General features: G+C 42.9%; 3 protein-coding genes across 5 annotated transcripts; 1 reads left to right on the top strand and 2 right to left on the bottom strand.

Annotated features, from left to right (window-relative positions):
• Nucleotides 1–2,774: 2,774 nt before the first annotated feature.
• On the bottom strand, nt 2,775–30,693 carry RAB8B (RAB8B, member RAS oncogene family). Of its 3 annotated transcripts, none has more exons than XM_052672055.1 (9): nt 30,494–30,692; nt 16,958–17,018; nt 16,246–16,306; nt 14,809–14,886; nt 13,671–13,760; nt 12,824–12,889; nt 10,906–10,956; nt 9,370–9,394; nt 2,775–2,976 (listed from the first exon to the last, which is right to left on the bottom strand). In XM_052672055.1, the coding sequence occupies exons 1-9, from the start codon at nt 30,615–30,617 to the stop codon at nt 2,957–2,959; spliced, it is 576 nt and encodes a 191-aa protein (XP_052528015.1). In that variant the 5' UTR covers nt 30,618–30,692; the 3' UTR covers nt 2,775–2,956. The 3 variants fall into 3 exon arrangements, with proteins under 3 accessions (XP_052528015.1, XP_052528014.1, XP_052528013.1); XM_052672054.1 differs by lacking the exon at nt 2,775–2,976 and adding an exon at nt 5,193–6,912 and having other exon boundaries at nt 30,494–30,693; XM_052672053.1 differs by lacking the exon at nt 2,775–2,976 and having other exon boundaries at nt 5,193–9,394; nt 30,494–30,691.
• Nucleotides 30,694–34,560: 3,867 nt separating this feature from the next.
• RPS27L (ribosomal protein S27 like) lies at nt 34,561–38,145 on the top strand. Its single transcript, XM_052672056.1, has 4 exons — nt 34,561–34,664; nt 34,752–34,860; nt 36,791–36,901; nt 37,955–38,145. Exons 1-4 carry the CDS (start codon nt 34,659–34,661, stop codon nt 37,981–37,983), a joined length of 255 nt encoding a protein of 84 aa, XP_052528016.1. The 5' UTR covers nt 34,561–34,658; the 3' UTR covers nt 37,984–38,145.
• Nucleotides 38,146–38,993: 848 nt separating this feature from the next.
• Nucleotides 38,994–48,061, bottom strand: LACTB (lactamase beta). The gene is made up of 6 exons (XM_052672023.1): nt 47,804–48,061; nt 47,524–47,590; nt 45,869–46,059; nt 45,213–45,558; nt 44,535–44,700; nt 38,994–42,567 (listed from the first exon to the last, which is right to left on the bottom strand). The coding sequence occupies exons 1-6, from the start codon at nt 48,044–48,046 to the stop codon at nt 42,024–42,026; spliced, it is 1,557 nt and encodes a 518-aa protein (XP_052527983.1). The 5' UTR covers nt 48,047–48,061; the 3' UTR covers nt 38,994–42,023.
• Nucleotides 48,062–56,574: the final 8,513 nt, after the last annotated feature.

Here is a 56,574-nt window from a genome sequence, read left to right as displayed (position 1 = left end):
TACTAGAAAATGTAAACCGGAGAGCACTCTATCCTGCAGACTTCTTTAAACGGGGCCATATTTATACGATCCAAATTTCAAAAGATGTCACATAAACAGACTCATTAAACAGTGTGAATTGCCCACCCTTTGATGGAGCCCAGCAGAAGCCAAGAGAAGGCTCTGCAGCACAGCCCATCCCTCCGTGCTCAGCTCTAGGGCTTGGTGAAGAACCACAGCCTGCCATGGATGGCCTCATGGGGCCCATCAGCCTACAGGCATCAAGCACCAGGCTCTGCTTTCCACTTCTTGAACATGAGTGGCCATTACAGGGCTGGCTCCTAACAGGTAAGCACAAATTCACAAGCAGCTGGTGGCATGAAAGCCTTGGGGCACTGAGCAGCTCCCAGAGCAGCTACCCGCATGGTGGCTGCAGAGCATTTAATGTAAAGCCTTTCTCACCTTCCCAGAGGCTCATGGTCTGCACGGGTTCCAACCCAGAGCCATAGCTGACTTACTGTGCAGCTTTATTCATGATTTTTTCTGAAGCCTATGAAATTGTTCTATTCTTAACCTGTCTCTCCTTGGCTGCCCCTTGAGAAGCAAGCAAACGCTTTCCACCACGCTAAGGCAGCTACACCTGTGCAACACAGTTCATAACTACAGAACTTGGGAAGTCTGCACACTTTCTCTGAAGCATTAGCTTTCTTTGAGCAAAGTACGTATATATACTACACAGTCTCAGAAAAACAGTCTCAAAAAGGAGCCCACAAGTCCAACCCTTTTGCTTCTCAAAACATCCTTAAGAACTGCTACAAGGAGCGATTTGCAAAGCGAGAGGAGAAACAGCACCACCCAGTGACCGCAGAGCGCAACAGGAAAGCTGCTGCCTCTACTTCCTCACGACGCCGTGCCCTGGAGCTTGGAAACAATAGCAAAAGGAAATGTAAAAATAAACACGAACGCCGGGATGCTTACTGCGGAACAAGGAATTGAAAGCCAAGCGCTATTACTCGGGCATCGTTTTTCTACCAAACCATGCACAGTCTTTGTCACACGAACACATTTTTGGAGGCACGTACAGCATCATTATCAGAAAGTGATTTCTGAAATCTTTATTTGTAAATACATGGAGATACGATTTATTAAACACTGCCAGCTGTTTCAACCATCACAGAGACACACCAGAAATCCACAGGCTCCCACGTGGGGCAAGCAAGCATCTTTTACATTCCCACTTCATAAGACATTAAAAAATACAGTTATATAGGGCTATAAGGTATATCCAACTCCATAAAGCCTGCCATTACATGTGCAATGTTTAAGCAAATTAAAAAAAACCTTTTTTGATTAACTTGAACATTTGTTAAATGGCTCCATATAACTTAACATAGTACAGCTGTGCAGCAGAGACAAGCATGGTTTTTCCCTGGCTTACACTCATCAAGTCTCTACTGGCTTTTCTGTAATAATTAAAATTAATTCAGTAAGATAGATTAGATCCAAATCACACTAGTCTTCGGCTTTTTAATTATTTCGTATGCAACAAGGAAGCCTCTCAACAGTGCAGGATACATTTTCTGTGACTTTGTGGCAGACAATTAATTTTAGAGATGTCCTACAGTTCTCAGTGAGCGTCACAGCAGCAAAAACAGCCAGACACAGCCCAGGGATGAGCAGGAAGGACATGCTGACTCTGCTGCACAGTGATGACCAGAGTTTTCAAGCAATGGGTGTTTTTCAGTGATTACATTCCAATTCCAACCTCAGGGATGAAGTTTCTCTTCAAAACAAGCAACATTGGTGACAACATCCTTGCACTTCAAGATCGGGACGGCTGGGCTGCCCTCAGGGCTGCACAAAGCAGAAGGCAGCAGAGACAGCAGCCAAAATACACTAAAGGGAGGAAAAACGGGGACAGAGAGCCCCGGCACAACCATCAGCTCCTCCTGCATCACCCACAGGAGTTTAACATTGCTACCAGGGATCTAATTAAGGATCCCTGGGATGCAAATATGCCGGTTAGGGAGTGAATACCACAAAAGAAGTGTATTCTAAATAAAAGTATGTTTCCCATGACAATTAAAAAAAAGATCGGGGCTTTCCCCCCCCCCCCACTTACACATTAATAATAATTCTTGATTCCACCTCTGATGTGTGAGGGCGGTTCACATCAGCGCAACGACGCAACTGATGGCCGCACAGCGATCGCTGCAGCGCTGTGAGAACACACAACAATCAGACCGGCTCCCAAACGCCCCTTCCAACGGCTTCCTACCGTCGCCGCGATGCTCGGGAACGCCTTCCAGGCACCGAAAGCGACAGAGCCGCCCCGTACGATGTGCGGGAGCCCGGCGGGGCCGCCCGGGGCGGAGCAGCGGGACGGGACTGGACGGCCTCGCGCCTGTGGGGCTCCGCGCCGGGGCGCGCGGCTGCGAAGCCGCCTCGAGCTCGCGCCACCGCTTCACCGCACAGCGCCGAGCGAGGCGGTGCGGAACGAGCTGCCGCCATCGCGTATGGAGCGCGCCGCCTGCTGGCGCCACGGCCCGCTGTGAGCAGAGAGTGGGGCGGCGCGCGGGCCGCGCTGGAGCGGTCAGTCATAAAATGGTGGGGGGCGGAGGCGACCGTAACGCTCCCAGCCCCGCCGCGGGCTGCCTGCCCCCAGCACAGCGCCTTGGGCATCCCAGGGGTGCGGCACGCCGTGCCTTCGGGCAGCAGAGCCATTTTGCACTTTGCAAAACACGCCTAACCACGCGACTGTGGGAAACTACTTACAAACAGTTTAAGACACGTGCTTGCCTCTTCCTTGTATTTTATTTGTGCAAAGTATAAATGCGGGTTTTACAATCGTCACGCAGCAGGTGAAGCGGCCCAAAAGCATTCGGTTGCATTGGTGCATTTTTGATGTGAAAAGCACGGACAGAGCTTGCTCAGGCTTCTTGGGATAACACCATCCTCCATCTAGAACACACCAGAACTAGTTAGCTGCTGTGGTGCCTGGATGGAAAAAGAGAAAAAAAAGGAAAGAATAACCCCAAGGATTTGAAAACAATACTGAAGATAAACGTTCAACTTTTCCTTTAAAAAGGAAATGTATTAACATAAGCACAAGTACAGCATAGATGATTCACTGGCTAAACACTCTTAAGAGATGAGCACAGTGCCAGCAGTCCAACCGAAGTCTGCACACAAAGAAGTGCTGGGCACTGCCACCAATGAGGAAGGCAGCAGTGCAGCAGTGCTCAGCCCGTCACAACACCGGGCGTCCCCAGCAGCACAGCCTGCTCCGTGCTGCTCCACAAAGGCATCCCACTGCACTGGGGGATCAGGGACCCCATGGCAGCTTTCCCAGGGAATCAAAACCCATTCTGGAACAAGTTCAACTGTCACTAACACCACTCAGGGCTTCTCCTGAGACCACCGCCTCACTGAGGCCCTGCGGCTGCAGCTGTGCCACAGGCACTCTTGTGCAGTGCTGCCAGAAGTCACTGCTGCAGCAAGGCACTCCTGTCGCCTCCTCACAGAAGATGCTTGATAAGTAAGAGTGAAGAGTTCAACAATCACTGAATACTGACAGAATTTGCATTCACTTTGAAGACAACACAATAATCATAGAATGACCAAGGTTTGGAAAGACCTCCAGGATCATCCAGTCCGACCATCTACCGACCACTCATATTCCCCCACTCAACCATGTCCATTTCAATGTTCCTTGAACACCCCCAGGGTTGATGACTCCAGCACCTCCCTGAGCAGCCCATTCCAGTGCCTAAGCACTCTTTCAGACAATAAATTTTTCCTAACGTCCAACCCGAACCTCCCCTTTCTAAGGAACCGTAAAAGGAATTTTAAGATCTGACATTACATTGATGACCGAGATACAGCCCAAGAAGTCTGAAAGAGCCACCAGTCAACTAAGTTGGAAAGCATTATTCACAAAAAAGGCAGTTTACCAGACCATAAAACCAGGTTCTACACAAGTACCAATTGTGCCGGATCTGTAAGCGTGCGAGAGCTACTTTTGTAGTAACTCCTGGTTCACAGTCAAAAGACAGATCCAGAACTGTAATAAACCACCAGTTTCACGCAGCGTTAAGCATACCTGCTATTTCCTTTTAATAAATGGAGAATGCTAATTTAAAATGCTGTTGGGGTGTGCAGATGTATGCCACTTGTTTCTGTTTAAACTAAAAGGTTCTCAGAAGTAATTTTAGTACTGGTAATTATCTGTACCCAATTCAGATGAAGACAACTGAAAGATAAGGTTAAACAGTTGGTCCTAAAGCAGCAAACTTGTCTGCCAGAAGCAGCCTGAGTACAGAAAGCAAATGCCAAAGTAACAACAGGCATTAACAAGAAGCTAACTGCAGATTGCTCTTGTGGGACATAAAAAGACACAAAACACTATTTCAGCTAAATGCAGTTTACCACAGGAACATGTAAAAAGCATAAATTTTAGAAGCTACTTGTCATCCATGGTGAAGTAAATTTACTTCCTGTAAATTCACTGGGTTGCCCAATCGGGTGTCTCAACCATTCATCTGCTTTGGTCTTGAACAGACACAGCTGTTCTTTCCTTCCCTAATATCAAACCAATCATGACTTACAAACCACATGACTTTAAAGTCAAAAGCTATTGATAATACAATAGCAATCAAATACTTCTGTCAAATCTCTCCACACGCAGCGGTGAATAAGGCTCAGCAAGCAATACCTAACATATTGATGATATTTATGTCTCAGGTTATGTAGGAGTAGTAAGACCATGCCCTTCACACACACAAATAATAATAATCAAAAAGAAAACAGTCAGTTATCCCCGACTTAACAAGTGACTAAATAACTCTTACTCAAACTGGAGACCGTCTCTTACGTTATCTTTACTTCCCAAGTACCTTCTGAGCAGCACCTGTACCTTTCCATGATGCACTGACAAAACACTTCCTTATAAAACCTACAGTCACTGGAATAATATACTTAATTTCTACAAAAAGCAATCTCTCCAGGAATAAAGGACATTTCAGACATGTCTGAAGACCAAACAAGTTTAGGTGCAAACAAAACCATACAAGAATACCTGTGGTTTATCGCTGAAGTTACAGCTTTACATGGGCAAGTCAGCTGAACTACTACCCACAACAGACATCGAAAACACAGTGGAAATGCCAACCTTCTAACAACTATGTGGAATATTTCATACAAAATACTCCAAATTCTTTTCATTACGTAACTTTTATTTGAGACATATTATTGTAAAAAAAGTTCACATGGAATAATAAAACCATTAGAATTTAAAGTGGGTTTTTTTGGGAGGGGATTTTTTTTTTGTCTATACACATCAATACACAATGATTAGGCTTACAGGTTAATCACATGACAAGATCACTTTATCTGCAGGAGCTTTTCACATTACACCTTTGATCAGAGATAAAAATGTGCTTAAACACACACAGTAGAACACTTCTATTTCAAAATTAAGCAATTCCTCAAGGACTATACTCTCTAGTCTGAATTTAGTAGCTACATTGCATTAAAATAACTGTAATTGAAGTTTTATTTGCAAAAACATCTGTAAGGCCATAGGAATGCACTAGAATACTTAAATTCATCAGAAACAAGAAAAATCAGTGGAAATCCTGCTTTTGCGGAAGAGAGAAATACAAGTTTTATTTATAAGAATTTATAAGCAGTTCAGTGAATGGAGAAGAAAAAGACCTATTTATCATCACCTACAGACCAATCCTTAACAAGTTTAACGTTGCAAAATCTCAGTTACATTAACAGATAGCAAAATAACAGGGCATTTCCACAAATAACACTTATGCACTTTTACATATCATTCATGTACTTCAAATCAGTGTCCATTCACAATATTTTAATGCAATATGTATGTTCAAGAATCCTTTTTTCACTTGTGAAAATGACTGTGCCTTTTAAATGGCTTCAGCGGACTAGAAAGGGGAACGTACTTACAGTGGAAATAGTTTATGTAAAAAAGGGCACAAAAGAAAACAAAAAAGAAAAACCACAACTACAGGTCTGAAAATTCAACCAGTATCTTTAAGTCTGTCCTCCAAATAGAAAAGTTAGCTATGTTTCGAGTGGTTTAAGCTTTAATAATACTACAACTTCCAGTAAGACAGTAAGTAAATCAAATATTCCAGATACACTCAACAAAAACAACTTGTGCCTGTTTTGCTGAGCACGGACTGGAAGCTAAAACTGCAACGCACTGAGACCACATTTCTTTTTAAACCACTTAGAAAAATATTGGTCAAGATGCAGTACACAGACACAGGGCAGAGAAATATTTCAAAAAACCTCAACAGCACAAGCAGTGGTTTTATTCCATTAAAATCCACCAGAAACATCTGCTTCTCCTAAAAGCTTAATGGCAACCTCTGGAGCAAAACAGAAATACATTTGCTGCTTAATGAATAGTTCTGAGACTTTCGTACTAATGAACATGAGAATACTAACTAGTTGGCTGAGGTATAGTTGAGTCCTTCAAAATTCAGGTTATATAGATTTGAGCAAAGTAGCAACAGAGGCTGCACAGAACAATCATACTGGTATTAGAAAAGCCTGCAGTACCCAGCATCTGATGCCTAGGCAGAACACGTCATTTATCGTCACCCACTTGTCTAAAGCAAAACATAGCCAAGAAGTTCCCAGTAAAACATACAGCTGATTTGCACACGAAGATACAGCACAGCTTCCTATGTCTGACAAGGCAGACTGTAGACAGAAAGGTCTATACTGACCAGAAGTTAGCACACTGACAAAGTGCAGCCACTCAGCCATTTAATACTGCTGGAGAACAGGGGTGGGGGCAAAACAGAGAGAAATCTGCATTTTACCTTATCCATAAGACCACATGAAATTAGAATTCTTCAGTTTCAGCAGGGGACAACAAAATTGCACTAAATTCTTCTACAAATAGAAAAAGATGAACTTTACATGAACATTAAGCAAAGTGAAATATTTACTGCATCATTTTATCATGCATAAAGTGAATTTCCTATGGTCTTACCTCACATTTATGTACAGTTTAGCACAGCTAAATGTAAGAAAATAGCAAGTTTCCCCCCTCCCCCCCTCCCCCAAATACAGAGCAGATACCCCAATTCACTGCTGCTTCAAGAAGCACTTCATAGACTCTCCTACTTACAGGCTCTTTCAAAGGGAAGTTCATGGAGACTACTATTGAGTGTACACTTAACCACACAGCGAAGACAGGAAAAACAACACAAAGCATTCTGTAAACGGTGCCAAACACAGAACATGTCAGTTTTGGTTTGCAGACAACCCCTGAGATAAAAATCAAAGTATTACGACACCAAGTAAGTCGGAGGTAAATTACTGAAAATCAACAACATTCATAATTGGTGTCACAACACTTTCTGTACAGAAGCACTTTTTTTTTTAATTTCTGAAAGAAGAAAAAGAAAAAACATACAGAAAACATAACTGCTTCAGCCTGTCCAAGAACAACATCAAGGGTAGACAACCGAGCAGTTAGGGATGCTTTGACTTTCCACTAAACCTTTGTTGCCATTACGATTTTTAAGTGCAGCAACAGAAGATTATGAGATTCACCACCTAATTACAGTAACTATTTCTATTAAGCTACAAGCGGGGACAGGTTGATAACACTTCAGTCTTTATAGAACCAGCTACTACTGTTAGATCTTTTCAAATCAAAGGTCCTTTTGCATCTAATGCTATTGGCCTGTTCACTTTCAAAGTATTTACAACAGATCCAAGATGACAAATTCAGTACCGGACACCACGAATGAAGCAGTTATCTGCAGTAACAACCAATTCACTGTTTGCAACTTGACAACATTGTGAAGCAAAAGCAAGCAAGTCAGAGACATTACTTTGACAATGACAGAATGCACCTATCCCCTAATAACAAACATGCTGGACACAAACTTGTAATTAAAGCTTACAATGGTCCAAGTTTGGCACATCAACAGAACTAGAGCACCTATTTTACTTGCTCATCCAGGAAAAAATTTAGTAGACAATTAAAAAAAGTAGTAGGAACACAGACTATGTTATACAATGCTCAGTTGAGTAAAAAAGGCAACTAAGTTTCAACTCTGCTTCTAACAGTCTAGGTCACTGTACCAGTTTTTAATGAAAAAAAAAAGTCGTACTGCTTGAGCAGACCAACAAGGCTTTCATACATTCATCATTAACTGCATAACCAATATTACGTTCCAGCCCGAATGTGACCCTTTATGCAGTGCCAGAGCTTGATGAACTTCAGCAACCAGACAGGAAGCTAAATTTTGGACACCTTTTTGACAAGGGCTGATGCTTACAGACATTAACAGACCATCTTTATCATTAAAATAGAAATCAAAGTCACCGTTAGAGCAGTCATTCTGAGCAAGTGAATCCACAGAGTGGTTACTCAAAACTCATGCGTTCAGATTCCACAAGCCACTTAAGTGAGAGCAACGAGGCCAATTTGTGATGATCTCAACTCCAGAGTGTATTTCCTCATAAAAACAAAGAAAAGGTGCAGACAGTTTGAGCTAACAAATGGGAGTTAAGTGAGGAAAGACACAGCGTTTATTAAAATTACCAAAAGGTGCATCTGTGAAATCAGACAGTGACTGGCAATTCAGAACACAACTTTTCTATATCTGGTAAAGAAAGAAAAGCAACATACTACATTCAGAATAAAAGCCATTGCTTCTGCATGAACAGATTTGTGCATCTATGAGACAGAACTCACACAAATTGTTAAATGTCAATTGTTAGAGTAATTCTCATCACTATGGTGTCAACACCCACAATGCAGTCACGGCCATAAGTACACAGCAAAGAAAATAATGGAAGTGACTTCATCTGTCCTCCGGCTGTTCTGCTTTAAAATAAATTTGTTTAAAAAAAGAAAGGAAAAATCTGCACAAATCTGTTAAGAATCTTACTTACAAGTGAAACTGTGCAAATACGAATGTAAGATTGTGCTGTAACAGGCAGTAAGAGGCTAATATGGATGTGCAAAGTTAAAAGAAACATAGCAGCTTTGCAACAGGCAATAAAACAGAAAGTAAAAAAGGAAAACAAGTTAACTCTTGCATTTGTGTCTCCACTTCATAGCTTCCATATTTGAGAAAGAGGAGCCTGACAGAACAATAGGCTTAGTGAGCAAAATCCACTTGATATTTTGTGTATCGCAGTCTACGTTCAATGGAGCTCTCAGCAGCAGCTTGGTGGTATTATTTCTGAGGCTTTGTGACCCTGTGCTTTCAAAGAAGCAGGAAAGGTTCTAAGTGTGCTGCAGTCTATTGTTAAAAGTTCATCAAAGTAGCGTGCATCGAAAGAAGCTGCTCTTCTTAGATCGATTTTCTGTTATTTTTACCGGCCCACCTGCCCCCGATGAACTGCTGTCATTCTGAAAAAGAAAAGATTATCAACGTCATGAAATGCAACGTCAATTAAAACCCATTGTAGCTTTACTGATTTCCCCACTACATCTCCCTCTTGCAAAATGGTAACTGGAGGAATGGTCTGTTACAGCCTGAGCTTCTCAGTTATCCAGGCTCTGTTAATCACTTCGTAGAGCTGCTTATCTTTAAAAGAAACATTTGTCCAATGGTCCAAATCTCAAGTATTAGCTCAGGGAGCGACTACAGAATTTGACATTCAATGAAGTAAGGATCACAGTGCCACAGGGACAAAGAACACACCAGTTTCAGGCTGCTCAGTGGTAACGTTCACAGAAAATAAAGAACAATTTCAGGCCAATGCGCATTTGTGTTCAAGTAACTGCTTTGAAACAGAGAAGATGCATACACTTAAGATCAGCTTGAGTTCTAGCATCTGTGCTAGTTTACAGCATAGCTGTGAAATCCACTGCTCCTTTAACAGAAAATAAACTGCTTTTGCTTAATGGAATTTGCATCACTGAATCCTTGTTCACTGGTAATGGCAGTGATAGCATTAATGAATTTGTATATCTAAGTGACTGCAAATCAGCCTAAGAAATTAGCAATCAAATACGGCACCTACTGAATCTTGCTCTCTTCTGTGACAGGTAAATTAGGTAAATATAGTCTGCTATTACCCTTCAGAGTAAATGAAACACTAACTGTAAGAGCAACAATGCTTTCCAGATACAGAGCAATGAGCAACTAAGAACTGCCTCACTACATCAAAGCTGCATGTTATCTTATGACTTAAGAAAGAATTAAGGATTATGATTATGTCACAGAAACACTGGTTGAAAAGGTCACTGATCAGATCATCTGCTCCTGCCCCTCACTCGAGGCAGCACTGTGACTAACATTTGATCAGGCCAACTACAGATTTGCCTACATGAATTTTGGAAACTTTCAAAAACAGGCCCATAGCCCTATTCAGAACCTATTCCAGAGCCACGAAACCCTCATGATGATTTCCATCTCCCCCAGTGCCCAAGATGAAGCTCCCAAGCACCAGTTTGTGGTCACTGTTATATCAGCTGGCACCAGCAAGGAAAGTCACGACAACCTTTGTAAAATGCTCCTCAGATAGCTGCAGACAGCCTTCCCTTCAACATGCTAAGAAAGCCCAGGTCATTAAACCTTTCCTATGGATCTTGTGCTCTTAAGCTCCCTACTGGATGAACTGTCCTAGCAGCTCTGTGCTGGATGCTCACTTGATTCCCTAGGATGTTAGTTGAAGAACAACATGCTAAGAACTACAGTGTGTGTTTCAGCAGCAGCTCTGCAGCACAGTTTCTCCTAGCATCGCTGAGCTCAATGCTCTTCCCCACTCCCCGTTTTCCCCCTACCTGTTCACTCAAACTTGATATAGAACCCACTGCAATCACTAGAAACTTTTGGACAGGGCTACTACTAGCAAGCCAGTTATTTTGACAGTAATTTCAGTGTATCTACTTTGTATGCCACTGGAAATACAAACCATTTTTCTGTTGAGCTTTGTCATAATGTCCCGTGCAAGTGTGAAAAAAGCCTGGTGAAAAATAAGAAAAGAGGAATCAGTCAACAGAGACATTAAAAGATGTATAAGGAGTAGTCAGACATGCAAACATCCTGTAGGCTACACAGCACTTTGAGCTGCAAGGCACAGTGAACAAAAGCTGCTTATTTAACACTGCAATGAGCATTCTTTCAAAGAAAAAAAATAGTTTTAGTTTCTATCTTTCTCAATTTTGAAGCACGCAAACAGCTTTCCCAACTGCCTACTTCTTGGACAAAAAACATCTGTTGAATAGAAGGCTACACACATTAACTGGCTTTTTTTTTTTGGCCAAACTGTACTGCACATTGCAACTGGAAATGTACATAAAGTTTTGAGGCTGGTACACCTGGCAATTCACATCAAAACTGGCTTTCTTTCTGTCTTTCCAATCTCTCACTCCTGGGCTGCCTAAAGCCCTTCTTCCTGCTTACAACATTCCTTAACAAAAAATAAAAGAAATCACTCTGGCCACTCTGGCAACCTCAGCATCTCAGATTTGAGCATACAAAGGAGCAGAGAAAGTTCTGCAGCACAAACATGCTGCAATTCTCCCAAATTGATAAAAAGTAAGATTTCAGAGTACCTGGACATATCAACACTCTAAATACATTCCAGATTGAAGAAACTGTAAACCTTTACTCTCTCACTGCGCTCTGAATACATCCAAGGACAAAAGCACTTAATGCAAACAAGTCATTGCTAATAAAATTAACTAACTTGTGATCACAGCAGTATTACAAGTGTGCAATTCCCCACCAGTTTCACCTTCTGGTGGAAATGAAACTAAGTGGTTAACTGCTGAGTATCTACACCGATTGCATCTATTTATTCTTTCTTCGCAATTCACGTAACAATGTTTAGAAGTACTCATAGTCAAGTAGTTTGGCTATTAAATTAAACTGATTTAATAGCCTAGAAGAGCTAAAATGAAGTTGCAGGGCATGCCATGAAACATAAGTGTACCTTCCAGATGGAAATGGAAAGGTATGTACCTTGTATTAGGAGACTGTTGCTATCCACCATCAGTATTAGTTGCTAATACTCACACTTCTACTGACTGCCAGAAGAATCATTATGATTCTGAAAATCAGGTCCAGCACTCTTCCCGATGCAGCACAACGCCTCCAATCTGAATGAATAAATCTCAACGTATCTGCCTTCTGATAGCATACTATTTTCTTGCTCACGTTTTTCATGAAGTTAACATCCTCACACAACACTCCCTGAGATGATAATCGTGATTCATGGTAAAATAGATTTGATTTGAGCTACTCTACCTTCCCAGTTTATTTCCTAATGCTCTTGCAAATATGGAGCTGGTGTTTTCAGCACGGCATTTGTTTGCAAGAAAACAGACTGCAGATCTATAGATTGAGTAGTCTTAGCTTTCTTCCTCCTCTAACATCAGTTTATGACAGTCTATGCTGATGTTCCGTGTTTACAACAGAAACCTCAGTCTCATCTTCATAGCATGCTTACTAGTAACCTGAAGACTCTTTGGCACAGCAGCACGTTGTTCTGAAAATAAAGAATCTCAAAGGCAATTTCCTCCACAGAGCTTGGTTTAAAATTCTACCTATTTCCCGTCCAAGAGCACTTGCAATTGAAATTTAAAGCAACTGTTACAATAATAGCACTCTGTTAACAATCCACTTAAAAATAATGCCAGACATTACCAGAAAACAAGAAGCTCTAGGTTTTACAACAGCTTTCTAAATAGAACAAGGTTGGTAAGCCAGGAACCAGGTGTGATTTCATGTCCCATACCAGTCAGTCAGCCCATTAGTTACCAATCATGCAACATGCCTCCACAGGAATATTCACAACACACACCTAAGCATAAACACTGATCTCTTACCTCTTCCACATTTATGCTGGATTTTGCACTTGTCTCCAAAAATTTGATTCCATAATCAATTGCTAACTGAAAGAGAGATCAAAATTTTTCAGCTGTTCCAAAGTTCCTTTGCAAATGAGTATTTCACATAAGTTCTCAATACAACAGGTGGCGCAGATGGCAGCAGGCTTTGCAAACAAATGAAGCTTTATTTCTACTTTTCTTTTAATAAAGCATTAAAGTTACTGGGCAAACAGAAAAATGTTAAACCGGGCCGCATCTCCATGTAAATTCAAACCCCTCAAAAAGATTAACTGCTCACAAAGGACTGAACTTTTAAGACCCAAAACCACTGAATTAAAATCTTCACTGCTATGTGCACGTTGAACAGATAAGTACCTAAAAACATCCTCTAAGTTGTGTTACTAACCATTGTACTATTTCAGCTGGATACATGGTGGTGTTTATTGCATAGTACTCTTACATTCTAGTATAGAATAGCATTCTATTCCATAGCATTCTGTTCTTACTGAACTAGTTAGTCTCACCCTATACCTAGAAGGGCCAGTAACCACCACACTGAGCTGACTAAATTACATACATAGCTTTTTATTGAGACTTAAAAGACTTCATGCTATAGCAAAGCTGAGCATTCTTTAGATTCTTCCCCTCACATCAAGGATAACTTTAAATTTATTCAAACTCAAACGCAGACTTTTAAAAACAAGCCAAACTTATAACATCTTACATCAAAAACTTCTAAAACAAGAGGTGTGAGATGTGCTCTCCACATGTGCCTAAAAGCAAGTATCTTACAGCCAGAATCCTAAGAAAAGCTGGCTTCTGAATAAAGTCAGCCTAAGCTTACCTTCTCCCCCTTTTCTTTGGAGACTTGTCTCTTTTCATTCATGTCACATTTGTTACCCAGGATCATTCGCTCTACATCTGAAGAGGCATGCTGAAGGGAGCAAAAGATGTCACCTCTTAGACACAAAGAGCACCGTGATTTCAAAGAACTCCTCGTGTCAAACCCAGCCACAGATGGGCATCATCTTTTCTAAAACATAACTAATGGCAAGGCATTACTGAGAAAGGTAATGACTTTTGAAACAGGCAATCTAATATTGAAATAATGAAACAGCTTTGAATAAAGATTCCTACATTCAATCTACTTACAATAACAAATTATGTGTAACATTACATTGGGATTGAGGTATCATTACATACTACGTTTCCATTTTTAAAATAGATTATTAATAAATGATTAAGTAATTATAAAAAGAGAAGTTCAGTGAGAACACATTTCTAGCCCAGTCAATATTGGATCAAATTGATCACTAATACAATAAACTTGCTTATTTAAAGAATAATACTAAAGAAAAGCCTATGGATTTATTTTTTAGGGGGAGGGGCAGTGGCACACAACATATATACAAAAAAAACACCAAAAAACAAAGAACAAGAAAACAGATTCTGTTACCTAACTACAGCTTCAATAAAGATAGGGCTTCTCCTCTAACTTCATAATTATCTCACTCTAATTGACAGCATGTCCTGTTAAATAATTCACAATGGTTAAGCTTTCTTTCTGCTAGACCAAATGAAAAGGATAAAAATCTTTAATTCTACAAACAAAAAAGCAACTGGAATTAGACAGATCTGTCATCATCTCAGTGCAAAGAAGGAGTGAGATCTCAAGGTGCATAGCCTTTCCACACACAAACCCAAAAGCAAGAGAGCAGCACAAGTCATAGCAAGATCAGTTTTGAAACACTTCACTATTACTTATTAAACCTTGGTTTTCAACCATCCACACCTACAGGAAGGAGACAACATTCTTCACACTGGTAATCAGTTCTGCTCAGTGCATAGTCTAACTTGGTCATAAACACGTTGGCTGCTGTCGTGAAGGTAAGTTATTATCTTACCATTATTCTTCCCTGTGAAATCTTAAGGTAGAATGATTAAGTAGTATTTTCCAAAGCCTCCTTTTACAAAGCACCTACCTCTTCAATGTTTCTTATCCAGTTTTTTATGTTGTCAAAAGACTTTTCATTTGTTATGTCATACACCAGCATAATTCCCTAAACAAAATTAAGAAAATCTAGTTAGATGAGCTAATAATATTGGTTGACTCCTGATGTTTGCCATTCGATTGTACTCACAAGAAATTTAACATAGGACTTACAAACAATAATAATTTTCAAAGCACTATGCATTTGCTTACCCAAAAATATTACTATTTAACATCTCATGGCACTATTAGATTTAGAAACACACTACATAGAAGCACACTACTAATAGGAAGCTTTGAATTACTAGCTTGTAGTCAGGAATAATTTACAATCCCTACTACAACAGCAACCAGGATTGCTGATGTCAAGTTTAGAAGCAGCCTCTCTAGCAGAACGACAAACCTGTGTGACCTGTGAGTCTGCAGATTCTTTCAAGAAAGATCACCTCAGGTGTTCCCACAAAAGCTTCAGCTCTTTCAGGCAGTTATGCATGTGAACTAACACAGGCTCTCAACAAGCTGCAGAGCCTGTGAAACCACACAACAGCTGCATTGAGGACAGCCTGCCAGGCTTACCTCCATTTCTCATTGTGTACCCAATCACTCTACTAAGAGAAAACAGCCCTGGACTGGGAAGTGGAAGAAGACCAATGCCAAACTATTTTTAAGTGAAAAAATGCTCAACCAGAGCCACAAGCAACATCTTTGCCATTTGTGTTCCTTGACAGTGGAGTTACCTGAACCCACAGCCAGCCTACCGACAGATCCATTCATGGAAGGTGCTAGGAACACATTGTAGCAGCACAGCTAGCCAGCAGCAAGTTTAAATTAAGAATGACTGGACCTACAGTACCTTAAATCATGGATCTAGGGTACCTCAAATCATGGCATTAAGAGCCATTATACATAGTTGTAACAAGAACCATGAAGACAGCTATTTGACTTCAAGTCATTCTTAATGGAAGCAAAAAACCCATTCATGTTACAGGTGATTGTATTTCTAGTGCAGATTCTGTGTTCTCATCTGACGGTAAGCAAAAACAGAAGAGAATAATCAACTCAGTAATAGAGATTATTGGAATTAAAGTCATTTACTACTCATTCTTCAAATATTTCAAATGTATAAAAGGGTTCATTGCATTATTAAGCCATCTAATTCAAGCTTGGCAACTTAGCTTCTTTCTGCAATCCACACAAACGGTAACTATATTAAAAAAAAGACTCTGAGTTTTGCCACAAAAAAACAACAACTACGACTAGACAATGTATGAGCAAGTAACACAAAACTAAACAGAACAAGAAGAACACTTCATTCCCCAGAGCACAAGTGACAACTACCCAGTTCTCCAGCAGGAGACTTACAGGATGCAATTTTAGAACAGCACAACAGTTACAGTAGCTGCACATAAACTTCATGAAGGGCACTCACCATGGCTCCTCTGTAGTAAGCTGTTGTGATTGTGCGGAACCTCTCCTGGCCTGCTGTATCCCTAAAATCCAAAGAAAAGCGATATTTCATTGAGATATGCTTTTTTCCTCATGCTTTTCTGTACTTAGAGCTCTTTTTAAAACTGAATAGCAATGTTTTGATATTCATTAATTATGGAATATACCACCTAGAAGCAACATGCCTGTATTTCTTCAGCCCTCAACATCATCTTCACTTCCAAGCTGTCATACTTACAATCAGTGATTACAGCAGCACCTTAATGTGGCATACAAGCATTTCTATGCAAGCACTGCGACCTCAGCATTACACAGCCTTTCCTAGTATTACCAAAGGTAGCTTGATGCATACAATTCCTGAATTAAATACATGAAAACACGCAGCAGTACAATCACAGAACCATAGAATCTTTTGAGTTGGAAGTGACCTTTAAAGGTCATCTAGCCCAACTCCCTGCCACGAACAGGGACATCCAGAGCAAGATCAGGTTGCTCAGAGCCTGACCCAGCCTGACCTTGCATATCTTCAGAGATGGGGAATCCACCCAACCTGTGCCAGCGCCTCAGCGTAAAGAGCTTCTTATGTCCCATTCAGATCTCCCCTCTTTTAGTTTGCAACAGTTTTCCCTTGTCCTGTCACAATCCTGCTCAATGATAATTCAGAACTCACTGAAAAGTTACTTCGGAGTACTTACCATATCTGCAGTTTGATTTTCTTCCCATCTAATTCTATGGTTCTGATCTTAAAGTCAATTCCTGCCAGAGAAACATTAATTTTGTGGTAAATGAAAACGAAGCGCTCCATTTCCTTTGTACAACTTGTTAAATACAAACTTAAAAAAAATAATTATTATTCTAAACAACATCTCCAAACAGACCAGTGCTTTCACCAGACTATTTTAGCTTTAGTGTATCTAAACCTTCACTATAACATAGCTTAAACCACAACTGCTCAGGTCCCACAGGAGGCCGCCTGATCCTTCAATCCCACACACCTTCCTTCCCTCCCCTGGTTCATCCAGTGTGAAGTTGACAACCTGTTTGTCCTTCACTAGATCTCACTCAATTACTTATAGTTAGTCACAGGCTGTAAAAGATGCTTTTTTGGTCCCCTCTTCTTTTTTCTCATTTTCTCATTTCTCACCTGAAATTTAAATGACAATTATCAAGAGTGTCTTCAGCAGGGAAGTGCTGTCTCTAGCTTTATTAATTTAACCATAGCTTAAACAGAAAGCACTGGAAATAAGCCATGAGATTATTATGTTCATACACTACAAAGTGACACAATGAAATGCAGGCATTCATTAAGTTCTTGACTTTCTTTCCTCTCACGTGCAATATTAATACTTTAATAGACTGAAAACACTGAGTTTCAGCTGCTTAATATTGGTGTGCTACATGCTTAGAACACATCAGCAGAAACACACATCATACCAGCACTTCTACCACTGCACAAAATTAACTGCATTGATTCAAAATGCTGAGATTATTGCTACAATCCTAATTTCCCAAGACTCACAAATGGATTTACAAACGGATCTTTTTATTAACCTACATTCCACCAAAGCTAAGAATGTGCCTACTTAAAAAACAAACCAAATCAACCCCACAAACCCTTCTTGTAGGCGAGGGAAGTTTGGAAGGTGTTACCATTGTTTCTATCATCTGTCAATAGAATTTTGTATCTACCTTGCCATAAAGATTTTCCCTCTAACCAGGTACAACATGTGCTGACATCACACTTCACTGTTTGTATCTGAGAATGAATCATCTTCGCTCTTTATTTTCTCCCCAAAAGTTATAGAAGCACAGTTTACTTTTTCAGTAGAGGGGATCGTATTGTGGACAACACTAAGTCAAAGCAATTTTAAAAGCTTTTTGTGTGCCTGGGCCTGAAATCTGACTGTCAAGATTACAGTTTGGAGGCTACCATGGCTAAAGATAATTCTGTGCTCACCATAAACTACCAGAGCTAAAACACAGCAGGAGGAGACTCCAGCAGAGATGGCATCCTGAGCGCGAGGCTGCACTGCAGGTAGGAGCCCTGTGCTGACTGCTTTCCTGCAGTTACTCATTTCCCTTACAGTACCAGGATTTCCAAAACAAGACGTGCACAAAAAGCAGCTTCTCAGAAATCAAACTTTCTAGTAGGAACTTCCCCAAAATTCACCTTGAATAAAGACGAAGCTAAAAGAAAAGCAAAAGGGGAAATCCATAAACATCTGCCACAAGACAACCAAGTTTAACAAACGCGACTGCGACTTTCGAGAAGCTGCAAACTGCAAACTGGCGCTGCTTTTGTTCTTTTGCTTCAGCAACAGGAAGCGGCGAGCTGCAAACGTTCGGAGCAGGAGCCCGGTGAGATGTGCTACCACTTCCCCTGAGCACAGCCTGTGGCTGCCTGAGCACTGCTCTGCTTACCGAGCTGCGTTCGTGGCACTTCAACACCTGAACCACCACGGCATTTCAAAAGTCATTACTGGCAGAATTTCCTACCTTGGTGAATTCTCTGTTTGCACATAATTAGGCAGTGGGATATAAAAACTTGAAGAGATTAAAAGAGCCATTCGCGAATCCAGAAGTTTGATTGCAAAAGATCAAAAACTTGCAGCTCTAAAATGCAATGTGCAACGCTCTCCTGTCCAGAAGGGAGGAAGAGCCCTGCAGCACTGGGATGCCCATCTGAAATTACGTTCCAGATGTTTTTAAGGAGATATAGACCTTGATTTATTTTTATAACGCAAGGGCAAACAGGATAATTACTTGTAATGGCCAAAGTAGAGCCGGCACATGGCAAAGTCTGGGAGCAGGACTTCTACCTAGTGAATCTGCAGGTACTAGACAGGAGTAGAAAACTGTCTATTAAATGAATTGCAGACTTGCAGTTTGCATGGATGAAGTCTGTGCTGAGAACTGTGTTTGTTAGGACTATAACTGTTTATACTTCCACTGTAGGATGGGGGTAAGAGGAGCAGAGGGTTTAGTGCTTTCAGATCCTTGCCAACTATAGGTCAGGGGTGCATCCTCTCATCTCATTTTACTAAGGATGACGATACTTTCTTACACAGCTTCCACGAAAACTGACAACAGCTCATTCACACTGACTGAAATGTGTGCACTCAAAAAGTCCGTGTGCCTCACAGGTTTGGATGCACACACACACCAGCCTCACCTAAGCCCCCTGTGACTGAGGCCAGAAGTCACATCCATCCCACACACCGGGCTCTCTGCCACCATGACTCCACTCTTTCCTATGCCCCCACGTACACTCTCCTTATTTCAGCCACCAGGGCAGATTTTACCCATCGTTAAGCTACAGTGCAGCTGTGTGACAACAGGACTGAACAACATCACAGATTCAGAGGTTCCTTCTCCATGTTCAGTATCAGTATTTTTCTGCTATCAACATGTATGATGCAATTCTTGCAAGAACTGAACAACCACTTGAGCAGCAAGGCTGAAATGGTTCCTTTTGCTCCTGTGGTTTCTGGAGCAGCAGCTCAGCCTCAAGGCACTCCAGTTCTCTCCTCAGCTGAGACCCTCACCAGTCAGAGCTGGGATGTCTGTTTTTCAGTGCTAGGCCTGCACCACAACACTTCCCTGCAACACACCACTGCTTGGACATACAGGTTTTGTCTTGTGCTCCAACACAAGCAAACCTAAATAGAGGATTCTGGCTGGAGCCAGTACATCAGTACAGCAGCTCCAGCTGCAGGGAAAGGCTTCTCCACTCTTTACTGCGCTCACAACCAAAGGCCGTGGAAGGGTCATGTTCTTCAATCATACAAACGGTTAAAAAACTCCAAATCCTTAGTATTTCTCTGTATGACAGTTATCCAGTATATTAATTTCACTCTTCATGTAGCTCAACAGCAGTTTGCAGCAGCTGGACCTCACCAGTGAGAAAGCTGTGGATCAGCTGGCAGTTCTGGTTGACCTCAACACAAGTTAACTTAATAGGTTTCCTATTTCACTAAGTCCATAGAGTGCGTGCAATTACAACAACAAGCTTATCTTGGGTGTATTTGTAGTAAGACATCAACCATGAAATTTAAACCTCTCAGGATGCAAATTAAGTGTCAGTCTCTGATTGCATATAGTAGCTGCGTACCTACAACTGGACAGTATTTCTTCAACTCTAGCCAAGCAATATGCAATTTATGTTAAAAAAAAAAGGATGAGTCCTCAATGTCCTAGTATTTTAAATGGTTTAGGTTTTGTTTTTAATACATAAGCCAAAGGAATTTTTAGAAAAAAGGCAATTAAACATCCTGAATTAGCAAAGCAGCAGTGAAAAACATGAATACCTGGCTTGCTTGCTCAAGTCTCATTTTTACACCCGTCTGTCAAAGAACACAGAAAACGCATCACACCATCAGATCTCATTTATCACACTGAAGACTATTCTGCTTGAACTGCACATAACTAAAACCCCAAGCTCTTAAGCAAGAACCCCCCACTCATCTAAATCTTACCTTATTCTCCTGAAGCAAGAGTGGAAGAAGCAAAATTTTTAAAGGGAAAGAAGGTTTTTTCCAATGGCTATGGCACTTATCACCAATGGACACTGATCACAATCAAAGTGAGATCATCACAAGGCAGGAAAGGAGGCAAGGTACAAACCCTCATCCTTCTTGAGCAACACAGCAACAGAATGACTGGAATCTACACAGCAACTTTCAAGCTGAGCTTGCTCCAACTACACTGCACTGCTCCCCCCTATCACACTGTACTGATTTGTGGAGTTGTGGGAGTTGGTTCTTTTTGCTTCCAATGCATACAAAGACAATTTTGCAATTTCATGGCAAGATGCAACATGCAGCTCTTCCAGACAGACAAAAGGAAAGGAAACTTTTTCCTGCAGTTGCTCAGAGTAAGGCTGAACTAAAAACCACTTCAAAATGAGCATGATGACTTGAAACCTACCAATAGAAAGAGGAAATGAGAAGAGGCAGATGGCTGAAAATCAACACACTTTACGTTCAGCTTGTTGAATACTGCAGGCTTCTGGTTCTTGTGAACAAACAGCAATTAAGTCACAAATATCCAAAGTAGGAAGCTGTAGGAAATAGCTACCAGCAGGATGGCTGTTCCCAGCAGTAGGATTCATAGGTTTGGGATCAAATGAGTTATTTTCTTTATGTTTTTTGTTTGTTGTTCATTCCTCCCAAGACCCTGAGACTCTTTATGGTGCTCCATCATTTATCTACTGCTGTAGATTCAACCAGTACACTGATGCCTCAGAAAGCTGGTTTCACATTCCATCTTTCTTGAGGCATTTCCAGCAAACCTAGGAAACGACCGAGGAAGAAACAAGATCAGACTATGAAAAGCAGGGCAGGGAACACTTGCAACATAGCAGCGTCATAGAGCATAATGCTGAAGAACGAAGTCTAGTCACTTTGAACTTGAACTTCTGGCTTTAGTCCCTAACAACATCTGCACTGCATTTTCAGATGATCTCAGCAATTTCTATCACTTTGTTCATTCAAGATGCAGTTGTTTTTTATTGCCATCACTGAAAATACAGATTAACATCAGGCACTGCACCAGGGTGAAGGTCAATATGTTTTTGAAAAGTTGTAAGATTAATTTATTTTAAAATTACACAGAAGCATAACCAGTTTTATTCATTCTTTTACAACTTAGAGAGAACAAAACTGTACTCAGTCCCTTCCGGGTAGCCTGTGAGAACACAGAAAGTGCATCCAAACTACGGGCAGTGCAGGCTGTGTTGGGTTAGCTGGCCTTTCATCAGCTTATCCCTCACCCCTGCAAACAACATCACACAGTTTTCCTATGCAAAGATAACAGAGCAGTGTCTTGCACCTTTAAAAATATTAATAGACTAAAGATCATAAAGGAAACTTTAACCACTACACTGATAAGCAAATACAAGTGGCACAAGGAGGCAAGGCAATGAAGAACGTAGGTGCCACACACATATAGCACACAGTGGTTTCCTGCTCTCCAGCACTTAAAACTTATTACCAAGATGCAATCAATCTCTGTAAAATTCAGCAAACTGCAGCTTCCTCCAGCACAGACCTCCTCGGCTGCACCACAGCTCCCAGCCAGCTTCCTTTAAGACAAATTACTTGCTATTAAAAAAAAGCAACAGGACATTCAGAATAAAACTGGCAATTAATGGAATCAGACCTGGTACACGCTGGGACAGCTCAGCAGCCCATGGTGTGCACTGACTGTCACAGTGAGAAGGAAGCCCGGTGGCCCGCAGCCAGCGCTGCAGCAGAGCTCCTATGGGCTCAGCTGCCACTGTGGCTTTGGTGTGAATGCTGAAAGGTCTGCAGGTCAACTTCTCACAATTCTGAATTTTCAGAGTGCTTTGAATCGCATGATTTTAAACACCAAAAATCCCCCGGTCCAGCTTTACGGAACATTCAGTAACAGCAGTAATGAATTTCCTTCTACTGCTCCGAGTATAATTACAAACCTCCACAACTTCCCAGGGCTGGGTCTGTGGAGGTGTATCAAACCTAGCCCCCATCTGTTACTCATGCAATGGAAAATAAACCGCACTTGGTAGTAACTTGGCTTTATCTAAAATGACACAGATTGAAGCTGCCTTACGATACAGACAGCAAATTTTGTTTATTTTAAGGATTATTTATAGACTGGCTAAGGGGAATTCACTAACTGAGCTGCTTTGAGAACATATTTCTTTCCAGTCAACACGCAACTGGGAGCAGCAAATATTTAAACCCTCCCCACAAGACGTGATCTGCGACCACAGCCTTACAGGCAGCCAAAGCTACGGCAGGTGCTGCCATCCAGCAGTGATGACTGAGCACTTCCCTCTGTGGGTCAGGTCAGTTTTCATTTGAGTGAATTCCGTAATTCAGCCTATCATCATCTGATGGCATACCTTAGAGAAAAAGTTGGCACAGCCACAGCTCATCCACGAGCAGGAGCCCACAGATTCCATGGGGCCAACCAGGAAATGAAAGCCCTGAGCTCACAGGACCAAAAGGCAGCTGGCAGGTAGCTCCCAGGTATGCCTGCACGGACCTCACCAATGCTATCACCCGAGCAGCGGGTACGCAGGTAGATGCAGAAAACTTTGAACCAAGGCTACTCTGAACTAATTATCTATCAGCAAGAAGTGCTTGTTTCATCCAAAAATTGGTATCTTAAGCATCAAAGAGACTGGAATAAAAACTTATTGAAGAAAATCTTACATGATCAATGCTAGCCTTGCCACTGTGATTTAGAGGTCACTGCTCATTACTGATGGGCTGTTTCAGTTGCGATGGTGAGAACAGCCAGGAAAGATGAGGTTTGCTTTGGTTCACTAACTTCAGGTCCAGGTGGAACTACATGACTGTGCAGTCGGGAACTGAGATGCTATTCCTTTTTCAAAAAAGCCTCCTGAAGTTGAAGGGCTCCCAATCAGTCTGAACATCTGTTCTGACCTCGTTACTCAGAAGGAAGAAATAACGACTGCTGGGACCATACTGCTGCATACTTACAATTAAAGGAGCTGCCAGGAGAAAAACTACCATGCAGTGTTGCAGAATTCAGGATGTAAAGAAGCAAGTCATTATCACTTAAGAAACCCTTACAGTGCACAAACAGTGCCCTGTGCACCTCCCATCCCTGCAGCTCACACCACAGTGCTCACACAGACCCTGCCAGCTGCAGGCCTGAGACATAAGAGCTGATGAGAACAGTCAATCTACAGCTTCATACTGCTGTAACCAATACCCATCCTGCCCAGCACCCCCTTGAGAGACTGAGGGTTATCGAGATGCAATCAGAGACCAGAGGAGAGATGAACTGGATAATGGTAGGCAGTCAGTACAAATTACAAATCAGTGCTATACAGTAAAAAGCAATTTGGGAAGGTGAGCAATACGCCAGGAATAGCCCGCTCGTGAATTAAATGGATAATACTTACTTCACAGAACAGAAACTTGCCACACTCTCCAGATCTCTAAGGTCTCCAGGACAAAAAATACATCTCACGTGGGAATTACCAGCAACACACAGAGATAAACAGAGGGAGAAGTGGGGGAAGCATTCAGTTCACAGCTTTGTTACCGATGCTCTGGCCGAAAAGACCTTGGTTATGTGCAAAGATGAAAGTGTCTCATTCAGTAAGAAATACATTCCTTAAGACTGACTATCCAGTAAAGGACTTTTACTCAAAGTCTGAAATACGGCCATGTTTTAGAAGAGAGCACATGAAGTTCCTAACAAAGCAACGCACAGAGAGGCAAAAGGCTAAGCAGAAAGTTTAAAGTTACAGAACTTATTTTTGAAGATGGCTCTCTTAACAGATTTTGAAATATCATTCTCAAAAGAGGCTTTTTTAAACTCATGTTTTCATGTGGGAGTAAGTGCACGGGGATTTTTCTGTTAGGGAAGTGAAGGACATGGGGGAAGAAGGGCTGCTTTATTTAACTGCCTATATGAATAAGAAAATAAGCCTTATTTGAAAGACTCTTACTACCTAAACCACCAAGCAAAACCACGTAACTTACTAATCAGGGCCATGCTCATATTTTTGATGTTTGCTTTTCATTTATTCAAGGTTCTGTTAATGGCCACTTCACCTTCTTTTCCTATATTGGATGTTCACAGTACTTCTGCTAAGCCAGAAAAGTTTTCCAGCCAGTGGTTACTGTGACTTTCTGCTTTCTTCCACCCTTGCCTGGACACAGATGCCTTCGTCTTTCATCCCATCAGACGTCTCAGCATACAGACAACAAACTGTGTCAGTAAAGAAGAGCTCTTTCTCTCTGGCAGATGAAAGAAAGGAAGATTTTGCACAGTGAGCACAGCAGCTGGTGGCAGTGTATGTACTCCCAGGCTGGTGGTCAGCTTGATTTCACCCATTTTCTGAGTTCAAGCTGCATCTCCCAAGAAGCAAGACTTGGTGCCCAGCCCCAGTGCTCTACCTGCTCTGCACGTTCTTACAACACTGCCACATACACGAGAACACAACCAACGTTCTCCATCGGTTTTATTCTGTGGTGCCCAAAGCAGGTTTGTAGAATAGAACAAAACTAGGATAAATCACCTTAAACTTGTTCAACTGCTTGCTCTCCCTGAGCAGAAGTCCTCTACGACACACACGACTTCGGCTGCCTTTAATGAGGTGTCATAGCCTCATTTCGGAGGAAAGCTCGCTGTAAACCACAAGATTAAACTGACACCAGTTACAACTGTTGGTGAAAAGCTTTAGAGGTACAAAGCAAACACGCAGCTGGAACAGGAAGTTGCTAGCTTGAGTTCCAACTCGCATGCAACTCAACGCCTCTGGAGCAACCCTGCTTGTACAAAAGCTTTAAGCAGTGCGAGCACATGCAAGTTATTCAGTTTGTTCACATTAGGAAAGGAACAGATTCATTGTACTGATCTACGGTCACTTTGATGGGGTATTCAAGCTACCACAATGTAGTAAGATCAACAATGGTATCAGTGGAAATCAGGTATCTGTTAGCAATTAAATCCTAGCACATGAAATAAAGCTTCATGATAAATACTGCATGTACTCTTCATCACCTATTATGAATTCCAGTTAAATTTGGGAAGAGGTCAGGACAAGACATCCTTCTAAAAGGATGCCCTAATGCAGATGCACTAAAAAAAATCCCAAAGAAAAGCTCTGAGCCCTCAGCACTTCTCTCAAAGCCTGCACCAACCAAAAGACACAAGTTCCCTACACTTGTTCAATGCTGGTCTGTATTCTTAACTCCACGTTCAAACCACGCCACAAAGCAGCTCTGAGCTGCCCTGCTGCCACTCAAATAACCAGACAACACATAACCAAGAGACAGCTCCATCTGCCAATTAAGTAGAGGCATAAAACAGTTAAGACATCTGTCACACTGCTTCACAGTAACACGAAGCAAGAAAGCTGAAGAAGTGTTTTTAATAAAAACCAAGCAATTCCTCTCGTACTGGTGCTCTGCAGAATATGAAAGAGTGGCACAATCTCATCAGCAGATGAAAGCCAAAGTCTAAGCTGACTTGTTAGCAGCTATCAGATGTACAGTCAGAGGAGACGCTAACTGGAATGTTTTCAACCTCAGCTGTCTCCAACTGCAGAGCTTCTGATTATCATGGAAACATCTCGCAGATCACCATCACTGTACTCTGCAAACCAAGCCATGCTTCCAGATTCAGATTTGCCTCCAAACTGCTGCTTGCCTGCACTCCACTGCAGGCTCTGACCTCCTCACACAGTCCCAAGCACTGCAAGACTTGCACACGCAGTTCCATCTACACTGCAGCACCACTCGAGTCACTGACACTAGTCTCACTCCACAATCTCCCTTACAATTCCCTAATTATAACTACCACTAATGAAGTGCCACCTACAGCTCCTCCCTGACTTCTCTTTGATGATCTATCATCATGTTTTCTTCTGCACTCCCACCATCTGAAGAAGTCCAGGAAAATGAATGAGAACCAAATGAATGAGAACAGCGGGTACCAAAGAGGGGGAGGAAGGCAATCATCACCACAAGAATAATTATAATAATCCAGCACCGCCCTCTTTGTCTATCATACATTATCTGCAGGGCAGAGCAGAAATATTCAAAGAGGCACAGTTTGACTTGAGCATGCTACAACAATTTCCACTGCATGGTACAGAGATTTCACTGCAAAAGGGAAGTTGATAATTCTGCTTGTTCAGAGGATTTCCATCGAAGTGTTATAAGGTCAGCACACACGTGCTCAGCTGCTGGAGCCCTGTCCTATTTTGCAAGATGAAGGCCATGGAAAAGTCACTTCTGTAAAACCAACAAGTCAGTGCGCTGAGAGTTGAAACATCTCCTACGGGCAACTTCCTGCCAAATGCTGATATCATCTTGGATTAAAGAGTAAGCACAGCGTCTTGTTTCAGTCAGCAACCCCTTGTACAAAGTCAGAAAAGCTATCAGCTAAGAGATACTTCACTCCCAGAGAAAACAGCTTAAACAACAAGTTGAAAGAGACACAAAGAATAGACCTTATTATTTGGAATGATAAACCCAATCCAGTTTTACCAGCCAGCACTCCTTAAACAGCAAGTTGGGATACGCAGAGACTTCTAAATTAACGCTCCTTCTTCGCATGCACCACACTGAAAATACTAACAAAATTCATGCCAGATACTCCAAGATAAAGTTTTGCTTTAGGTGGTGTTCAAGTACGAAAAATAGCTGACAACTGCTCTTTATTTTCCATGCAGAACTGTGCGAAAGCAGAAGTTTCCACTCAGGAAGCAAACTAAATAACACAGCCTTACATAACATGTTTCCAGGGGAGAAGGTTTCATCCCATGTTAACGACGAGATGCTGATCCTCACAGGGAGCACAGCATCCTTACGACTTGTCAATTCTTTTAGAGGGTTTCCAAACAGAGCTACAAAGCCCTGTGTGAAAATACGCAAAGCTGCTGACCACAGGCAAAGCCCCAGCAGTGTGGAGTAACACAAAGCATCACCTGAGAAAGAGACCAGTGGCTCACTTCTCATACTGACGGCACAATCTGCTAACCAGTTCAGTTACCCCAAGACAAGGAGACAATCTCGAGCCATGAGGCACTTCAAAAACAAAAAGGACCAATATATTACAGTAAATATACGTGTGCTGCATTCATATCCTACTCCTCATGCAATGATTGGCCACAGAGCACAGGCTGGAAGCCCCTACTGTCTGAAACCACACAGCCTTCATTACACCACTAACAATCCTGAGTAGCAAAGTCAAGGGGACCATCTGCAAATCTCCAAGCAATGTACCAGCATTTAGCCTGAAAGGCTTGCTTTGCATGACTGCAGAAGAGAAGAGAATCGGCAAAACATGCTGTTCAGAACAACAACACAAGCATGCCAAGCAAAAACAGAGTAACTACAGTTCATCTCTGTAACAAACACTGAGCCTAAGTTATTCAAATATTCCAAGTAAAACAGCATTTCCATTTTTCTCAGTGAAAGAAGTTTCCGTTGCTCTTGTAACTGAAGCTAGTAAACAACAATAAGAACAAATACATTTCAAAGACATTTGGTGCTTAGATGTTTTGCAGGCCCTTCCATCATAGCACTGCTTCGGCACAATACAAGACAGAAGACAACCACAAGTTGAACACCACACAGTTAAGAGAAGCCTCTGACTGCCCCACCTCTCACAGACAGTGCTGAGGTGGAAGGCAGATCCAAAACACCTCACGCATGTGCTGCCTTCTCAGACCTCCAAAGTTAAAGGAACTCCGGCCCTGTCAGGAGCAACAAGGGTCAGGAAAGGAAGGAGGGCACCTCTGAGAGCACACAATACAGTGCGTACTCATCAAAATCATTGTGAGCTGAACGTGTATCTCACAGGAAGCCCCATCCACTTTTTGGAGAAGCTACAAACCCTGGTGGCTTCCATCACAGTGAGAAGCAGTGTACTTAGTTCTGAACGCTGATCTGGGGACCTCAGTTTCAACCAGCAGGAGCATCCCCTCTCCGCAGCTCCCTCCACACCACAGCAGCCTGTGCTCTATCCACCAAGGAATAAACTCAGAACCGTTACAGATTTCCCTGAAGCACATCAGATGTTATCAGCCGTGACGCTAAAACCGAGTGGCTCTGACCAGCCAGCACGAACTCACTGCCCCCCTTCTGGATAAAGAAAAAGCACCTGTGAGAACACACAGATCAGATCTACGTGACTGAACCAAAAGTGATACAGGCTACCCATGAGGAATACAGAAGGAAAAAGAAAAAAAAGAAAAAAAAAGAAAAAAAAAAGAATACTTCTATTTAAGCATGCAAGGACTTTGTATGAACAGTTTCCCTATTTTCTGCATTGCCAACTCTCCTCCTGGTAAGTGCTTTGCTAAAAAACAACAGGACAGCAAACAGTACGAACAGGAAAATGCAACTGAAATGAAATGACATTTAGCACCTGTGGAACCAAAAGTACATCTCAATTTCCAACTTTCATAAATTATTGCTAATAACAGGACCCTCGTAAAAGCAAACACTCAGGAAGAAGAGAACAGACCCTACATAACTAAGTTAGGAAACAAAGAATCATACCTGCAGTCCTTGAGACATTGAGGTGAATCAGGGAGACAGAAAAAGAACCATGCCAAAAAGCAAAGCAGCTGAAGAGCCACCAAGATGCATGGAGGACACCATTTCTGTCAGCCATCTCTTCCCATGTACGAGAAGTATGACACTGCCGTAGGCTTTTTTGGAATCCTGCACAGTACTTAATAAGGCTTAAGACTTCACATCTACAACACAGAGCCAAGTGCCTTTCTAGGTAAGCTGCTGCTCAATTTCTGCTAGCTGCTGTTATGGAACAGGGCTGAACAGGGCTGCAAAGAACAGGCAGGGAGAAACAAGAAGCCACGTGTTGCTTCAGCTCGGTGCCTCCATTTCCTTACCGCAAGAAGAGTTCACTCCTTATCTCAGTGTTACTCTTCAATTGCAGCAGCATCGCAGTGCTGAACTCACACACTCTGCTGCAATTCACCTCTTCCTTCCCAGAAGAGGAAGCTCGGTTTTATTCCCAAAAGCAATCCCAGCTACGAGCAGGTCAGCACAACTCTTGAGCTCCATCTGAGATCGCAATGCAGCATTATCTCCGAGAGAAACTTTAAAATTCCTCTTACGATCGTTTGAGCAAGAAGTCCTTTAAAAGTGGCAGCGCCTGACACCTCACCAAAGCGGATCGGCCGAGCTTCAGTTTTTGGCAGGGAGCTGCCTCTGCACGCTCCGGCATTCGGGGCCTTCTTCCACGTTCTGGAAACTCGCACACAAGCCCCAAACGCTCCGCAGCGACACAACGGCTCACAGCCCGCTCGCTCTGCGATCCGTTACCGCGGCGCCGCGTTCTGTCCCCGGGCCGCGCTTCCCACGGACCGCAACCTCCCCCTCCCCCCCCCCGCCCCAGCCGGGGCCGGAACGATGCGCCCGAGCCCCGGGCCAACTGTTGATGCGGCCGCGGCCCGCGCACAGAGCACCGGGGCGCAGAGCGGCGGGGCGCGGCCGCCCCTCACGGCCGGGGGAACCGCGCGGCGCCGGGCACGGAGCGGCGGGCAGAGCAGAGCGGGGCGGGGCAGGGCAGGGCCGGGCCGGGCCCCGGGGCGGCGGTTCCTCAGCGCGGAGCCCCTCCGGCCCTAACGGCCCCAAGGCTGCCGCTCAGGCCCTGCCCCGGCGGCCCCTCGCGCCCCTCCCTCCTCGCCTCCCGCCCGCGGGGCCCCGAGGAGCCGCTCGACCCCTTACCGATGGTGGAGATGAAGGTGGTGTTGAAGGCGTCCTCGCTGAAGCGGAAGAGCAGGCAGGTCTTGCCCACGCCCGAGTCCCCGATCAGCAGCAGCTTAAACAGATAGTCGTACGTCTTCGCCATCTTCGCTCGGGCGCCGCAGCCGGAGGGGGCGGCCGAGGCGGCGCGAGGAGACGGAACGCGGCCCCGCCTCTCCGCCGCGCCCAGCCCGGCGGGCACTGCGCGCGCATCGCGGGGCGGCGCCGCGGGGGCCGATGGGAGCTGCAGTCCGCGGCGCCGTGCCGCGCGGTACCGCGACGCCGGTGCGCGTGAACGAGCTCTGCTCTGCTCTGCTCCGCTCCGCTCCGCGGCGTTTCCCGCTGGCAGCTCCCTCGCCGTGCGAGGCAGCCTCGTGACGTGCTGACTGTGAGGTTTCTCGCAGGGGTGTCACAAGGCGCTATAAAAACGAGTAACGCTACTGCAAACACTTCGAAACGACACGAGGAGCTATTGGTTTAATTTGATTTAACAATTACTGTCTCTAGGCAAGCTACAAACAGAAAAACCTAATGCTACAAATCTTAGTGCCAGTGCTGAAACACTGCTAATGGCGGCAACTGCATCGAAAAATAGCATGTTGTAGCTGAGGGTTGGCTCTGTCCAACAGAGTTACTGCGCTCTCCATAGCTGTTGTCGCTTCCAGGGCAATAAATGGGAAGCATTACTTTCAGAGTGACCCACGCCCATGCTGAGAACTAGTTCTGAACACCAACAGTGCCACCCGTGGTTAGCATCCTTAGCCTTGACATCGCCCAGCTGGCTGAACCAAGGCAGCAGAACAAGATAGGGTTTAAGAAACCATTAGTTAGTTTCCTCCCATAGAGCTCAGCCCAGTTCAAGATGGAATTTGCCAATCCGGCTGCTTGGCTCCTTCATGTAAAGCCTGAGTTGGGACTGGGCCATTTACACGTTGAGATGGGCCGTGACAATGCCTAATACAAGATTTAAGTGATAATGGCAGCCTGGAACTGAGGCAATCAAACCCAACCATCAGTTAATTCAGACTAACGTGAATCACCAGATTATAGAAAACTGCAAATGAAACACCAACCTCTGAAACATTTCCATTGATCTCTATTTTCAGAGACAGGAGTTGCTCATGAGCACAGTAATAAGGGCTATACTGAGGATTACTACGTCACATTTCGGCAATGAAGAGAGTGATTTTGGGGTTAATATTCACTCCTGAGTTTGGTGGAACAAATAGGTTTCCATATGTCTCTGGAGCAGTATGTTTGTGATTGCCATCTGTTACCCAAGAGTAGTTTTATAGGAAAATAATGCAAATTACTCCTCTCTTTAATTACACTGGTGCCTTGCAAAATCGTGTTCTGTTGTGATGTGGAAAACTGCCAGTATGCCACATTCAAAGGGTGGAAGTTTATTTAACCATGAACTTTAACATTACATTAAATATACATATAAAAATATATATAAAATGAAAGCTATTTTTTAAATTTTCTAAGGCACTCAAAAAAACATACAGTGTTACAGTACGTTAGTAGAACTTTGGGAGGTCCTACCAAAGCAACCCACTGTCCATGAAGATGTTTTGAAATTAGTCTTGGTTTGATCACTGAACTGCAAAGGACAACATTTGTTTTTTATGATGCATTGTAGTCAAATAGATCAGCTGTAAGTGATTTTTTTTTCTATTTTATCCTGGCATAGGAGAACCACTATGAGCAACACTGAACAGCCACAAAATGGCTGACGTTATAGTTTACCTTTTGTCACTGTGTAAAAGCACACAGCACCAAACAGTGTTGACAAAATGTTGGCCATGACACCAATGATGTTATGTGCAGATTCCAAACAAAACAAAGCTTTGAAACCTTTCAAAAAGCCCACATAACAGCTGTGATTTGGTGCTGAAACTCAGCAGTTTCAGCTCATCCAGGTAAGGCAGAATTCCATTAGGCGCTGAGGTGTGTACAGTGCATCTGGTAAAGCATTCAGTTTAAGAAATGCACCGGTATGAATAACAAAATGCAATTAATCCCTCTATTCATATGAAAGAAATACAACAATCTTTACACAATTAAAAAAAAAAAAAGGAAAATACTTGACTAGTTTACCACCAGGAACATTGTTGGGACAGTAATGGATGACAGCCTTGCTCCTTCATTCCCACTCTTATTTTACTTTCTCACAATAGATAACTTTCAAAAATCTTTTTTCCCCTCTGTTTGAAGATAAGACCAGCTAAATGCAAATAGAACTGTGTGAAAATCTTCTGATCAAGCTCTTCTGTTCAGTGTGTACCAAACCAGGAAATTCCAAGTCTTAATTGTTTTGAGAGATAGTTTCTAAAAACAATAGAGTGAAACACTGGTAGAACCAAGATCCTGGTATTTTTGGCACTACTTGGAATCTACAGGTCCAAGCCCTACAGAAGATAAGAGGCAGTCTTTCCCAGAATGCCATGCAACCGAAAATTATTAACGTGAACTTTGTTCCTCAGCTTTGGGACACCTGATAGCAAATAAGTCCATATTCTTGAGATATGTCTTTAACAGCTGTGGTTTTGGCAGATGCTTCTGCCATTTGCAACTATTTGACGACCAACATGTGACACCCCTTTAAACAAAGTCACTCATTCCCCAGTTACAGTAAATAGATCTCTCCTTGCTGATAGACGCTTCCATGCTCATCTGATACGCTGATATGCTCTGCTTTTAAGAGGTAGTTTTAATGAGATCAGTGCATAGATTTGTTTTGGTCTTCATGAAGAACACTGCTCTGCTTTATGCTAGCAATCTAATCGTTCAAATTTTCCACGTGCATATGTTGCAGAACTTCCTATAACGGGCTAAATTAAGTCATTACTTAAGGTAGGTTATAACGGGCCAAATTAAGTCATTACTTAAGGTAGGTATAGGTCAGTTCCAGAAAGGGAAAGCATTGCATGATTCTAATCTGTAAACTCTGCCAGTTTTAAGGTTTGACATTCTCAAAAATGAAATGCAAGTCGTTGTTTACTGAAGGCTGTGAAGGGCAGGTCACCCTCCTGGGCCTGAGTCTGTGTCTCTGCAGGCTGTAACCCTGCAGTACAAACCCACCCAAAACAGACTGACTGCATTTCTCTCCTGCAACCCAAACACAGTGCTGCATTTCTGTTTTCCAAACCTTACACTTCCAAAAAGAACCCACCCTTTTTGTCACAAGATCAAAGGTGATGCATGGTCACTGAGTCATTCAGCAGGTTGCTAAGCCACACACAGCTGCGAAAAGGAAATGAATCTCCAAGCACAATCAAAATAGAGAACCAGACGGATGTGCCCTGAACACATCCTGTTTTCAGATCACCATCCTGTGTGTCCCTCCTGCTACAGAAACTAATGTTTCATGTAACCCGTGAATGTGAAGCCTTCTCCCAGCAGCACAGCTTCTTGCAGGACAGAGCCAGAAAAGGGAGAGGTGAGAGAGGGAGGAGGTGAGAGAGGACAGCACTTTTATATTGTGCTGGTGGTGTTCAATATACAAAGTTATTTTCTTAACCAAAGAAAACCATAAATCTCTCTCAGACTCTGAAGCGATCAGCCCAGTTCCTCTCTTCTGGCTGATAAACCACATTCTTTTCAAGAAGGCTGGGAGGCAGGAGAAGCCTCATGGCCATCAGCTGGCTGTGCCATGCTGGTAACGGCGTGAGTCACAGCACTGCAGATCAAAGTCCCCATGATACAGCAAGAAATTTTTGCAAAATACGCGTGTCGTCAGCACACCGGAGTGTAACGAGGTGCACTAACGAAGTATCTGCCTCACAGGGCGATGGCTGCGATGGGGAAGAGGAAAGCTAACAGAACGGCCCAAAGCCTGGGTCTGCAACATGGAGTAACAGCAGGCTGGGGCAGGGAAGGAGGCGTTTGGGAACCGGTGTGCAGCCGCATCTCCGGAGAAACCGTGGCAGCTTTGATGTACACCTCTGAAAGCTGCAGAAAACGCTCAGAATGACTTCTACTAAACGTGTCAGCCCTCTGCCCAGGGACGTAGCGGCAGACTGCCGGGAAGGCCTTTCGTAGCAGCCATTTCCGCCGCTCAGCGCCCCGCCCCGCCCCGCCCCCGCACCATCGAGCCGAGTCCTCCGAGCGCCCCGAGCAGCGATCCGCGGGAGGCCCCGCAGCCATGCCCGTGAGTTGCGTGGGGCTGGGGGGGGGGGGGGGGAGGCGCGGAGGGGTCGGGGGGCGCTTGTGTAACTGACGGTTCCGTCCTACCCAGCTGGCAAGGGACCTGCTGCACCCCTCCCTGGAGGAGGAGAGGAGGAAGCACAAGAAGAAGCGTTTGGTGCAGAGCCCCAACTCCTACTTCATGGACGTCAAGTGCCCAGGTAACGGCCCGCGGGTCGCTCGCCGGGCGCGGGACGAGCTGCCTCGCGTGCTGCTGGGGCGGGGCGCCGGCCGTGCGGACACCGCAGCGACGGACGGACGCGGTCCTGCGCCGCCCGTGCGGGTCGGGCTGCTGTCCCAGGTGCTGCCCATGCCTGCTTGTCACACACCTCGCTTTTGGCTCACGAGCATCACCTAACTGCCTTCACCCCTATCGGCTCCAGCAGCGCGTGTTCTGGCAGGAGGATGCCACAGAAATCAGCAAACGCTGCCACGTGTCTCCCAGACACTACTGCAGCATAAGGAAGCTGTAACACTGAGAAAACAGTAGAAAATGTGTCGACTCACAGTAGCAATATCCTGACCAGAAGTAAGGAATTGGTGCTGCACTCAGTTTTCTTGTTATCTTGATAGTTTAAATCTCTAAGAAGCTCTCAGACACCATTTTCCATCTAAAAAGTGAGGTAAAATCATTAAAACTATTGGAAAATGCAGTGTTGGCTTCAAAAAACAAAACAAAAAAAACACTAAACCACACAAATGGAAGTTCTCTCGGGAGAGGGAGGTGGTTGCCCCCCTCAGCTCTTGTGAGGCCCTGTCTGCAATGCTGCACCCAGGCTTCCAGCACAAGAAAAATGTGGAACTCTTGGAACAAGTCCAGAGGAGGGCCACTCAGATGATCAGAGGCCTGGAGCATCTCCCCTATGAGGAGAGGTTGAGGGAACTGGGCTTGTTTAGTCTGGGGAAGGCTCCAGGGAGACCTCATGGTGGCCTTCTGATACTTGAAGGGAGTGTATAAACAGGAGGAGGAAAGACTGTTTACAAGGGTGGATAGTGATAGGACAAGGGGAAATGGTTTTAAATTGAGACAGGGGAGGTTTAGGTTGGATATAAGGAGGAATTTTTTCACACAGAGGGTGGTGAGGCACTGGAACAGGTTGCCCAAGGAGGCTGTGGATGCCCCATCCCTGCAGGCATTCAAGGCCAGGCTGGATGTGGCTCTGGGCAGCCTGGGCTGCTGGTTGGCGACCTGCACACAGCAGGGGGTTGGAACTGGATGAGCATTGTGGTCCTTTTCAACCCGGGCCATTCTATGATTCTGTGATTGTGAGGGAGCTTCCTGAGCACCTTTCTCAAAATTCATTCTATTTTATCCTCTCCAGGCCACATGCTCTGAAAATGGTGGCTGTGCTCATCATTCTGTTTGTCTGTATTCTGTATCCACCTCAAGATTAAATATGTTCCAAATTATCCCTCTCGTTCCTCCTAAACAGTTAAAAGTACTTTACAAGGAGAGTACCATAGGGTGCGAAAATCCTCTTGTCTAAGACTTGTATGAAGTTGATTTTATATTTTCTGCAAGCTGTAGAATTTAGAAGTTTCAAAGTGTTCCTGATGCTTCTTCCTGAATCTGGACTGCAGTGAAGCTGTTCTGTGCCAGCCTCGTGGTGTCAGTGTGGTGCTAGCACTGGACAGTACAGCTATGCCGTATGTGTACTAATGATTAACAGAAAGCAAACAGCCTTGAACAGCAGTGCTTATGTTCACAGCTGCCAGGCTTCATCATCAGCAATGTTCTCCCCCAACAAATAACCAGTTCTCTATCTAAGGCTGGTCTAGAACAAAGGTAAAGTGCCCAGCTCCTGCTTCTTGCAGGATCCATACTGCAGGTACATGAGGGCTTGTCAGCCAACAGAATCTGTTAATGATTTTCATGGGAGAGGCATACTAGTTTCAGTTAGCTAATGTGCTTGCTGTGCATGCTAGTAAAAGCATGTGAGGACTTCATGCTCAGTTTTATTTGGTACACTTTGTAATGTAATACTCATCTAGTCTTGAACAAGTGTACTCAGGGTATCTGGTTCAATTACACATACAATTAAAAACACACTAGAAATACTCAGTAGAAAACTTAACATTGCTGTTTTGCAGGATGCTACAAGATCACCACTGTGTTCAGCCATGCTCAGACAGTGGTTCTGTGTGTAGGCTGCTCAACTATTCTGTGTCAGCCTACTGGGGGAAAAGCAAGGCTCACAGAAGGTAAGGAGAAACGTTTAAGCAATCTGACTATCACACTTAAAACTGCACATCTGTGGACTTACAGCCTGCAGCTCTCTTAGCTCTGATTTTTGAAAACTACTACTGGGAAGCTTATTCTTCATATTGCTGAGCGTTAGCTGATTAAAAAAAAAAAACAACAAAAACTTGCAAGCTGGGGCCTATTTACAATGTTTTATGCAATGTTTTGTTTGTTTTATAATGGCTAAGTAGATAGGCCAGGGAGTTCAGAGCTAGATTTTGATCAGAAACAATTTTAGATTCAGTGACTTGTAACTTCCTTTAGCCTAACTGATATGGGATATTCAATTCTGAACTAACTTTAGAGGGTTTGGCAAGCCTAGAGTAATGCCACGCCACTGCTAGTCAGTGCTGGCTTGGTTGTTTATTTTTAAACAGTGCTGTAAGGCAATTCCTGATTCACATTACGTAGTCAAAATGCTTGTATAAAGTGTAAAAGAACAAATAACCTGCTAATACACACATGTATATATAGGTAACTGCTATAGCACGGTATCTTGCAATGTAATCCAGTGTCCAAGATCTATGAAAAACACTGGAAACAGATGAAGGTTTAAAGTACTTTAAAAAATGAATCCAGATTTCATTCACCTTACAATTAAAGGATGAAATGTAATTATATATGCAAATTGTACATAGTAGTACTTGTACCACATACTGCTATATAGTTGATAGGAAGACAGAATACCTGAAATAAGGCTGTTGAGCAGTTGGAAATGTGTAAGAACTCCTAGCAGCTGTTTCACTTTAGGGTTTGTACCACTAGAGAATAGAACAACACGCTGAAATTTTAAAGGCATCTGGAAAACCAAATACAAAAAAAACCAACAGTACACCCGAGGCTTACAGTGAGATGAATTCTGACAGGGTTAGAGTAGACTCAAAGTTAGTTAGCTCTTGTGGTACAAAAAGCTCAATATATTTACTATGCAAGCTTCCAACTTGAGTTGGATGAGCAGTTTTTCAAGATAATCTAGCAATGTAATGCTGCTTGTATTTGTGATTTCTTTACAGGCTGTTCATTTAGAAGAAAGCAACACTGAACAGTCTCTTCAGCATACAGCAGTGGATCTGTGTTCCTGAAAGCCTTACCTGTTAAAAAAAATGCTTGATGTAACAATGTAATTATGACTGACTTTGTGAAAATGACACACTACTGGTGACTGATCAGCTGGAATCTCTTTCAATAAATGATTTGAAGTGCATTTTTTTTTCCTGCAAGTCGCAGACAGTTGAGCTCTATTTTTACAGCTTTAAACAGTGTTTTGTAATTGGGTGGTGTCATTTAATATAAAAATCTGAACCTTGGACTCGCTGCATCCTTCTTTCTGTTAATCATCAGCAGGGTAAACCATATGGTGACAGTCAGCACTAAGAATATATTTTTTATAACTGAATGCTGTGGCTGCTTCAATGGCCAGGGTTACAAAAGGTAGATAGGTTTAAAAAGGACATGCAGCTCAGCGGTTTCAACATGGCTTTGGTCCCCTTACTCTGTGGTAACAGTTATTTCTCAGATGCAGAATTACTCACATGTGTTCAGATGTTTTTCTGGAATGCCTGGTTTTCCCTCTCTCTAATCTGGTCTACAACCTGCACTCCACATTCTATACTGAGATTCCTATGCAAAAAAAAAAAAAAAAAAAAAGTATTTAAATCATTTTGCAAAATACTGAAAGCACTGAGCATAGTGTAAGTATGTGGCATACAAGCCACAGTGCATATTTTCAGTATTAAGTATTGAAATTTAATCATTACCCTTTTGCAATGAGGAAATCGGTTTTTAATTAGCTGTTAAAAGCCATCCCCTCCTAAAGGGTTGCTAAAAAACTGAGATTTATTTTTAATACCATGGTACACCCTTCAAACATGCCATCTTACACCTTGTTGTAATACGACTTAAAATTTTAAGTTACATGTCAGCATCATCTGTTTTAAAATATCACCTGTCTTGGTGAGCTCGTTATCGTTAGGAATTTGTTTCATTTTCATGATTAAAAAAAACTCTATATGTTTCTAGTTAATTAGGAAAAAAACTGATATAGTAATTCAGTGCATTTGCAAGCTGTTTTATTTCACTTAATAGAGAACATTGATAATTACCAGATGTAAGAAGCAGGTGTTTGATACAGACAGGTGCACCAATTTAGCATGCATACCTTCAAGAACAGAACAGGTTCATGTTTGTGCCATACTGTTTGCACAGGACAAGTTAAGAACGTGTCAGTCACCTAAGTTGCAATTAGTTGACCAGTTTTCTATACTTAATGCCAATGCATCAAGTAAGTGGCTTCATGCTACAGATGACAGCAATACTGTGACTTGGCCATTTGTGCTGAGTCAGACTGATGCTTAGTCTCCCCCATTTCTAATCTCCTCCTACCTCTACCCAACACAGAAAAAGGTAAGATTTGTGATTAAATGTTGTATCAGAGAAACTCAGTGACACGTTTTGCTACATGTGATGGAAGACTTCCTAAAATTTTCACATTTTACATAGCTGTACACATTACAGTAGACCTTTGAAGTCTTAAGTTATAGGATGTAAAAACTATGTCGTCTTTGCATACAAAAGGCTGGTGGCTAATCAATCCACGAGGGGAGTGGGATACCGTCATGAATATCTTAGTGTTAAAAGTATCTTAAGACACTTCATTATTCACTTTCTTACATACTTCAAACACCTGTACGTCCAAAGGAATTCATTCCAGTGTGTTAGTGGTAACCAGTGGTAGAACCCAACAAAATGGCAAGTAGCTGCAACAAGGGAGGGTCAGGTTGAAGGTTCTTCACCTAGAGGACAGTCAGGCACTGAACAGGCTGCCAAGGGCAGTGGTCATGGCATCCACCTTGCCAGAGTTCAGGAAGTGACTGGATAACACTCTTATGGACTCTTATGGACTGATTTTTGGGTGGTCCTGTGTGGAGCCAGGAGTTGGACTCAGTGATCCTTACGGTCCCTTCCAACTCAGGATATTCTATGATTACTGTTTGGTCACATGTACACAAGCACAACACAAGACCTACCCCTTCTGCATGCTCACTTTGTATCTAAACTCTCTCGCAATGGTCAGCTAGTTAAACTTGTCTCTGAAATACACAAAATGGTTTTCAAGAATGTTAAATGCCATTCACAAAATAAATGCATCATAATCCTGAAGTAGCAGTGTTACTTTTTAGGGTTTCCATATGTAAAACGTTTTGTCAACTTCTGTTCACATATTCTCCAACATGAAAGCAATGCAGAACTACTTACCTACTCTTGCTCCCTATGGAAAATTGCCAATGACTTCTGCTGCTGCACACTTAGCCAGCTAGCAGGTGCTCAAGACTGCAAAAAGCAATGTTGGCATTGTAGATGTTCATCTCCAGTATCTCTGTCCTGAATTGTCAAACAACATTAAAGATCCCAGTGAGTGCAGGTGAATGTACTGCCTCACCAATGAGCTTGTTCCATTACTCATGAATATGGAAGTAAATTTTTCGTGGGCCAGAAAAGCTAAGCAAACAGTTTGTAAGCTTTTACTGTTTTCATACAGTAACATTTCATTGTGCTGTTTTAGCACAGGAACAATTGCTCATAATTATGAAGAGTCCCAAAGCAGCCCCCTACTGCCAGTGCAGGTAAAGCACTGACACCTCAAAGTAATAAATTTCTTCATTTGTCAGTCTTAGACAAAAAATATTCACAGGCATAATGGTAACACAGCTGTCAACATGGCACTGCATCACGTGGCAGATAGCAGTATGAAGTTAATACTAAAAACTCCTTCCATCTTGGGAAAGATGAAGGTAAGGCTACTTTCTTTCAACTGTTACTCAAAACATTTTGCTCCTTAAATTCAGAGGCAGAACTGCTAAACAGTGCAGGGACTCAAGCATTAGAACTCCTGTGGGATGGTTTGTTTCATCTCAACCTGGAAATACTGTCTGATGTAACCACAGGGAAGTGGAGTCTTGGAGATTGCAGAGCATGATGGAATACATCAAATAAACATAATCAGCTGGTACTGTACTTCTGTTGAAAGCATGAAGATTAGATACTGCTTATTTGGAAGTCTGACAGAATTTCTTGTTCAGTCTTGTGCAAAAGTAATGCCTTGAGGTAGATGTCCAGAATAGAAAAAAGGATGGTTTGGGGAAGACAAACAAAAAAATCCTCAAAGTGCATCAGATTTCTACTACTGGCTTTGAGAATGGGCTTGAAATTTTACTGAGTTATTTTAGTTCCTAATTCATGAACAAAAGAAAAATCTACATTCCAGAATACAGTGCCATTTCCAGCTGTTGGCTACAACTGCTGCTACCAGCTACGTGTATCATCCAGCAGTAAGGCTGCCTGACAGCTCACCGTGCTGTGCTACTCAGGTACATGTGAAATAACACCTTTATTTCCACACTACAGTAATGCCACATTTTATGTCTAACAAAGAATAGCGTTGAATATCTAAATAAAATTATTTTACACACATGACTCTATGGCCTTTCTTTTCCAATTCTTGGCAATACACAACTCTTACAAAAATGCACTTGATGGAAATCTTCCCAGAGGTAGCTTTGTTTTTTGCTTTTTAATGAAATTAAAAAACAAGTTGTATGTAAAAACACACGTTTTGTCAACAGTAAAGTCATTCTGATTTTACTGTTTTCAAAGATCGGAACTGAGAATAAAGAATCAGGTCTTTTAAAAGCTTAGCACTGAAGGCAGATAATCTGCTGTTGTACTCAGTAGGAGAAAGCAACGCTCTGTTTGTTCGGCCGCTGTTGTTTTGTTTTTATTTTTTGAATGTTGGTCAAATACTGGATGAGGAAAAAAGCCTCACTGCTGAAATGATAACTTACACAGTTAACACGGGGAGTCAAATTTGCTTGTTACATTCTTCTTTCCTGTAAGGAGCTTCCCTGAGAGATGAATTCCAGTATACTTAAATGTGGCACCACTAGCAGAATTTCAGTGAAGTGTTGATGCTTTTTCCTCACCTGTCCTTTGGGACCTCAGGGCCCAATTTGATCTCCGTTTCCATTTGTTTTTCATGTTCACTTACTCAACTTATTTCAACTTCACTTATTCATCTCTCTTTTTTTAATCTATATTTTGTGCCCGTTTTTCTTTATCAAATTCCCTTGCAATCTTTAAGGCAGTGCTGTTGAGGGAAACAGATTGCATATTACAGATAATGCTAACAATTACTCCCCTAGGTGGTGCCACTTCTGCAGTATCTTCAGCATGAGAGTCCAACTCCTCAGGAAGAATCAGGAGAACGCTGCTTGCACCCACTGCACCACCCGTATGAGATGCGTAGTGTCTCTGCCGCCTGCAAAAGCCACACTGTTGTTTTTTCTCTACTACAGCCCAAGCCATTGCATATTTACCATCCCTGTCCCACGATACTTCAGTTTTTGGCACTGGCGTCCACATCATTGCAACGGTGTCTGGTTTCAGGTACCCAGGCAGAAGCTTGCCATTGTTGTTTCTAAATTGTCCAGCTTGGTAACTGTACAACAAGGCATTTCCAAATTTCAGAAGGTCTCCTACTGATGACAGGAAGCCTCCACCAGCCCACTTGTAAGAGTTGTCCACATACGGTGCGTTTACCAGACGTCCCTTTTTGTTGTAAACGTAACACCTAGAATTCAAGAACATTCAACTTGTCATCTCAGATATTCTGAGCAACTACCTTAACGGGGCAATCTGAGCATGTGTGAAATTGTTCTCATGAAAACGTTGTCTTGTTCAAAATATTTTTCCCTTAAATGTTTTTTTGTTTGTTTGTTTGTTTTTGAGAAAAATCAACACAAAAATTCATCCAGCACAGGACTTCTCTCAAATCCCTGTACTACATTTCAAAAGTGTTTCAAGAAAGAGGAATCCTGCTGCTACCCTGCTGTTATCTGAGACCCAGCTGAAATTTCACCAAAGCCTTACAGACTATTCTGAGCCAGTAGTTTCCATCTGTGATTAACTTCTCCCACTGCTCCATTACGGTTACTACATACAACTCAATATTCTGAAACTAACAAAGCAAGCAGGAAAGAGAGTCTTGCAAAACCTGTCATTAAAATACAAAATTAAAACTACCAAGTGGAATTGCAGAATAAAGAGCACAACAGCAGCACAGACAGAGTTACACTTTTGCAACGGTACACTCCTGAATGGGTGCATTTCATACAGCAGATGAAAAGCACTGTTGCATACCTATACATTCTGATGAATTTCAAGCATAGTAAATCCACAGACTGCTTAAAGACCTGTGGAAATGAATCACATAAAAAAGAAGGGAAGGGGAGGGGAGAGGGAGAGGGAAAAGGAGAGAAAAAGCAGCAAGCCTACTGTAGGCAGTACATGCTTTTATCCTCTATCTGGTCAACATGTACACTGGAAAACATTCAGGGAACTTCTGAAAAAGCTTGTACTGAAAATTGAGGCTGAAGCAAAGAAAGATAAATGGTCCAAGACTACTATCAGCTTTGCTGGTAACTTGCATATCTCAGTGTCCCTACACTCATTTTTTGTCACAATATAACTCGTTACAAAGATGCTGAATACTTTACTCGCAGCTCTAAAAAAAATTTTGGAAATTTAAGGTTTTAAGCCTTTTTTTTTTTCTTAGTGAAATACAGCAAAAGCAAACCATTAAAAAAACCACGACTTCTCAGTATTTTTCAGTCTGAGACATCAAGCTGGCTGCATGAGGAGGCAAAAACCATCACATGATGATCCTAGTGTTCCTTAAATAAGCCATAAAAAGACCATGAAACAGCACCTGTCCTAACTCTTTTATCCCCGCCATATTTCAGTTTATAGACTTGTTTATACACTTACATCTCAAAAGGAACTTGACTACAGCAGCCTGATAATTTACAAGACCACTAGAATCCAGATCTACAAATAGCTGGGAACCTCTGAATATTTGCAAGTGAAATAACTACACAAAACATCTTAGAATGCAGCAGTAAAGCTACCCTTGAAAGATCTCCAATGCTACTGTTGTTAGCAACAACACTATGTAACAACAACATGTTTAATACACACTCACACAAGTACTACAAAACCTGGATCCAGCACATTCATGGCCATTTCCACTCTTTTACAGCACTTTGAAACCCACGCTTTTAAGTAAGTTAAAACCCACTGTTCTGAGGCTTGCCATCATCTGCTGTTGTGATTCAGTTGAATTTTTCTCCTGCACAGCAACTTAAAATGTGAATCAACAAATCAACCTTAGAGCTCATCCAAGTGACCCAGTAAAATAAGGGCAGAGATAAGAAACTCAGTCCTTATTGCTCTGTTTTTCCCGATTTACATGTACCTGCTTAGCTGTAACCAACCTAAATGCAAACTCCTCAGTCACCCCCACAACGTCCACCCCCACGAGCACTATTATAATTGCTAATCTTATTTCTAGCTCTGTAATTTCACATTTATAGAACAAATAGTGTAGTGTTGACACAAATTCGTAAGATAACATGGCCCACTTCATTTAAAAGCATGACCAAAAAAGAAAAGTGCGCACTCTAAATTCAGTTGGCTCAAAGACAAAAAGAGCAGCAAACACCACAGAAGCAGCAGAGTAAAAATCTCATTCTTTCTTACCTTGCTCTGTTATATATCATTGCTTCGTTGTCATCCAGCACAGTTGACAGCATATCCAAGTCACGGAACATTTTTAGCATGTACTCTGTAAATTTCTGCCCCGAAACTCTCTCCACAACAGCACTTAGGAGAGTAAAGCCATATGTTGAATACAAGAACTGGCTACCTTAAAGAAACAAAGAGCGCAGGGGGTTGAAGTCAGCTGCTTGACGCTTAAATGGGAAGCTTATGGGACAGCATTTAAGTAATCACATGTGGAAACCAAAATGCATGCAGCAATGCAATGTTCTCACTCCAATTTAAATACCACATCACAGGATTATGGCAATGGGTCCCAGGAATTGATGTGAGGCAGCAGACAAGCACTTGCAGGTAGCTCTAAGAATGGCTGTAACACATTTCTGGGACTCTGTGTAACCTGATTGGTTTGAGCATTACAAATACTGGCACTTGAAGACAACTGTATGATTGGACAGTTTGTGCAGGTCAGCCCAAATATTTCTCCATCAAGCTTTCAGTGGAGTACAGGAAGAAAGTAACACAACAGAACAAAAACAGAATGCACAAATATTATTTATGGGATGCTAATGCTAATGCTGTGCTGAATACAAAGCAATTTGAAACAACAACAAAAATCACCAGAAAAGTCTGCCTTGGTCAAAAGTAGCAGTAACTCACCTGGCTTGAAGAATAAAGGATCGTTTTTGAATATCTTCAGCGATTCAATCACGCTCTCAAATTTTTCCTTCAAATAATACTCCTCATGTTCAAACTCCTTGTCTCTCCTGCCAGGTTTTGAATTTCGGCTTTTTACTTCACCTTCGTGTTCCTTCTTTGGCTTGTCAGAGTCAGTCTTTTCAATGCCTTTGCCATCTTTCTCTTTCTGTTCTTTATCTTGGCCGGATTTTGTCAGTTTAAGTGCTCTGTTTGCCTTTTCCTTTTCTTCCTTTACTTTTGCAATATCTTTTTCATAGTGACGAATCCCACTCAAGTGTGAGACTAACAATCTTGTGGTAATAGTGACCTAGATAGAATAGGACAACAGGAGCTCTCTTTGTTAAAAATAAAATGCATATTGATTCACCAGAAAGTAAAACCCAACATGAGGACAGAGATGGAAGACCTTTTAAACTCCATGTACCGAAAGGAGTTAAACTACATCAATAAATGCACATTACACACTCTAAAATTGAAGATCCACACTTCCAACACTGCTTTTTGAAGCATCAAACATCAGCACTTGTCTGAACGGCTTCTGGCACGTTACAGGACAAGGGCACAAAACAGCTGTACATACACACCTGTGCAATGGCAGGAACAAAACAACCACGTACCTTTTCACCTTCGTAGACTTTTTCTGGAAATTCAGGGACGTATTTCTGCACTGGAGCATCTAAGTCCAGCTTCCCCTCTTCCCACAGTTTGGCAACAGCCATCATGGTGAGACACTTGCTGATACTGGCAATTCTCATGATGGTCTCTGGCTTACACATCACACGATTCTCTACGTCGGCGTAACCCAAACCTGTAAAGAAGCAAAAACACAGTGGGAGATATTTCACACAGAGACATGCTGAACTTTTTGCAAATTGCTGGATTTATTGGTTCCCCAAAACGTTTTCCTTCTAGCTGAATTGAGACATGAAGCAGTGGATTGAGTTTCTGTTTCACTTAAGCGAATAACACTTTAATTTAGTAGGACAGGTTAATTAAGCCCCCTGGTATTATCCAACATCAACCCAAATTAATGATTAAGAACACAAGAAAACCCTTTAATTAAGATTGAAGATTAAACCAAAACTTACGTTCCTACGGTCAAATATTCACTGTAAAAAACAAAATTGAATCTAGATCGTAAAATAACTGTCCAATGGTCCTCAATGCTCTATTATTACTCTAAATTAATGTTTAAAATACTGAAGGGTCATATTTTACCAGTACAGAAGTTAAGAAAGGACATTACCCAACTCATAACAATCACCTACATTGTAAAGCTTCACCAGACAGTTCTGTTACAGTTTCATGATCTCCTGGCATGACTTTAATTAAAGGAAAGTGTAAGAATCTCAGCACCAGTGCATTCCTATGTAAAAACACATCAGTCTGGAAACTGGAATTAAGGCAGTATTACCAGACACTCCAAACAGCCTTCAATTTGAGATGGGTTTGAAGAAGCTGAAGGTGATGCTTCAGCATTAATGCTATAAAGAGCAGCAGTTTTCAGTACGAGCACTTCTGTGACACCTGAAAGCAGTCAGGCTATGCAACACTGTACTGTAATAGTAAATGACTCAGAAACAAAACTCAGCAAAGAACAAGAAGTAAATGACAACAGGTGCCCAAGACCATTTCTTTTTTAATTGTACACAGAGTTATACTCTGGTGTTTTCATCGCACATCTGAACACAGATGCTGTACTCCTAAGGAAAACACCTGTCAAATCTCAAACTGCTCTCATCATTTCAGCAAGAAAGCAGAAGGAGGGAGGAGGAAACACTTCTCACATCCCTGCTGCCTTACTCAAGGCAGTGCTGACCTCGGTATCCATGCATGGCACCACACGGAAAGCTCTAGCAGGGCTGATGCTCCCACTTGTGACCATCCTGCTATGAGGTCTGGCAGCCAGGGTGACAAACCACCACCCAGACACAGGTTCCCACATGCACCTCCCTGCAGGTCAAGGGACTCTGCACAAATCTTACACAGACCTCTGCTTTCCTCGTTAGATATGCTGAGACCAGGTAAAACTGTCAGATTTTGACACTGAGTCAAAAGATTCTGCTACTCAGTTCTGCCAAGATGGAAGAGAAACAGCTTCGTGCATCCATAACGATTAATGCATTCCAACACCGCCACAATAAACCGCACGGGAGCTGCCTCCGCGGATTCCCGGGAGGCAAAGGGGGTTGGCCTGGAAGCACCGCGCTGCTCCCCAGCGCTGCCTGCAGCCGCGTCCCGAGGCACAAACCGGCACGACGCCCGCACCGACCTTCGGACCACACCTCCCTTCCATCCACAGAAACTCCGACCAGGATACCCGGGATGCCCGCTTCGTCCTGAAAAATAAATTAGACAACACAAAGGAGAATCTTTACAGTCCGGCAACAGCTTTTCCCGAGCTCCGACGTGCAGAGCAGCGCTCCGAGGACACACAGCCCGGCAACCCTGAGAAACACCGGGACTACGCGGTGAAAGTACGCGCTTGTAATTCAACGCAGTCAGCGATCGGGAGCACAAGAAAAAAAAACAAAAAGCAGGCAGCTCGGCACCTTGACCCGCCGCAGCAGGTCCCGGCTCCTCTCGATGGCCGCTCCGAATCCCCGACGTGCCGCCGCCTCCTCCTTCTCCGGCCCGCCGCCCGCCTCGCTGCCCGCCGCCGCCTTCACGCCCAGCGCCAGTCCCAGCGTCAGCCCCCAGCCCCAGCGCCGCCCGCCGCCGCCGCTCTCCCCTCTCCGGGCCGCCGCCAGCCCGACCGCCGCCACTCGCCGCACGGCCCGCGCCAGCCCGGACATGGCCGCCCCGCCGCCCCGCCCGCCAGGCGGCTCCAAGCCGCTGCCGAGCGCTCGAACCGAGCCCCGAACGCGTCGAGCGGGAATGGCGGCCCGGGGCTGGGACACGCGGCGCAGTTCCTTACGAGCGTTTCATTCCCCGGTGACAGTTTTAGAGTCTCGTTTCACAGAGTCACAGAATGGCCAGAGTTGGAAGGGACCTCAAGGATCACGAAGCTCCAACCCCCTGCCACATGCAGGGCCACCAACCTCCACGTTTAATACCAGACCAGGCTGCCCAGGGCCCCATCCAACCCGGCCTTGAACACCTCCAGGGTGGACGGGGCATCCACAGCCTCTCTGGGCAGCTGTTCCAGCACCTCACCCTTCTCTCTGTAAAGAACTTCCCCCTGACATCCAACCTAAATCTTACCTCCCTCGACTTCAAACGGTTTCCCCTTGTCCTGCAGCTATCAACCCTTTCAAAGAGTTGATTCCCCTCCTGTTTGTAGGCTCCCTTTAGGTACTGAAAGGCTGCAATGAAGTCACCCCATGGCCTTCTTTTCTCCAGGCTGAACAAGCCCAGCTCCCTCAGCGAGTCCTCATAGGGGAGGTGCTCCAGTCCCCTGATCATCTTTGTGGCTCTTCTCTGGACCCTCTCCAACAGCTCCCTGTCTTTCTTGTACTGGGCACTCCAGACCTGGACACAAGAGCAGAGTAGAGGGGGACGGGGACAATCACCTCCCTGTCCCAGTTTCAATTCCAGCCCTTTGTTCATCTGCACTTCCACATCGGAGTGCTCCTCGGCTGCCATCTGTCTCACAGCAGCAACACGTAACAGAACATTGGTGGGAAGGCTCAGCCTCTGCTGCTGTACCACCGACATCCGCCTCTGATGTTGTGGGCCAACAGAATAAAATAGGAGGCATTACTTTTGGAGCATAATTCTGTATCTTATCGTATCTGTATCCTGCTGTCAGTGGCCCCAATGCTGTGAGGCAGGGATGTGAGAACAAGGTGGGCAGTAGCTTTCACACTGTTGTGCAGGGCTGCAGCTCACCACTAATGCTACATGCTCATTCTGCTGTTGGTGGCCAGCAGAATCTGCAGGGTGCTTGTAAATCACGAGGATTCATTAATATTTCCTAAACCGCAGCTCCTTGGACAGAATAATCTAGAGGCACTCTGAAATCAACCTCACAAATTCTGTCAATCTTCCTCCATTGCTGCAAACACCCCTGCAATCTCAGCAGTGTCTATCAGACGTTATTACGGCTGCTCCTGCTGCCTTGTCCACACTTTGATCTCAGTCTTTTCTCTGTAACGATCTCATTTGCTTTTCAGTTCACTGTGCAAAAGCTCTGAGGTGACATGCTTCTCCATTCAACACTTCCACTTCAGTTGAAAAGGGGCAAGGTTTTTAACACAAAACCAGTTAAGTTTCAAATGATAGGAAACACGTGATGGTTGCTTGTACTCCTCTGACAGTGGGTGTGCTGCTTCTGAAATCATGAGAACAGTTCTGCCCTCCATCCTACTGAATAGCATGAGCCCAAGCAGAAGCTTGCAGGCTGAGTTGGAGGGAAGGGGCTCTCAGAACTTTGGGAAGCGGCAGTGAAAGGAGAGAAGTTTAACATTCTCCTTTGTTCTCTTCCTTTGGATTGATTTTGAACCAATTACACGCTCCATTAATCCCTGGGTTTGTAAGTTTTGTAAATATTTTTTAAAACTAACTTCTAGAACGAAAAATGTTGGATGTAATGAAAAATAACAGGAAAAAGCTGAAACTATCAGAAGTAATTTCTCTGTCAGATAAAATGAAGAAAAATAGGAAAGCAACAATTAAAAACGTCATTATCTATATATACAAGGACACAAGGGAAACTGATGCTGAAGAATACAGAGCAAAGGGCTGATGGCTCCCTTGGTCACACTTGCTATTTCTGTTCTCAGTAAAAACAAATTATTTCTGAATTTGAGAGCATGACAAACACGAGGAATATTGGGTACAGACAGAAATCAAGCTCTGATGTCTTTTTTTTCAGAAGCCTTTTCATTTACTTGAGAACCAAGAGATAGGATTCTCTCCCTCTGGTCCGCTGCGTTCACACAGCAGGTGGCAGTAAGAAACTTCATCATTTTAACCAGTCAGCAAACAGAATCCACTGCAGTTGGATCTCTGTTGTCACAGTGTTACTGAACCGAGCTGTGACCACAGCCTCCTCGGCCTGATCGGTTAACCGCTCACTTGTGGTCACTACAGCAGTTCTCAGGATATTTGTTTATCAAATAAGATAACATCAGATTATAGCACACACATTGTTACATCAGCAGGGCTAGGGCTGTTACACCCAGCCAAAAAAAGACATTGCTTTTCCAAAATGTATGTAAATGTGTTACTTACAGTTCTATTAAGTTAATGTTTAAGTCCTCCCCGATTCTTTTGTTGCTGGTAGTGGTTCTTTTTTAATTTTTGTTTTCTCTAACTAAGCTTGTAAGTAGGTGAATGAATTCTCCAACAAGTTAGCCCACAAACATCAATCAGGAACCAATCTGGAAACATGCAAGATGTCTGCAGCAGGAGAAAAAGTTGCATTAAAAACACTGGATTTTCAGACACGTGTTTATCTTCAGCTCCACTTGAGCTGTGATTCAGGTATTTGTTAATCCCAGCTTCTTGAGGAATTCAGTTAAGCACTGCTCAGCAGCACTGCTCCTGCTGTGCCATACCTAAGTCCCCATCACAAAGCAGAGGAGTGGTAGTGGATCCCAAGCCCAGCAGGGAGCCAGGAGGGGCCTGGTGCTGCTTTCGCACAGCATCTCATCCCTGGATGCATGCAGCACAACAGGACAGTCAGCATTTGTCTGTCTTACACACATCGTATGAAAAATGCAGCTCTCCCTAACTTGATTAATTTTCCCGTGAGCTGAGGATGGTCACCTGGGAAACAGTTAATTTCTGTAAGACAGAAAGTGAAAGCTTTATAGTGCCACGTCGCTACTTCCTTTGTTTTACGAAAATTCCATCAGTCTGACAGAGTTCCTAGAAACAACAGGATGGGAGCCTGGGAAACATTTTGTGCATCGTGGAAAGGAATGCTGAACAGACCATGCTGGAGCCAACAGACCCTCCAGAGGGCACACACACTGCTTTTTCTTCTTTGCAGAAACATCAGTTTTGAAATGCTGGCTTCTCAGGGGTGATTTCCTCATACGTGTAATTCAGGGCCTGCTTGAGCCTCTTGGGACTCAAAGGAAAAATAATTGTCACCAGCTGAAAATCGGTAACTAAGGAACGTTTGGGAAAAACATCAGTGTAAAAAAAGAACAACAAAAAATAAACACCACAGCTAAACCACCACCAACTAAAAGGAACAAAACCCACAAGAAACCACACAGAATTACTTCCTGTTTTTCTTAAGTTCTTCTCCAGAGAGAACTAAACAATTGCATCCCTGAGAATGGCTCCATATTCACCACTAAAATTCAGTTGCTGTGCATAAAATGTAACCCTCTACAGCTTCTCTCCCTGCTCTGTGGGGGGAGGTACCATACAGCACGGGAAAAGCCATCTTGTGTAACCACCGAGCACCGACAGCATCACTGCCTCCCCTTACTCTTCCTGGTGTATCTTTTCAAACCAGAGCAGGCTGCTACAAAACAAAGTAACAGTACAGAGGGGATGAAAAACACACAAAAGATTGAGCACGTTAACCATAAGGCATCATTCTGATCTCGTATGTCCAAAGCTGCAATTATAATGTACATGCCCTTCAGACAACTTTTTGGCTCCTTGAGAGGAGCTCCTCACACATGAGTGATAAGCACCTTTCTCTACTCCTCTCCCCAGAACACAAATCTCAATAAAATGAACAAGCCCCAGACATCTGAGCAGCAAAAGTGGCGGTGAGAACCAAGACTGGCTGATGTACAGGAGACAGATGGACCCTTCTGCCATGCTTGTGTGCCACAGCTGAGCAGCACCTCTGCAGTGTATTATGCCTACCTACAAGTGAGAGCAGCAACAGGCATATTTGCATTGACAGAAAGAGCAGCAGGAGGAAAACACATGTTCCCAGATCTAACGTAATGAATTGTGAAGAACAGGGTCCTTACTTGCAATTACTATCTTGATCTGTTCTTCTGGATGAAAGACCAGATCAGATCTCTCTCAGCATCTGATATTCTGGCAATTTTTCCAAGCCCTCTCTGAAGCTCCAGCATTTTTTTTGTTTGTTTTTTTTTGTCTGATATCTACTGCCATGAGCAAATGAGGTATAATGCTGGTTGCTAGCCCTTGCTCCACACCTTTGCTGTTCTGACCATCCACTTTAGTGTGGTTTCACTTACCTGTGCTGCAATTACAACTTTATTCTGCTCTGCAGATATCTCTGGGACCACTAAAAACACTCTTTGTGAGAACTGTGCACAGATAACTCAAATTGCACAGGCTGGTCAAAAACAGGAAAAAGCCTCTTATCAAACTAGTAACATCTCAGATATTTGGGTGGAGGCATTTGGCACTGGGCTCACATATTCCTACGGGAGCGTGTCCGTGCACACCATACAGACTCCATTCCTGTGTTTCATATCCTTGTTCCCAAGTTGAGGCATGTTTCAGAAGAGCCTCTCTGTAGAGGTGTAAGTGTACAATTACTGGATGCTACACAGATCAGGCGGAGGGGATTTTACTCTGCCCTTTCTTTACATGGAAGATCACAGTAAATCACATTAAACCAATTTACACAGCCTCGTCCTGCATTTTGCACTGCAAAAACTAAAGTAGGCACTTTGTACCTTTGCAGGCACTATGAAAAATAGCTAAGAGCATTTTAGAAACTTCACTGCTGGGGGAACAGAACTATCTGAGATGACAGATTTCTGAGTTTTTCCCTCCTGCCACTTGGAACAACCAATCATCTGCTTGAGCTGGAAACATTATTTCTTTGACCTTGAACCAAACCAGAACATGTCATCAGCACAGAATAGTTTCATTGGTTACCATGTACATGCACCTTCTGATGTATAATAGTGGATGTCATGTACACATACACACCCAAGTTGCAGTTATACTTCAAAGTGTGATTAACAGTACTAAAAAACCCAACCCCATGAAATGAAAACCAGGTTTACTACCTGCACACTCACATTTATGTCTGCCATTCAGTTTGAATTCCTTTTTATCCGATTGCCTCAAGTAATAACAATCTTGTAGTGGGAAGATTATCAAGGCACCCATGAAGGCTTCAAAAGAGAATCAAGCTCAAGGTGTGCAAAGGCTGAAAGGAAAGCTGCGCTCCACTTAAGTGATGACAACATTTCTTCCAAGTGGTGTAATAAAAGCTAACAAGCTCCTACATGACTTGGCACCTGTCAAATTTAAACAACAGGTGTGAGCAAAATGCATTTCATATATAGACAGGTGGTTCTTGTAAATTCTCAAACAGGAAAATAGAACAAACTAAGGAAAATTCCCACTCTCAAAAATAAATGAATAACCAAAGCAAAGTAACAAAGTAACGCACTTTTTACTGTTCACCCTAAAATAAGGAGTGTAATTTCTTCACTGTTGCCTTAAAGGCAAAACAGACCAAAGGAAAAGAGCATCTGGGAAAACAGATGTTAGAGCTTTCTGCTTTTACTGTATTTTAAATAGGGATTCTGAAATCTCCAGCCTTTAATCCAGCATGCAGGTGTTCTGCTGAGATCAACACGAACTGCTGCATGCTCTTCACCTTTGAACATCAATCTTTTTCTTTAGAAACTGACATACAGCATTACAATTGAGGCTGGGGACAGCTGTTTATTTTTTTAAACCCACATACCAAACATAACAGCAGCTAAAGACCCAGCAGCTTTGACTCAAGAGAGAACTTCTTATTTTGTAATGACTCCATAAAGTTCAATGCTAAAACACTGAGCCTGCTCTGATGGGACAGCCTGACTAAGATTTAGTCAAACTGGCAGGTCTTGGCTGTGTGCACACTAGAAATAGCCACAGTTCTATAGGCTCCTATCCAGTTCAGTTAAATGAACTGCTAAGAAATAACTTAGCTGAAATTGCAGAAATCCCTGTATTAACTACCTGCACTTACTATAAACTGGGATTTTATAGACTGTTTCTTAATTCAATCAATCAAAATTGTACATAACAAGTAATTGACAAGAATAATGGATTCACAATCCTTCCAAGCAGACCTTTTGCTAGCTGCAGTGTTGCTAACGCCTGCAGCTGATACACTGAAATGGAAGCAGAGGGAGAATTTGGCAGCTTAATTACTCCAAATAGCAGCGTTTGCTCCTCCTCCTCCTGAGGCACAGGCTAATGTGTTTCCTATTGTTGTACACTGACAATAACAATCCCAGCACACAGCACCTCCCATGGAGGAGCAACCAGTTTGGGTCCCTTAGGCTTCCTCCTGTGCCTACAAACCCACCCAGTGCTAATCTCCAGGAAATGCCCTGCACTCAGACACGACTGTGTGTGCAGCTAATAAAAGCACATGCAAATTTGCTTTTAAAAGTTTGTTAAACACTGAAAAGCAGCAATTAAGGGCAGTGCAGCTTTATTTGTGGTTTAGGTTTTTTTTTTCCTTTTTGAAGGTACCATGATTTCCTTGCCAAAGTAGCTGATAATAAAGTCCCAGCCTTAAAAAATTTACAACTTCAATTTTTTTTTTTAGCTTCTTAGTTAGCTAATTACTTTTTTTTTTTTTTTTCCTTCTTTTTTCCCTTTTTTTGCTGGCAACATTCAGACACTGCAGTAGTCAAACAGTCCAGTGTAATAGATACTCCCAACAATATTGAGTGAAGTTTACCAACTTCATTGACTCTGGGCAGTGTGCACGATACATTTTACAGTCAGATTTCTCCCTCAGGAGCTAAAGCTCTGACAGGCTCTGCAGGCCACTGTTTCAACCTCATTTCTTAAAGAAAAGGGCTTAAATGTCACTCTTAACTCTGCCTCTCTTCACATCAAACAACATTTAAACTTGCTGAATAGTTTTGGCCATAGAGAAATGGCCAAAACATAGAAATAAAGAAAACAGAGAGAGTTTTCTTTTTCCAGAAAGAAAACTATTTCTGCAAGGTCCAAGTTTTGTGAATGTAGGGAGTCAGTAAGATAGAAGAAGCATACCATGAGCATCCTGGTACGAGGAAAGGCAGATAGATCACCTTACACATTCCTAGATAGCAGAGAAATGCCATAAGGGCAGCAAAAGACAACACAAATGCCTCAGCATCTTGGAAAAACCTTCACTGCATGTTGAAAGTGAACCACAAGACAGGAAACTGCGAAGAGACAGGTTCTGCCAGTTCCATGCCCTCAGTACTGCTCACTTCACTGAAAGAAGGCAGCTCACAAACCTACCCAGATCACAGCATGACTGCACAACAACGCTGTTTCAGCCTGCTAAATGTGTTCCTTCATGGAAGAAAAGAGAAGAGTAACACTCCAAATCCAGATTCTTACCATGGGGAACCCTGAATGAGGCACAGTTTTACCATTTAATGTATTTTATAGTTAGCATTTCTGACAAAAAAGCTGCAAGAGCAAGAAATTCCCATTTATTTGTAACAGAGTTAAATCAAAGGCCAACTTGTTCATTTTACAGGCCAGTACTTTCCAGCTTCGCGAGTTGGGTGTGATTAGGCACTGCAGGCAAAGAATCTGCAATGTCTGGAGGCTTATGATATATGCCAGAAACAGATTTTCATGCTCCAGCAAATACATAAATATATACATATACAGACACACACATTTATGTCTGTTGGCAATCAGTCAGCCAAAAACACCACTTGGGGTGTTTCACTCTTCACTGCTCCCCTCAGCTTCCCTTGGAGCCAGAAAGCTTTTATTTGCCTACTACAAACCTTCATGGCATTAGCTGCAGCAGTATGTTTTGGGGAAATCTATTCTAAAAGGAGATTCATTTTTTTCAGATTATTTCTTATCTCCTTATATGCACACACACGCCCTTCTAGCGGGAGGTGATCACACTAAGGGACACTAAACCCACAGCTTTTCTCCTTAGTGTTACACGGAACAAGAGATGAATTCACACTTTCCAAACCACAGCGCAGTTTGTGTTCTCCAAGAAAACAAAAAAATTAAAGCAGTGAACAAATGGTCTGAACTCACTCAGGCACATCATGTAGGACCCAAGCACAGATCCTGGGATCATAAACACTATTCAGTGCAGCAGGCAGCGCATTTAATCATACAAGACTCATAGCCAGGAGCCAGGAACTCCTCTGATCAGCTCCCAGAACAGCCTCAGGCTTAGCCCTGCAAACTACTACCTACATAGCACAGCATTTCCTGCTGCAAACAGCCCTACTGACTCCAGCAGTGCCACTCAAAGCCGGGGGCTTGAGCTCTCAGAGCCCAATTATCCATCATTTTATCCTTGCGCTGAGAAACAAGAATGAGATTAGTATAACTTACTGCAAATCTGTTATCTGGAGATTTAGACTGTCAGGCTCCAAGAGAAGCTTAAGGCTCCACCAGAGCTTTTTAAGACTTATTTTGCCTCCTAAAGGCACTTACA

This window comes from Tympanuchus pallidicinctus, unplaced genomic scaffold, assembly GCF_026119805.1.
Source record: "Tympanuchus pallidicinctus isolate F22 unplaced genomic scaffold, pur_lepc_1.0 scaffold12, whole genome shotgun sequence".
NCBI lineage: Eukaryota > Metazoa > Chordata > Aves > Galliformes > Phasianidae > Tympanuchus > Tympanuchus pallidicinctus.
The sequence above is the reverse complement of the archived record's forward strand: the minus strand, read 5'-3'. Positions and strand labels throughout refer to the sequence as shown.

What these genes read in the sequence shown, in the direction of transcription:
- RPS27L (XM_052672056.1), top strand. An exon ending in CATGGACGTCAAGTGCCCAG is followed by an intron (nt 34,861 to 36,790) that starts GTAACGGCCCGC and finishes GCTGTTTTGCAG; the next exon opens with GATGCTACAAGATCACCACT. An exon ending in AAAAGCAAGGCTCACAGAAG is followed by an intron (nt 36,902 to 37,954) that starts GTAAGGAGAAAC and finishes ATTTCTTTACAG; the next exon opens with GCTGTTCATTTAGAAGAAAG.
- LACTB (XM_052672023.1), bottom strand. Translation starts at nt 48,046, where the DNA reads ATGTCCGGGCTGGCGCGGGCCGTGCGGCGAGTGGCGGCGGTCGGGCTG. An exon ending in AAGTCTACGAAGGTGAAAAG is followed by an intron (nt 45,559 to 45,868) that starts GTACGTGGTTGT and finishes TATTCTATCTAG; the next exon opens with GTCACTATTACCACAAGATT. An exon ending in TCCTTTATTCTTCAAGCCAG is followed by an intron (nt 44,701 to 45,212) that starts GTGAGTTACTGC and finishes TGTTTCTTTAAG; the next exon opens with GTAGCCAGTTCTTGTATTCA.
- RAB8B (XM_052672053.1), bottom strand. Translation starts at nt 30,617, where the DNA reads ATGGCGAAGACGTACGACTATCTGTTTAAGCTGCTGCTGATCGGGGAC. An exon ending in CCAGCATAAATGTGGAAGAG is followed by an intron (nt 10,957 to 12,823) that starts GTAAGAGATCAG and finishes ATTTTTCACCAG; the next exon opens with GCTTTTTTCACACTTGCACG. An exon ending in CAAAGCTCAACAGAAAAATG is followed by an intron (nt 9,395 to 10,905) that starts GTTTGTATTTCC and finishes TTTCTTTTTCAG; the next exon opens with AATGACAGCAGTTCATCGGG.